The 72,089-nt window shown below is 33.1% G+C and overlaps 1 protein-coding gene and 1 long non-coding RNA gene across 2 annotated transcripts; both read left to right on the top strand.

The window, feature by feature from the left end:
- Positions 1-46,263: 46,263 nt before the first annotated feature.
- On the top strand, positions 46,264-49,401 carry LOC120074250 (bZIP transcription factor 44-like). Its single transcript, XM_039027310.2, has 3 exons — positions 46,264-46,590; positions 46,711-46,870; positions 48,986-49,401. The coding sequence occupies exons 1-3, from the start codon at positions 46,469-46,471 to the stop codon at positions 49,232-49,234; spliced, it is 531 nt and encodes a 176-aa protein (XP_038883238.1). The 5' UTR covers positions 46,264-46,468; the 3' UTR covers positions 49,235-49,401.
- A 1,880-nt stretch (positions 49,402-51,281) lies between these two features.
- On the top strand, positions 51,282-56,229 carry LOC150037099 (uncharacterized). Its single transcript, XR_016528831.1, has 3 exons — positions 51,282-51,449; positions 51,537-51,653; positions 56,102-56,229. It is a non-coding gene; the product is annotated as an uncharacterized LOC150037099 (long non-coding RNA).
- The last annotated feature ends 15,860 nt before the right edge of the window (positions 56,230-72,089 follow it).

Genomic DNA, 72,089 nt, shown 5'->3' with positions numbered 1-72,089 from the left:
CGGTGGGTTAGCAGGCGCCTTCCCTTTTCTCTTACCACCCTTCTTCTTCTTCCCCTTTACAGAGTTAGAAGTAGAAGGTGCAGACTTCATTCCTGAGGTCGAACCTCTATGGAACGTCCTAGGGGATGAAGCAACATTTTCCTCACCCTTCTTTCTCTCCTTACTTTTTAGTAAAGATTGGTAGGTCTACAACTCATTGAGGAAAGTTGTAAGGTTATATTTCACTTTGTTAAGAATCACATTGCTAACAAAGTGCAGGAAGCTCTCGGGCAAAGAATGTAGGATTTTGCTAACCTGTCTGCCCTCGTCGATGGTAGACCCATTCAATTCCGCCACATTGAAGTGGACCATCATGTTAAGCACACAAATAGAGGTGCAAGCTTCCATTTTGGAGTTGAATATATATTTACAAGCTTTATGCATAAGCTGTTAGGATGGTTGTCCAAACATCCCCTGCAGGGACTCCATGATCTCATGCGCTGAGACCATATGCTCATGTTTCTTGGACAAGACTTCAGAAAGACTTGCCAAGATGTAGACTCGGGCCTTCTCATTCGCCGTTGTCCATCGCTCATATGCCTTTCGAACATTTCGAGTGGCATTTGAAGCTGGAATAGGAGGACAGGCCTCTGTGAGAGCGAACATGAGATCCTCAATGATTAGGATCGTAGTGATCATATGTTTCCATGTTGTGAAATTATCACAAGTTAATTTTTCAGCGCTCAACAAAGCCAACGTGGCTATTGCCATTTTGAAAAAAGTTGTTGCTGAAAATACGAACAAAACTTTATTAGATTTTGTTAAACCACTTTTAAACCATCAGTTTTGCAAAACAATTTCAAGTACCCTAAGTTATAGAATTCTATTTTGGAATGATGACCCAGTGAGGCAGGACAAAACATCATAGGTGGGGTGATCAGTTACCCTTTTGCTGGGATGAGACTTTCTCAACCATTAGATACAACCAACTCTTGGAACTGAACCTAACAACCACCATTTTTCGGTTCAGAACTGTTAACCTTTAACAATTTCGTGTAAGTGTGACTCCTCGTTTTTTATGTCAGAGTCTCGCCTTAATGAGCCCACCATAGGGAGAAAGCAAATTAGGACAAGAGACTAAGGCACCTTATCATCTTACAGGAGATCAAATAAAGAAATGTGCAAAACTGCCATTCTTTAGAGGGACACTCCTAGGGTGCCTCGAGGCGATGCGCAATAACTTTATTCAACCTAACGAGGGAGACCGAGGGATATGCTGTCACACTTCCCGCACCCACCTACTATGAACACTCTCTCCATCCACCTTGATATTGACCTATCCAAACACCGTCCGTTAGGGGGACACGCCAAAGGTGCCTCGAGGCCGAAGGTAGATATCATGGTGTGAACTATTTAAAAGAAATGTGAAAAGTTTAAGTGAAGCATCTTATGCCCCAAGTACCTCCCACTTAATGTTCTACCTAGGGTTCATTAACCTAGACAATCCGGCTACTGATTATAGTCGAAGTCGTCTTTTTAAACTCTTCTCATAAACAACATTTGTCTATGAAATATAAACAAGTTCAAGTAGTCACATTTAAACACTTTAATGGTCTGTCCTTAACTTGCATGCATGCATCAAATCTATCTAATTCACGTTTCAAGGTAAGTTCCCAGGTAGGGGTGTTACGTATCCATCAACTTAAATACCCCATCCTAGACAGAACCCGCCTTAGACAAAAGGTCCTTATAGATAGATTTGCTACACTTTAACCTTTTATTAGCCAATTTAATCCTATTAAACTGATTAAAAGATTAAAGCCTTAGGGTTGCTAATTATATTAGAACCGTGATCTTAGGTCTATGTTATCCAAGTTTTAAACACTTTAAAACCATGAATTAAACCTAAGTAAGCATGCATGTCTTGCTTATTTATTTTAGTTCTAATTTCTCTTTAACTTTTAAAAAGAAACAACTAAAAAACCATTGTGCACAACAAGGTGTTTATAACAATTATAAAGTAACCTTTGTGTCATGCTTCATGTAATGTCCGGTCATTACTATACATAACTTTTATATAAAACGTAATAACCAAGCAAACATACTATCATTCACCCTTATACTATAACAATTATAATATAAAGATGATGCATGTCAATGCTTTTTATGCATGCATAAATATAACTCTTATATTATATGATGCATGAGTATGCACTTATATAATTAAATCATATTTCTCTAAATTATAATAATTACAATAAAGAGATGATGCATGATCATTGCATAACCTAAGGTGAGATTTACTATGTGTGCATACCATATGACATATTATAAACATGCATCGCATGTAATTCATAAAGGACTAATGGACCGGGATGAGCCTTTATTAAAAACAAGAATGAAATAACCCTATCTATTACATTTTTTATCGAGCGAACCGGTCCATAGGCGAACCGGGTCTTGAACCGCCAGGAGGACTCCATTGTGTAGTAAATGTCGAAGGTAGACAATCGCCCAGCATGCACTAGACGATAGACGCAAAAACTAAACAATCGCGTAAACGACAATGAGGCTGTTAATCTTGATCGTCTATGCGATCGCTTAACGTGGTGACAGGTAAATGATTTACCTTGCGTTACTAAGTGATCGTTTAGTCAGTTACTAAGCGATGAAGCTTTCTAACCTAAACGATGGTCTAGTGCGCACGCGTGTTAAACGATATACGAGCATTCATCGTCTACATGACCTGATACTCAACGATCACTTACCCCATTGTCTACACGACACGTTCAACCCTTGATCATCTCCTTCCTCGAAGAACTGCAACGCTTGTTCCGATCTTCTTCATGAACGACTCAAAACTCAAACAGATCTAAATTACAGGTTCGATAACGATTATCATTGCCCAAACACACAGGGGCCTTTACAAACAACCGCAAATGTAAAAGAATTAAATCAAACCGAGGCTAACATCCACAAAAAAATCCATTAATTTGCAAATCCACCAAGAATGTATATGTAATTTGTTGCAACAATAAAATTAGAGTATCAGAACCTGGTTCTGATACCAATTGAAGGATCTCTTAACGAAGAGTATCCATGAGCACATTCGGATCTTTCAGATTTCATTGTGCCCGAAATACAACATATATATTCGAACATATAGTTATGCAAACAAACAGTAATTAACGGCATGCTTTGAATACTAAAGTATAAAGGAAAGAGTTCTCATACAAGTTGAAGACGCTCTTCAAGCTTTGGAACTCAATGCAGCGGAAGACCTCTATGCGATCTCTATCGCCTAACAAATGCGTCGGCACAGTAGCACGAACGTCTACACGAACAGCAACAACACGAACTGTCATGAACAAGTGAACACAGAGGGGATAACACAACAAAAAAGGAGCCCTTGGTATTTTCAGAGTGAGAATCCAAAGTGTGGTCTTTGGTGAGTTTGGTAGAGGTTGGAGAAAGAACAAATTGTGTAGACGATAAACAAGTGGGAGAGAAAAGAAAGCTATCGTATAGCTAAGTGCTTATCATTTAGAAGAAGCTACACGATTTGTAGGTTTTACTAAGCGATCGTTTAGAAGAAGGTATACGATCGTTTAGAAAACACAACACACTATGCGATTGTTTAGGAAGGCTAAGCGATCGTTTAAGGACTAGTATGCGATTATTTAGGCGTGAGGTATGTGATTGTTTAGGCGCTGAGCGACTATCGTATAGGCTCTCGACTTATGCGATCGTTTACGTTTCCACATCAATGCCAAATTTTTCGAACCTTTTCAAAATGAAACAAATTTTCATTTTATTCTTCGGTTACAATAACTGAAGCGACTGCAACCACTAACGCACATCCGAGAGAAATTTTTGGTCAATTATCATATAATTAACCAATTAAATAATTAATAAATATAATCATATTATATTCTTACCCTATAGTTTGATATCACATATCTTCTATAGTAATTTCTCCTCTACTTGATATAAATGATATTTATATCTAATTTCATTCAAAATAATGTATCTCATACATTTAGCCAATTAGATCATATATACTTAATCAGTCCAATTATATAATATATAATCAAACTTCCTCTTGTCAATTTGAACATTTCAAATTAACCCAAATACTGATTCTCGACTTTATCCAAGTTACCTAGGGGACCTAATGGACCTGTGGCTCGAAACTCCAACGGTCCGTGAATAGCTGACTAAACTCTTTAGCCACGAGATCCACCATCCATTAACTGTCAGACATTCCACTAAATACCAACAACTGAACTCTTCTTACCACATATATATTTCTGTGTCCATCGGATATAACCAATCATGAGTACGATGACCTTTCACAGATGCTCGTAAGTACAGCTGGGTCAATTTACCATTTTGCCCCTGTAGTTACATTTCACTCCTTAAGTACCACTGATTCCTCTAATGAACAATACAACATAGTCCAATTATGTGTGAACACCTCTTGGGCAAAGAGAAGGTGTGTGGCACCACATCGTTCAAACCCTGGAATTAGCCCTTAAAGGAGCTATCTATCTATTTGCCCTACCTCGGGGAAGAAGTGAATTCCATCTTTTGTAGTTGAGTTCCCAGCTCCCAAATCAGACGAATCCCCAAAATGGTAGGTTTGAATCGGCGACTTGGCGACTCACACCCATACAAATCAAAGGACCGCCCTCGATGGCAGGATTTCCCAACTCACTCAGGATTGAGGTCATGTTACCTACGGACATCCTAGTGAAGTGAAGTCTCTGTCATGAACGGTGTTATATAATGAGATGTTAACACTTCATGGTCAGATCTTATACAAACTCTTTCTGTAGGACACCACCGCTCACTTGTCCTTTACATGAATGATCAGGATCAGACTATTTGTGACAAAAGTCACAACACTTGTGACCAATCCAAAAAACGGGCCGCATCCGTAGCATTACTAAGATAAGGTTTCCCTCCTATGTCCATATACTACAGACCATTTTGGTTATCACTCAAGACATGATCCACTTGTATGTCACCACATAGATGCTTAAATTACATACAGATAACCAGGGATTTTAAGTTTATTGGTTTGTGGTAAAGCAAATAAAACATGCAACTGAGCAAAATACAATATGTGAAGTAAAAGATGATATATTATACAACACAAGCGTTCGTACAAACTATTTACAAACTACAGGACACGAGACTTTAGGGCATCAACCCCAACAACAGTATGGCTTAAAAGTTCCTAACTGATTTGGAAGTAGTTCCAAATATGCACCTGCCAATCACCTTATATTGTGATAACAGTAGAGCAGTTGCAAACTCAAAGGAACCTCGAAGCCACAAATGTGGAAAGCACATCGAGCGGAAGTACCATATTATCAGGGAGATTGTACATAGAGGAGACGTGATCATCACGCAGATAACCTCACAAGACAACTTAACTGATCCATTTACGAAGGCCCTCTCGGCTAAAGTGTTTGAGGGTCACCTAGTAGGACTAGGTTTATGAGATATTCATAACTAGGGCAAGTGGGAGAATTTATGGGTATCTGATGCCCGAGTTTATTGTATTTATACTTTTTGTTCTCTCATTGTACTCAACATTATTTGTACATATTTTATCCATTGGATTTTTACTCCAAGTGGGAGTATTGTTGGGTTGTATGTCCTGAAACTCGCAGTTTGTAAAGTTAAACATATTCTATTATCAATAAAGATGTTATTCGACATTACTTCAATAAAGTTGTTATTGACTATAAATTGTACTTATAAAGTCTAAATCCAATAAACTAAGATCCATGGCTATTATATGAATACTTGAACTTTATGTGGAGACATAAAAGCGGATCAGGTTTGAGTAAATAGTCAAAATGATCTATAGTATACGAATATAGTTGGGTGCCTAGTATATGAATATGGTTAAGTGCCTTATTCTGGTAACACTATTGGATGCGGCCTACTCTATAGTTGTTAAAAGTTATTGTAAAGGTGCTACAAACGAAGTGATCCTAATTCGTTCATGTATTGACATGAGGAGTTGGGGAATCCTATGCAATGAGTTTGCGTAAGATCGGACCAAGAAATAAGTCACTCTTACTTTATAACGTTGTTTACTGTTTAAGACTGACTATTTCGCTTAAATGACCTAGGTACCTCGATCTTAATCCTGAGCTAACTATGAGCTCCTATTTATTCGGGATTATCGTTAGATTTTCATAGGTAAAGATCGGCTCATCAGCGCCGACTCAATAAGCCTTCCATTTCAGTGGTAAGACTGGGTAGATAGCTGGGGACATAAGGTACAATAAGCACTTCAAGCCTGCCTGTTTTAAGGATAGAAGAAAGGTTGTTCTCTTAAGTATTGAATCCAGGTCTTGAACAAGGGGCCTCACCCTCTCATTGGCTTGTGAGGGATCCGGTTAAGTGATTAGATCACAAACCAATTGTTCATTAGAGGATCAGTGTAACTTAAGGAACAAGATGAAATATCGGGTGTAAAACAACATATTGACCCAACCGTTATTACGAATAACCTTTGAATGGTCAACTTACTGATTATGGTTAACTCAAGTGGACACTAATATATCTACAGTGAGGAGAGTACAACTATCAAACTATAGTGGTGTGACTTGATAGTTAACGAATACTGATTAATTTGGTCTAAGAGTTTTAGCCAATTAATCTCAAATCATTGGAGCTCATGATCTATAGGTCTATAAGGCCTCTCTACTAGCTCATAAAACATGAACACCTTGAATTAATAAACTGAGTGATTTTGGAATGATATCAATTTGAAGTATTCAAATTGAATTTCAAATTGAAATTAGGGTTTGATTTTGAATAGTTCAAAATTCAAATTATGGTTTGTATAATTATATTTGATATAATTAATTAATGTTCAATTTATTTAAATTAAACGAAATGGGAGAGTTTATAATATTTAAATATTGATTTAAATATTAATTACATGAATAGGATTCATGTTTAAAATTAGGTTTGTGATTATTTAATATTTGATATTAAATTGTTATTTAATTAATTAAATATGTTTGATTAATTAAAAATCAAATTAATTTTCAATTTCAATTCAATTTGAGAAATTGAATTTTAATGTTTTAAATTTAATTAATTATGAATTAGTTCAATTAAATTTTAGTTAATTTTGAAATTAATTAAAATTTATTTTTGAAAAAACAAAATCGGAAATGAATGGTTTAGTGGGATTTTCCCACAAAATCTCTTTGGAGAAGCTGTTTCCTCCTAATCACACCACCTATCCATTTGAATAATCAATTTTAGTGCTAACATTCAGACGGTCCATCAATGCTTGCATTTAGGGAGTTGATAAAAAGCTCTCCGATTTTGCTGAAGAAGTGGTTAAGGTTGCTGGAAATGGTTTCTGCTGCAATTTTCATCTTCACCTGAAAACTCATCTGATTCCCTTAAAAGATTCACTCCTTTTTTTTTAGTTCCACCACTCAAATTCAAGGCTAAGAATAATAGAGAATATCTCTTGGTAGTTCACTGTTGAACTGGAGCTGGAATCACGTGAAGAGCAACTTGGAATTGGGAGAATTCATAAAAGGTATGTAGTTTAGAAACCCTCTTCTGAAGTTTCTTTTTAAGCATGATTTTAGAACTCAAATTAAATGTAATTAGAGTGCTATTGATTTTGTTTACTTCCGTTGCATGCTAGTATCCCAAAAATGGTATTAAAGCGTGATTTAAGCACTCAATTGGCGTTAATTTAAGTTTTGGTGGGCGTTTTTCATGAGTTGTATGAAAATGTTGAACTGATATGGTGTTTCTGAGTTTTGGCATGGTTTTCTCTTCAATTATGTTGTAGTTCTTGCAATTGGCTTTTGTTTGATAGACCTTAATGTGTGTTTAAGTTTCTGTAATTCGATTGGAGTCATTAGAGTTGCAATTAGGCTATAATTGAAGAAAAAAGTAAAGAAGGTCGAGTAGCAGGAACTGGGTTTTGCAACCATTGCCACATACTCAATGATGTACTCGATGATATTTCATGAAATAACTTGATGCACGATGCCATACTCGATGGTACTCGATGCCTATACTCAATGGTATTTTATGAAATACTCGATGGTACTTGATGCAACTCGATGGTATTTAGTGAAATACTCGATGCTTGAGGGCATACTCGATGCTTGATGGCATACTCGATGCTTGATGGTACTCAATGATTTTTGCCCGATTTTGCCAATTTTTTAGCATTGGAGGTCTGGTTCGAGAGGTTCGGGTTTAGTCCAAGGCAGTTCGAGTGATCCAAAAGCGTTTTGGAGTCGGTGTTTACTGATTTTTGTAATAATTAGGTTTTTGTTTGCTTTAATGCCACAACTAAAACCATATTAGTCTATGTTTCATTATTTATGCATGTGATGTATGTTATAATTAAATAAATCTTATATGTGCATAAAGTATGCCTTTGTTGGGTTTTATGTCCTAAAACTCGTGGCATGTAAACAATAAAACTTATTTTGTGAAAATTCAATAAGTTGTTATTAAAAATGTATTGCTTATTTCGTTTTAAAAATCCAATAACCTAAAAGACCCATGACTATTACATGACTACTTCAACTATATGTGGAGACACAAAAGTGGATCAGGTTCGAGTAAATAATCAAAATGTAGTATATGAATGAGGTTAGGTGCCTTATTCTGGTAACACTATTAGATGCGGCCCACTCTGTAGTTGTTATAAGAAGTTGTAAAGTGCTACAGACGATGTGATCCTAATTCGTACATGTTATGACATGAGGAGTGGGGTCGTCCTGTGTAATGAGTTTGTACAAGATCGGACCACGAAATCAGTCACTCTTACTTTCTAACACTGTTTATTGTTTAAGACGGACTATTTCAAAGCGGTGACCTAGGTAACTTGACCTTAATCCTAAGATAACTATGAACTTTTGTTTATATGAGATTTTTTTAGATTTACATAGGCGAGGGCTGGCTCAACTGCGCCAGCTCAATAAACCGCTATTTCAGGGGTAAGACCGGGTAGATAGTTAGGGACATAGGGTGCAAGATGGAATTTACTCCTACCCGCTTTCAAGGATAGTAGATAGGTTGTTCACTTAAGTGCTGATTCTGGGTCTTGAAAAAAGGGGCCCCACCCTCTCATTGGCCCAAGAGGGACTCGATTTTTTGATTGGATCACAAACCAATTGTTCATTAGAGGATTCGTGGGACTTAAGGAACAAGAGGTAACCTCAGGGGTAAAATAGACTTTTGGCCTAGCCGTTATTACAAACAACCTATGAAGGGTTAACTTACTAATCATGGTTATATCGAGTGGATATAATATTTCTACAGTGAAGGGAGTGCAACTATGGGCTTTAGTGAAGTGACCCAGTAGTTAACGAATGGGGGTTAATTTGATGTAAAGAGTTTGGCCAATTAATCTCAGATCGTTGGAGCCCATGATTTGTAGGTCCACGAGGTCCCCCCTACTAGCTCGTAAATGGATTAACCTTGGAGTAGCATGATAAGTTGATTTGAAACGTTCGAATTAGAATTAAGGAAATTATTAATTATATGAGATATAATTACACGTTTAATTTTGGAATTCAACAAAATTGGAGAATCGATTAATATTTAAAAATGATTTAAATATTAAATTCATGAATAGGGATTCATGATAGTGGAAGTGTTAAATTAATTTAATATTTGATATTAAATTAATTGAATTAATTAAATTATTTAATGAATTATTAATTATTAATTTTATTAGAAAAATTAATTTTAAATTAATTTTTGTAAATTTAAATACAATTTTAGTTTTAATTATTGAATTTAAAACTGAAATTATGTTTTAATTTGAGAAACTATAAATTAAAAGGAAAAGAAGAAGAAAATTGGAAATGGAAAAGCCACTTCCATTTCCAACTAGCTTACACATTCTCCACTTCCAAATTCAGTCATTAATCCTAGCATGAGCTGCAATTCATGCAGTAATGTTCTTGCATGATTGTCATGCAATATATATTGAAGAATTCAGCATACAATTGGGTGGATTAGGCTGAAGATCTTCAAAGGTTGAATATAAGTTTTTTGCTGGAAAACTAGAAACATTTTCTCTCTTTTTCTTTAATTCCAGCTTATTTTTTAGTCCCACAACTCAATTCAAAACTCCAAGAGGATAGTAGGAAAGGCCTTCAGGTGGTTCACAAGTTGAATTTAAGAAGATTGCAGCTGAGCTTCATGATTCAAGGTGTTCTTCAAAGGTATGTCATGAAACCCACAACTCAATTCAAAACTCCAAGAGGATAGTAGGAAAGGCCTTCAGGTGGTTCACAAGTTGAATTTAAGAAGATTGCAGCTGAGCTTCATGATTCAAGGTGTTCTTCAAAGGTATGTCATGAAACTCACTTTGTATTTTATGAGCATGGAGCCAAAATTAATGAATTAGAACGCTTAATGATTCGTTTTTCTTCCGTTGCATGTTTTCTAACTCAAACAACCATGTAGATTTAAAATTCCACCATAGGAAGCATGTTTCATGCTTTGAAAGTATGTTATAAAATTTTATAATATATAGTATGCATGTATAGGGTTTCAAATGTTTTAATATAAATATTATATTAAATATTGAATGTCTTTGATGTATGTTGTGGATGCTTAGTATGTCTAAATTTTTGTAAGTTGTTATAAAATTGGGTTAGACATTTAAAATCCATACAAAGATAAGTTGCATACTCACATAGTTTAACCACCCATTATAGTTAAAATAGCTCAACATCTTGTAAAATTTGGTTACAAACTCAGCCGGTATATATAATCCTGTCTAAGGTTGTGGGTACTTAAGTTAACGGTCTACAGAACACCTCTTACCTGGGGATTATCACTTAGACATAGGTTAAATCTAAATACGTGAGTGATGTGAGGTTTTAAAACTGGTTTATCACTTAGACATAGGTTAAATCTAAATGTAAACGTTATATTTGGATAAACACCTAGACTTAGGCTATTTAACTTACCCGAAACAAACTTAAGTAAAAATATACCCAAACAAATAATAGGACACTTCAGTGGGAGTTTAATAGCATATATGATATGTTATTAGAACAATTCAGTGGGAATTTAAGAATACTTCAGTAGGTGATTAATAACATATACGATATATTATTTTTAGCTCTCACGTCCCTAAAAGTTCACAATCAAGATTCATGTGATACTTTGTGTCACTCGGGGAGTGACCTCCATTCGGAAAGTGTTTGCATGAGTCAATATCAAGGTGAATGAGGGGAAGTTGTTCCATGTAAAATCAAATATACGATATATTGATTTCAACTCTCACGTCCCTAGAAAGTTCACACCATGAGATTCATATGACGCTTCGTGTCACCCTGGGAGTGACCTCCATTTGGAAAGTGTTTGTATGGGTCAATATTAAGGTGAATGGGGAAGTAGTTCACAGTAAGTGGGTGAAGGATATGTGTCAAGATATCTTGCAGTCTCTTCCGTTTGTTTGGATCGTGAGATTTCTATGTTGCACCTGCTTGTCGTCTTTAATTCGGCCTTGCTAGTCGTTAAACGATAGTTATCCCCTTGGAGGGTTGTAACATTGGATTTAGTACAACTCAAACTCCAAAAATGGATAGGATTTCTTAGGTCGTTTTCCAACCTTGACTTTCCAATTCGGTAGCATCGTCGGGGCCGACCTCTGAGGTCTAAAAATGGAGGGTTACACTTATAGAATTCCTAAAGTGTTAGTAAGTTCTGATAGAAAATGGTAGCTAAATGTCTATCAGAATATGAATTATTCTGGAGATAGTATTTAGTTAAGATTGTCTTGCTTTAATGAAGGAGTATTTAACTGCCCTTCGGTAGCACTTATTCTGACTCCCATAGTATTGTTGCAAATAAATAGTGATTATGGGTACATTATTACTTTTTGTTAAAACTTCATTTGGATTTAGTTTCAATTTACTAATAAGAATATGTTTGATTTGGATTTAGTTGCAATTTATTGATAAGAATGTGTTTAAAAGTTTAGCATGTCGGATTCTTCTAAAATGCTCTCTTACGCTTTAATTAACAGTAATAACAATTAAACATGCAAATTACTAACAAATGATGAGTCAAAACAAGTTTTAACAGAGGATTGTTCTCTATCTCCCAACTCATCTAAAGTTTTCGAAAGACAGAGTAAATGTGATTTATTAGTCATCGAAACATGTGAAGGAACTCTAAAATTAAAGGACCTTTGAGCAGAAGCAAATCGTTCCAAATTCCATTGTGAAGGAACTCAAACATTTACAATCATATGATTATTGCATTAATCAATAAATTACAACATGCTTTGAATAAAAAAACAAGGGATCGAGTGACAATACCTTTGAAGAACTCTTTCTTCACGTATTTCCCCTCAATCATTTAGCAACACAGTAAACAAGAACTCGAACTCGTTCTCCCTCGAATACTAGCAACGAGTATAACTTGATCCTCGATCAATTGAACACAAGCACAAGATTACCTTGGTATTCTCGGTGTGAGAATCCAGGAGTTGTGGGCTCTGTATGATTATGGATAGAGGGATGGAGGAAGTAAACGATCGAGTAGACAATCGAGTATCAAGCAGCACTATCGTGTAGAAGAAGGAAATCTATCGCATAGACTCGACACTCGATCGTTTAGTAAATGAGTACTATCGTATAGACTCGACCCTCTATCGTTTAGGCTCTGTAAAACTATCGTGTAGAAAAACTCATTTTACTCGATAGTGAATTATGTGAGATGTTTCGATTCTATGATCTGAAAGACTTATTTTTCTTTTTATCTCACAATTACCATAAAACTGTGTATAGCCACCCACTAAGGTCGGTTATTTAGAAAAAGAAATATAAATTATCATATAATTAATAAATTATAAATAAATACAATAATTAACTTATCATATTATATATATAAGCTATAGTTTTAATATTGCATCATATGCAACATATAAACCATAGTTCTTTTCCTATTTTATGGCATTTAATATAAATCATATTTATATTAATTCCTCCAATCTAATAATGTATCAAATACATTATATCAATTATATCATATATAATTGACTTAATTTAATTATATCAATCAAATTTCCTCTTGTTAATTTGAACACTTCAAACTAACCAAAAATCTGATTCTCAACTTGAATCCATTGAGCTACCAAAAGGACTTTATGAACCTATAGCTTGAAGCTCCAACGGTACGTGAATAACTGACTAAACTCTTTAATCACGATATCCACCATCCGTTAACTGTCGAACACTCCACTAAAGACCGACAGTTGCACTCTTCGCACTACAAATATATTTTACTGTCCATTGGATATAACCAATCAACAGTGCGATGACTCTTCACAAACTGCTCGTAAGTACAGTTGGGCCAAATTACCGTTTTGCTCCTGTAGTTATATCTAACTCCTTAAGTACCACTGATTCCTCTAATGAACAATAAATCATAATCCCACTATGACTGAGTCCTCTCTTTCCAAGAGAGGGTGTGGCCACTATGTTCAAGACCCAAAATCAGTCCTTAAGGAGCAATTTATCTACTTACCCCTACATCGGGGAAGGAGTGAATTCTGTCTTGTGTAGCTAAGTTCCCAGTTTCCCAATCAGATGAATCCCTAAAATGGTAGGCTTGTTGAGTTGGCATTCTGGCCACTCTTACCCATACAAATTAAAGGACCGCCTTCATGAGCAGGAGTTCACAACTCACTCGGGATTCAGGTCATGTCACCTATGGTCATCCTAGTGAAATGTAAATCTCTATTATCAACGGTGTTATATAAAGAGACTAATCATTTCGTGGTATGGTCTTACACAAATTCTTTGTATCGGATACTCCCGCTCGCATGTCTCCACATGAATGATCAGGATCAGATCATTTGTAGCACTTTACAACACTTGTAACAACTACAAAGCGGGCTATATCCGTAGTGTCACCAAGATAAGGTACCCAACCTTATACATCTACTATAGACCATTTAGGTTATTATTTAAACAAGATCCTGTTAGCTTTAGGGCTTCAATCAAACCAAGTATTTTGATGATAACAAATTCAGATTTTTTGTACAAACATTTTTAGTATTTCAGAGTCACTATCTTGTAGAGGTCGGAAAGACGATTCCAACACAATTTGAATCGCTCAAATCGGAGTTCAAACGAAAAAGTTATGAGCAAAAGAAGATTGGAGAGGAAATCCAATGTGGCAGTGACATGTGGCACCTTGCTGACGTGGCATTCGATGTGGCGGCTGACGTGGCACACAAAGGGTCCATATTGATGATGTGGCAGATGATGTGGCACTCCAACCGGCCACTTTTTGCTAACGTGATGATCATGTAGCGACCGTGGACGAATGAGATAATGACAAGTGGTGGTCACCTAGCTTCACGTGCGGACGCGCGCATGCGCCACACGTGCTTGCGGTTTCTTCACAGAATGCGGCGCGTGATGCTCAATCTCCTCCCCTGTGCGCGTGGTGCCTATATCATCCGGCTATTTTTTATTTTTATTTTCATTTTTTTTCTTATTTTTTTTTAATTTCCTGATCCAATTTTCTCCAAATTCTCACCAAATTTCAGCCTTTTCAAATTTGATTTTCTTCCTAAATTTTCATCCTTCAAATCCTTTTTATTCTCCAAATCTCAATAATTCCAATCTTTCAAATCCTTTCCTTTTCTATTTTTATTCAATTTCCACCCTTCATTTGCAATCATATCCAATGGCCAAAATTTATTTACCCCTCGCCTATAAATTCGACTTGATTTTACTCTTCATACACACACCAAAAGCTAAGTCTTAAGCTCTCAATTCTCTCTACTCTCAAATTCTTGTCCTCCTTGCTCCTAAATTGACCTAGAGTTATTTTTGTGAGGTTTTTTTTAGTGCTCAACTTGTGTATTTAGCCTTTAAGAGGTAATATTGTGAGGTTTTCTTTTAATTTTTGGGAATTATATTAAGGTATGGGTACACCTTGGGTTGTGAGAAAAAGAAATTGGGTTGATCCTGAACCAGTAAAAAGGATCTTGGGTTTCTCTTTAGCCTAGAAAAAGAGGGTCGTGTGTCGGTTTGGTCCTCACCTGCAAGAGGATCACTTAGTGAAATACCCAAGAAGGAGTCTTGGAGAGTGGAGTAGGCAATTTGCCGAACCACTATAATTCCCAGTGTTTTCTCTTCCTCTCTCTCTTTTATTTTTTGTTTTCAATTTTTTGCTTCTTGTCTTAGTTATTTTTTCAAATTTTCCTAATTGCATGATTTAATTTCTAGTGTGTTATTTAAATTTATTCTTGATTAAATTGTCTTTAAATTTGAAGTTATCATAGCTTGCAAGATTTAAGTTTTGTCTTCCATAAATTTTCTTTAATCAAATTAATGGGTTAATTTTATTGAGCATTGTTTAAAGATAAAATTATTTTTGGATTGAATAAATGCTTATAAAATAATACTTATTTTATTAATAACAATATATTTATACAGAGTTCACAAACTACGAGATTACAAAGAGATTTAGGACACCATTCCCAACAACATGCTTAGAAGAAAACGATAAAAAGACCTACATAATAGATTCAGGTGTCGCTAATCATATTTGTATTTTCTCTTAGGAAACTAGTTCTGGAGACAACTTATAGAAGGTGAAGCGACCTTTAAGGTAGGGACCTTTGGGAGGTTGCTTCAACTAAAGTAGTGGGAGATATAAAGTTATTTATAAGAGATAGGTACATTTTACTTGAAAATGTTTATTACATCCCTTCTATGAAAATGAATTTAATATCCGTCTCATGTTTTCTAGAACGAAATTACAAAGTTTCTCTTGAAAATAATGAAGTGTTCATTACTTTGAAAGATATTAATATTCGTTCTGCAAAATTAGAAAATAACTTGTACATGTTAAAACCGACTAAGGTAAAAGCTGTTTTGAACATAGAGATGTTTAAAACAACTCAAACTTAAAATTAAAAAAAAAAAAAGAAGGAAAGTTTCTCCAAATGCCTATCTTTGGCACTTGAGACTTGATCGCATAAACCTCAATAAGATTGAGAGATTAGTGAAGAACAGTCATTTAAATCATTTAGAAGACAGTTCATTACCACCGTGTGAATCTTGTCTTGAGAGTTCTAGGGCCCGTTGTCTAGACTGCATTTTGGGAGTTTGAACACCATCCCATTTCAACCAAAAAGACTAAAAGATCCTTTTCTAGAAAAGGTCTTAGAGCTAAATAACCCTTAGCGCTGGTATATTCAAACCTCTGTGGTTCGTTGAATGTTAAAGCTAGAGGAGGGTATGAATATTTCATCAGCTTCGTTGATGATTATTCTAGATATGGGCATATTTACCTAATACATCATAAGTTCGATACACTTGAAAAGTTCAAGGAATATAAGGTAGAGGTTGAGGATCAATTAGGTAAAAAGCTTAAAACACTTTGATCAGATCTAGGTGGTGAGTATATGGATTTGAAATTCCAGGACTATTTGATAGAACACGGAAACTAGTCACAACTCACAGCACCTGATACACCTCAACAAAATGGTGTTGCAGAAAGGAGAAATAAAACCTTGTTAGACATGGTTCGTTCTATGATGAGTTATGCCCAGTTGCCAAATTCTTTTTAGGGACACATAGTTGAGACTGCAGTGTATATTTTAAACATGGTACCTTCAAAAGTGTTTGTGAAACACTTTACGAGCTTTGGAGATGACGTAAAGGTAGTTTAGATCACTTCAGGATATAGGGATGTCTAACACACTTGTTGGTGCAAAATCCTAGAAAATTGGAACATCGTTAAAAAATATGCCTATTTATAGTGGAACATCGTTAAAAAATATGCCTATTTATAGGCCACCCTAAAGAGACAAAAGGTGGATTTTTTTATGATCCTCAAGAAGATAAAGTATTTGTATCAAAAAATGCAACTTTTCTAGAGGAAGACCACATTAAGAATCACCAACCTCACAGTAGGCTAGTAATAGATGAAATGACTAAAGAAACAGATCGCATAGGTCCATCAACAAGAGTTGTTGATGAAACTGATACTCCACGTCCTTCTTAAGAGTTGAAAGTGCCTTGACGTAATGGGAGGGTTATGCAATAGCCTGACCGGTACATGATTTTAACTAAAACTTAAGTCAACATAGCTGATGATGGCTTAGAGAATCCATTAACTTTCAAACAAGCAATGGATGATGTGGACAAAGAACAGTGAGTTAAAGCCATGGATCTTGAAATGGAGTCAATGTACTTCAATTCAATCTGGGATCTTGTAGATCGACCAGAAAGGGTAAGACCCATCGGTTGTAAGTGGATCTGCAAGAGAAAACGAGACTAAGCTGGAAAGGTATAGACCTGCAAAGCTAGGCTTGTGGCAAAAGAGTTTACCCAAAAAGAGAGGGTGGACTATAAAGAAATATTCTCTCTAGTTTCCATGATCAAGTTTAATAGAATACTCTTGTCCATAGCTGCATTTTATGATTATGAAATCTGGCAAATGGATATCAAGACAGCCTTCCTAAATGGCTATCTTGAAAAGAGTATCTACATGATTCAACCATAAGGGTTTGTAGAACAGGGTCAAGAGCAAAAAGTTTACAAGCTTAATCAATCCATTTATGGGTTGAAACAAGCATGTCGATCCTGGAATATGAAATTTGACAATGCGATCAAGTCTTATGGCTTTGAACAAAATGTTGACGAACCATGTGTGTACAAGAAAATCGTTAATAAAACTATCACTTTTCTAGTTCTATATGTTGATGATATTCTACTCATAGGAAATGAAGTTGAATTTACAACTGATGTCAAGAGATGGCTAGCTACGCAATTTCAAATGAAAGATTTGGGTGAAGCACAGTATGTTCTTGGGATCCAAATAATTCAGAACCGAAAGAATAGAACTTTAGCATTATCTCAGGCATCTTATATAGACAAAATGTTGTCTAGATATCAAATGCAAAATTCCAAGAAAAAATGTTGCCTTTCAGACATGGAATTCATCTGTCTATGGAACAAAGTCCTAAGTATCTTCGAAGAACAAGGAATTATATGCTCGTGTATGGTGCTAAGGATCTGATACTTACTAAATACACTGATTTTGACTTCCAGATCGATATTGATTCAAAGAAATCAACTTCGGGGTCAATATTCACTATGAATGGAGGAGCAGTAGTCTAGAGAAGTATCAAGCAAAGTTGTATTACTGACTTCACAATGAAAGCTGAGTATGTAGCTGCAAGTGAAGCAGCAAAAGAAGCAGTATGGCTCAAAAAGTTCCTAATTGATTTGGAAGTGGTTCTAAATATGCACCTGTCAGTCACCCTATATTGTGATAACAGTGGAACAGTTGCAAACTCAAAGGAACCTCGAAGCCACAAATGTGGAAAGCACATCGAGCGGAAGTACCATCTTATCAGGGAGATTGTATGTAGAGGAGACGTGATCATCATGCAGATAGCCTCACAAGACAAATTAGCTTATCCATTTACGAAGGCCTTCTTGGTTAAAGTGTTCGAGGGTTACTTAGTAGGACTAGGTCTACGAGATATTCATAACTAGGGAAAGTGGGAGAATTTATGGGTATCTGATGCCCTAGTTTATTGTATTTATACTTTTTGTTCTCTCATTGTACTCAACATTATTTGTATATATTTTATCCACTGGAGTTTTAGTCCAAGTGAGAGTATTGTTGGATTGTATGTCCTGAAACTCGCAGTTTGTAAAGTTAAACATATTCTATTATCAATAAAGATGTTATTCGACATTACTTAAGTAAAGTTGTTATTGAATCTATAAATTGCACTTATACAGTCTAAATCTAATAAACTAAGTTCCATAGCTATTATATGGATACCTGAACTTTATGTGGAGACAAGTGGATCGGGTTCGAATAAATAGTCAAAATGATCTATAGTTGGGTGTCTTATTCCAGTAACACTATTGGATGCCGCTCACTCTATAGTTGTTACAAGTTGTTATAAAGGTGCTATAATCGAAATGATCCTGATTTGTTCATGCAATGAGGAGTGGAGGCATCCTATGCAATGAGTTTGCGTAAGATCGGACCAAGAAATAAGTCTTTCTTACTCTATACCATTGTTTAATATTTAAGACTGACTATTTCGCTTAGATGGCCTAGGTAGCTTGATCTTAATTTTGAGCTAACTATGAACTTCTGCTTATTCGGGATTATCCTTAGATTTACATAGGTGAGAGTTGGCTCATCAGCGTCGACTCAATAAGTGTCCCATTTAAGGGGTAAGATCGGGTAGATAGCTGGGGACATAGGATGCAATAAGAATTTCACGTATACCCGTTTTATTGGTAGAAGAAAGGTTGTTCTCTTAAGTACTAAATCTAGGTATTAAACAAAGGGCCCCATCCTCTCATTGGCCCGAGAGGGATCCGGTTCAGTGATTGAATCACAAACCAATTGTTCATTAGAGAATCAATGGAACTTAAGGAGCAAGATGTAATATCGAGGGCAAAACATCATATTGACCCAATCGTTATTATGTATAACTTGTGAAGGGTAGACTTACTGATTATGATTAAATCAAGTGGACACAAATATAGCTACAGTGAGGAGAGTACAACTATCGAGCTATAGCGATGTGACTTAATAGTTAACGAATACTGATTAATTTGATTTAAAGAGTTTTAGCCAATTAATCTCAAATCGCTGGAGCTCATGATCTTTAGGTCCATAAGGTTCCCCTACTAGCTCGTAAAACATGAACACTTTGAATTAATAAATTGAGTGAATTTGGAATGATATCAATTTGAAATGTTCAAATTGAATTTCAAATTGAAATTTAGGGTTTGATTTTGAATAGTTCAAAATTCAAATTAGGGTTTGTATAATTATATTTGATATAATTAATTAATGTTTAATTTATTTAAATTAAACAAAATTGAAGAGATCATAATATTTAAATATTGATTTAAATATTAATTAGATGAATAGGATTCATGTTTAAAATTAGGTGTGTGATTAATTAAATATTTGATAATTAATTAAAAATCAAATTAATTTTCAATTTCAATTCAATTTGAGAAATTGAATTTTGATGTAAATTTAATTAATTATGAATTAATTAAATTAAATTTTAGTTAATTTTGAAATTAATTAAAATTTGTTTTTGAAAAAACAAAATTGGAAATGAATGGTTTAGTGAAATTTTCTCACAAAATCTCTTTGGGGAAGTTGTTTCCTCCTAATCACACCACCTATCCACTTGAACAATCAATTTTAGTACTGGCATTTAGATGGTCCATCAATGCTTGCATGTAGGGAGTTGATAAAATGCTCTCCAGTTTTGCTGAGGAAATGGTTAAAGTTGTCGGAAATGGTTTCTTCTGCAACTTTCATCTTCACCTAAAAACTCATCTGGTTCCCTTAAAAAATTCACTCCATTTTGGAGTTTCACCACTTAAATTCAATGCTGAGAATAGTAGAGAAGATTTTTTGGTGGTTCATTGTTGAATTAGAGTTGGAATCACGTGAAGAGTAGCTTGGAATTAGGAGAATTCATCAAAGGTGTGTAGTTTAGAAACCCTTTTTTGAAGTTTCTGTTTAAACATGGTTTTAGAACTCAAATTAAATGTAATTAGAGTGCTTATTGATTTTTTTTTGCTTCCATTGCATGCTAGTATATCCCAACAACATGTCTATATAAAAGAATATTTATTAGTGATTTCTAAAATGAGGATGCATTCTATAGTAAGAATATTTATCATTAATATATTTTCGTCATTTAATAGAAAATCAATTTTCACATGATTTTGTATCTATTTTTATTATTATTATTTTGTTTAAGGTGGATATTATTTAAAAAAAATAATCCTTTATAAAAATAGGAAACTTGAAACAAAAAATAGGAAATGAAAATGTCGTCCAATCTGCGTCCAAATATGTTAATCAAGCTTTTTTTTTTTGTTAAGAATTAAACACTAATTTAAGAACGCATACTTTCCATTTTCAACCTATTATTCGAACAAACATTTTCTTAACAGATGAATTGATTGTGAACTTAAGTTCAAATGATTGAAATGAATACAACGAAAAACTTAAATATATATATTTTTTTAATATAATTGACCTAATTAAACGTTCAAACAAAAACTATTAAATGTTTTAAATGGTCAAAATAAAGTTTCATTATGAGTGTAATATTTTCTTTAATATAATTGGCCTAATATATACTTACATAGTCTATGATAAATATCATATTGCATTGGTCAAACTACAATGGACGTTGTGGGATTTCTATGTTATATGCATGGAAACATTGTTAATGAGGCAAATGGTATAGAATATGATAGACAACCATCTCTTCAAATAAACATGCATCGCCAAGTTGACTTCAACACTATAATCGATGGATTATGTGATGTATTATCCATAGATAGAGATGATGGGGTAGAGGTAATATTTAGATATGGTAGTTATATAGCGGGATCTACTTTCTACATTCCTATGTCATTATGAAGTGAAGTTGATGAACGGTTTATGATGAATAACGCTTCATACCCTTCAAATAGAGTTGAATTGTATATATCCCAATCCAGTATCCCAAGTTCAACCTCAACAAGAGAAATTGAAACTACTATTAAGTTGGAAAGTCATAATATGGAGGATGAGCATTGTGATCCAACTACTGCCACAAATGACGAAGAAGTTGAAATAGACAATGATGTTATCAATCTAGATCAACTACCTAGTGAATTTTATGGCATTCATGAAATCCCTAAAATTTTTACTAAGATAGACCTGAACGATATGAACATTGTACCTAATTCGATAACAGGGGAGACAATAATATGGGGTCTGATTCTTTGCTTAAAGGGATGATATTCAATTCAAAATTGGATTTAAAAAATGCAGTGAAGAGCTATTCAATCATTCGACATCAAAATTTTAAAGTTATTGAGTCGAAGAAAACAATATGGGATGTTAGGTGTAAAAGATATGGTAATTGTTGCACGTGGAGACTTCACGTTGTCTGTGGTAAAAAACACGGTAAATTTGAAATTATTTAGTATAGTGGCCCTCATTCCTGTGTGTATGCAAGACTGAGTCAAGATCACAATCAATTGTACTCAAATCTAATTGCATCTGAGGTAAGTAGTGTAGCTAAAAAAAAATCTGTTTGTTGATTTCAAAACAATACAAGATATTATCTTGAAAAAATATGGCTATTCCGTTAGTTATTGGAAAGTGTGAGATGGAAGAAGAAAAAAATTGCTAAGATATTCGGAGATTGAATCAAATCGTATAATTTACTGCCTAGATGGATGAATGTCTTACAAATCACAAACCCCAGTATATTCGGAGATTGTGATGATAGGATTGTCATGTTCAATAGTATATTTTGATCATTTGGACATATTATTGGGAGTTCCAAGCATTGCAGACCGTTACTTCAAATTGATGGAACCCATTTGTATGGAAAGTATGTGGAACATTATTCCTCAGTCGATGCAAATGGTCACGTCTATCCAACAACAAACCCTAATTGCTTATGATATTTTGCTTCCATAGATCCTAAGCAGTGGGCACAGTCACATGATGGTGGTCATCATTGTGAATGGCTAACCATGAACGTGGCCGGAAGTACAAATGTTATTCTGAAATAAGCCAGAAAGCTACCCATTCTTGCACTTGGCCAAGCAACATTCTACTGAATTCTCACTTATTTCGCTGCTCGTCGTGTAGAAATAGAGGCTGTTCTTGAATCTGGAGAGTGTTTCACAAGGTAAATTATTCAAATCTTAGTTATCCCACATGTTCATACTAACTATAGAGGCATCCTAAGTAATTTTCGTATTTGTCATAGGTATGCGGTAAAGAAAATAACTCGTTGGGAACAACGTGCAACTAAACATTCCATTAACATATTTGACCATCGAACATGATTATGTGACGTTACCACATCAATCAACCCAATAACACCGAAGGGTGGAACCACACACCGGATAAAGTTAAGTGAAAGAACATGCATATGCAATAAGTGGCAGAGTTATGGAATCCCATGTTCTCACGTTATGGCTGTGTAACACCATTGGGTTAGACTACTTGTACTACATTGAAGACTATTACAAAATTCTCACTTATCTAGCCTATTGTTCACCTCAATTCAAGCCTATCCCCGATAAAAGATGTTGGCCTAATCCTAATTTCCCCACTATTTATCCAGACAAATCACGACTTAGAAAAGTTGGTAGACCTTGTACTTCTCACATGCAAAACAAATGGATTGGAGGGAACGTTACAAGACATATTGCACAATTTGCAAACAAGAAGCACATAATAAACGAAATTTTCCCAATCGAGCTCGCGATGCGACTTAATCATTGGATTTCATTTTTTTTATTGACTCATATTTGTAACTTTTTTTTTGTAACTGTAACAATGAAGGGTGTATTCCTTATTGATTGTAATTGTCTTTATTAATTGTGATCATATTGATTTTTAGTAAATATTAAAGTTAAATTTAATATTGTTTTTATGTGATCAAATAGACGAGGATGTTACCACAGGGCCATACAACGATTCAATTTTGTACTTACAGCGCAACCATAGATCCGAAGTTGTTTGGAAAGACGAGCATATTGATTCTATGCATTATCAACGATGGGAGGCTGTTATAACAAAAGCAGGCGATATATAACGAAAGTAGGAGCATCTTATCACTTATTGGTATGAGTTTATTGTTTAATAGGATTGTTTAATTTTATTTCTTCATTGCATACTAAAATAAATTTTAAAGTCATTAACTTGTTATTCAATTCTTTTTCAAACCGGTTTACCAAATATGACAGTATTTGCTATAAGGGTCTTGCATAGACTCACCTCTATATATCGAGTGCAATATTTCGATGGTGATGTTCTAATAGAAGAACAAGATGATCTTGTAAGACACTAGGATGTTCCTATTCGATCTAATGTTTAGAATGAGTACCTAGCAACCCCACTCGATCATTTTACACATACTTTCATGATGCCCTCTCCCTCGACATTTGAATTCTTTCCAACAACCCATAGTACGCTAAATATGGAAGAAGGACAAACTTCACATATTCGTCCAGATGTCCATAACCAGTACATGACATACAGACATCATGGTGAGGGTATAAACTTTACAGGAGGGTCAACCATCAGGTGTAAGAGGCCGTGGCGATCGTGGGCACTATGTGACTCAACTGATCAATCTAGATGAATAGAGGATCTTCTTCTGGTCATGAATAAAGAAAATTATATATATAATCAAATTTATTAATAAAATTCAAACAAGAAAATGCACTTTCAGTCTACAACTCAAACATCTCCACATCCTAAAGAACTTTGAATATTATTTACAATAATCAAAAGTTAATATCTATATTTTTTTGCATAAGTTTCTAACAACTTTAAACAAAAACAATGATATGGAATTAAACGAATTGAATATTATTAAAATTAATATTTAGTATACCAAATCAATCATATAAATTTCTTAATCTTAAAGTAACATTATTGTTTATATTGTTAAAAATTCAGTAATATTATTATTAATATAAGAAAACGAGATTAATGAGATGGTTGATTTTAGGTAACAATGGTTTGGAATTAAACGAATTGAATATTATTAAAATTAACATTTAGTATATCAAATTAAACATAGAAATTTCTTAATCAAAATAACATTATTCTTTATATTATTAAAAAAATTAGTAATATTATTATCACTATAAAAAACGAAACCAATGAGATGATTGATTTTAGGGCTGTTAAAAGAAATATGAATGTGTCTCTTCAAGAAATTTCATTTTTTTTTATTACTCTCGTTTTTTATAGTGATAATAATATTATATGAATTCACTTAAATTAAACACTAATGAGATATTTAATCTTAATAAATAACTTAAATTGATTCGTTTATAATAATTAGAAGTTTAAGTGAAAGAATGATGTATTTTGCACTATTTTTTAAAAACTAAGTTGGGAAGGTGTTAATTGGTACATGGGAAAAAATTAGATAGAATTATAAAAATAATTATAGAAGTTAATCCACAAGTTTTGAAAAATTATAATTTAAAAAGAAAAAAAAAAGTTAGAAAGAATGAAAAGGGAACGTGGAAAAAATGGATTGTCCTTTCCTTCCCTTTTAAATGTCCTCGACATTGTTAGTTGGTCCATTTTCTGTGTTAAGAATTCTTTTCCACGTTCCTCCATCTCCGATTTGATTGTAAAAATTATTATTATTATTATTATTAATGCATCTCTTCCAGAGATGAATTTAGGGAAGACTAGTAAAAAAATAATAATAATAATGAATGCAAGATGCATTCGGACGGAGACAAAAAAAAAACCACCCATTTTTCCTAATAATTTAAAAACTCCCTCTTTTATCTAATTAAAATCTAAAACAACCTTATTTTTCTAATTAACCCAGAAATACATGAAGATGGTACAACTTAAAATGTACCCAAGTATTGTTTATTATATATTCTCACATTAAATTTACCCAACAATTCTCCGATTATTTTAATTCACTTGACTCATGTAACCATTCTTTTATCCTTTTTTTTTTCTTTTCTTTTCTTTTTTAATCAAAAGCACCCAAAAATATTTTACAGTTGAGTTTCTTTATGAATGGATTATTCATTTTCTTCTTTGATGACATCATGGATTAAATAATCACAATGGTGATTGATGACTTATAGATTCAATTCTATAGGCTATCTAATTGCGTGTGAGGCACAACATTTGATATAATTTTACATATAAATCAACAAAATTCATTAAGTGTAAAAGAAAACAACAAACCATTGGTGAAAAAGTATCCATATAATTAAATGTCTTAAAGAATTAAGTTTATAATCTCAACCATCAAAGTTTGACTTTGATAAGAAGGTGCTACATTTTCATCAATTCTCTCACAAATCTTGATGAACGATATAAATCTAGCAAGGATAACAAAAATATATCATAAATAATAATACATAGAAAAGACATCTCCTATTTGGAAGTGGGCACATTTTGATATAAATGACCTATGGACAGTTTCTTTAGTACCAAGCATGAATGGAACCACGTGTAATCTCCATGAAAAGTACCATTTCAATAGTTTATCACTTTATTATTTTTTGCAAGTCATGATTCTTAATTTACTTGCTTAGGTGGATGCAACTTAAATTGCTAACGAGGAACAAACGAGTATTGGAATGCTCCTTAAAAATACCAACTAAAAAGTATATAACAGTCATGAGAAACCCAAATGCATTCATGTTTTCTTAAAAAAGACATTTTTATTGATGTATGTGAAAAGATATATAAAAATAAAAAAAAAATAGTTATTATAGAAAAAACATGTCAGTTGACATTAGTAGAAGAACTCTATTTTGTAAAGAGATCTGAGTTGATTTACTAAAATATTATGTTTAAATAAAGTCTCATTTTAGTTATGGAAAAGAATGGTCATGAGTATATATAATTGAAGATAATTATTTTCGTTGGTATGAGGTTGATTGAAGTAAAATTGAAGTAAGATCATCAAAGATTTACACATAAAATGAACAACATCATACCATTGTAGAAAGTCGTTGTCTTTCACACAAAAAATAATTAAGACAATGCTATCATATAAAATATACATATATATGTGTGATATATATATTGAAACAAAGTAAAAGAAAAAGTAAACTAATATTAGAAGTGTATAGAACAAATGGAGCGTGAACCGTGAACCCATCATGGGAGCCAATTTAACTATCTGAATGCCGCCCTTTCTACTTCGGGACAAGCCGCATCCCACTAGAGATCACCCTTCCTTTGTGTGATTATATTTTATAGGTTACTTATTCCAATTTCAATCCTCTCAAATTTTTTCTTTATCGAAAAATATTTTCTTAGTCACCATGTTTTGAATAATATGTGTTTATTTTATAAGTTTTCAAGGGTGGTTTGTTTAGTCCCTAAATATTTAAAAATAACTGCATTTAGTTTATGAACTTTTAAAATATAAATTTTTTTTTAATTTCTAATTTTTAAAAATAGGTTTAAAAGTTCCCAATAATTTTTTATTTATTATTTTAAATAATTATATAATATTTTAAATTAAAATTTTTTTTTTTTTAAGACTGTCTCCTCTCTAAAATTATTTTATTTAATTTTAAATACCAGAGGACTAAAAAGTTCATTTTTAAAATTTAGAGATCAAACATGAATGTTCTTTAAAACATGGGACTAAAATTATAATTTTTCCTTTTCTTCATATTTAATAAGTCTTTCAACTTTTAAACTTATCATATTTAATAAGTAAATTTGTCATTCCTGACAAATTTTCTCCCGATGCCTAAAAAAAGTCAGGAAAGGTATCTTTTTCCGACATTTTTTTAGACGTTGGGAAAGAACGTCTTTCTCAACGTTGTTTTTAATATCGTCAAGAGAAAATGGTTTTTCCCACGCCATTTGGTTAGACATTGGGGAAAAATTGGGAGGAGGGAAAATTTGGGAGGAAAAAGTTTTTAGTGGTTTATTATGACAATATGTTAAAAACCGTTGGGAGAAACCTCCTTAACAAACGTTTTTTAAGAGTCAAGAAAAGTCTCTTATCTCAACAATAAAGGTGGCATCGGGATAGGAGACTTTTCCCGACTCTTAAAAAAGTTCACCGAGAAAGGAGGCTTCTCCCGACGATTTTTAACATACCGTCGAGAGAAATTAAGTCGATTTTTTTAAAAATTGATCCCCCCCACCCCCCTTCTATTCCCTCCCTAAACCCCCTCATCCCCCTTCTACTTTCCCTCCCCAACCCTCTCTGGAATCCCCCTCCCTTCCCTCTTCTACTATTCCCTTCCCTGCCTCCCTGAATCTGCCTCCTCAAATCCCTCTCCCCTTCCCTCTGCCCATTCCCTTCCCAACCCTATAACCCCCAACACTCCCTCCCCGCCTTCTACTTTCCCTCTTTTTCCTTTGTAAGTTTTTGTGCTCCTTTTCAAGTCAATTGGATTATGGGTTATTGTTATTTCTAGAAATTTTGTTGTTTTTCTGCTTCCGTTGGTGTTAATTTAGTGCATGGATTGATGGGTTTTGTATTTCTTATTATGGGTTTTTGTTTATGTTGTCATTTCTACTTGTGTCTTTAATGCCTTCCTCCCATTTGGTGAAACACCAAATAATTATTTTTTGAATTCTTTATTTTATTGTAATTAAAGATGTCAGAATGATAGTTGTGGAGGGATAAGTGTATCCTAGCGTAAATATTTGCACATGGAGGGTAAATTGTTTTTTTTCTATAGTTTGAGGCTTTGAATCATGTCAGAATTCCAAAATTACCTCCAGTTTTTAAAAAGCCTTCAGACCATTTGGTGAATGTGCGTCTCTACGAAAACTTTACAACGATAGGGTCTCCCTCCATTTTGTTCATTTCTTGATCGTTGAAAGAATACTAAGCGAGCGTTTAGAGAATATTAAGCGAGCATTTAGATATTACTAAGCGATCATTTAGCTAACTGTTATGCGATCTTTTAGCTAACTATTACGCTATCATTTAGATATCTATTATGCAATCGTTTGGCTAACTATTACACGATTGTTTAGTTTTTATTATATGATCGTTTAGATATCTGTTATGTGATCGATTATACGATCGTTTAGGTTTTGTTATACGATTGTTTGGCTGACTGTTACGCGATCGTGTAGATATATGTTTATGTGATCGTTTGTTTTTGTTACGCGATCTTTTAGACATCTGTTATGTGATCGTTTAGTTTTATTATACGATCGTTTAGGTTTTATCATGCGATCGTTGATGACAGGTAGAAATGCATGTCATCTTAGGTCTTTTACTTAGAATTATGAAGGTTGTTAAGCAGAATATGTGGCAATTGTGCTAGGAATCTATGAAAAAAGTGAGCTTGCGTCGATAAGCATGATGAATCTCGACTAACCCATTATTATGAGATATTATGCGTTCAATGTTCTATTTTTGTAGCTAATGCAGGAAGTGGACACAAACGCAGAAACCGGACCACTGCATAGCCGACCGCATGCGGAGAAACTCTCCATCGCAAAGGCGAACGCATCGATCAATGCATGAATGTTGCGGTAATCAGCCACATGGGTCCATCGCATGGGAGTTGCGATTGCTGTCATCATGTAGAGTTGCGGTATTAAGTGAATGCAGTCATTGAATGATTGCAGCTACGCGATAATGCATAATAATGGGATCAACGCAAGGTTGGTGGAATGAACGCATCAACGCATCTACTTCGAAAAAATCAAAAGATGATGTTGACATTTCACCTACCACGCCATTAGCGGCAGAGGTTCAGAAAGAACTAAACACGTCGAATGTCAGAATCAGAGCAGTCCATTAATGTTGTCGGCGATCCAGACTCTATATAAAGAAGTCGATGAGCAGAAATTCAACTTGTCTGGGGATTATCCCTGCAACCTAGGGTTTTCCCTACGATATAGACAAAATGCGTGAGAAGACGTTTGAGAGTTCTTCACCTCTTTCATCCATTCCGAGTGACGACCGGAGCCTTCGACCGGAGCTAGATCTCGGGAGAGTCAGCTCCACTGCCCATCCATGGCAGCATCGGCAGCCTTGACGTACATCCGTTGGAAGCAAGTCTTTGCTTTCAGCCGATCATTTTATTTTCCTTTCTTTTCTTATATTGTATTGTATGACATTTTGTGATTAAGGAATTAATACAATTTATTTTCAATGCAATTATCTGTTTCCTTCGACTCTATCTTCTTTGCTTGGTATCTTTACTTTCATTGCAACAATTAGTGAGATTGCTTGGGTATCGCATACTTAGTCATGTGGATTAGGGATATCAAGCATGTAGCAACCCACCGAGAGATGTGCGTTGCATGAGTGTGTAAGTAGCCTTATTTGCTTAGTGTGAAGTTGTGGCAACGATTGTCTATAGGCTAATGTAATGCTTGTCTATGAGTAAAGTCAGCAACAACCAACTGCCCGAGAGGGTAAGTGGTTGGTCGCATTAAGAAATGTATGCATTGTTCATTAGAGATAGGAATAATCTTAGGTTAGCCAAGTTCATGCGGTTACTTTGTCCTATGAGCGCATCATTCATCATTTAGACATACTTGGGAGAGTAGTCTAAAATCCAAATCTAAGACTCAAGAGAGCGTATTGGAACGTATAAGAAAGAACGGGGAACTTAGGGATAAGCTCCGTTTGTTAACATGCATCGCATGCACCCTAGGAATAGGTATGATATTATGTGGTTACCTTATTTGTGTGTGTGTCACTTTGTCATCGCATAAATAAGAATAGAGGCTTATGTGTAGGTCCTATAGACTTATCGCATATATCGCACGCGTTCTAGCATTAGAAGCCGTAGTATTCGCACCGAGAGGTGGTTTACTATTGTATGTGTGTTGCATGATCGCATGACTTGCGTTGACTAAGGTTGCCCTTGCGGTCACTCTTAAGTATTACAATGAAATCATCTCCACATTTTATCTATTTTACCATTCATTTATTTCATGTCAAGAATTGTCGTATCTCTACCTCTCATTCATATTCTCATTGTGTTGTCTGTTAGCTAGGAGTAGGAGGAAAGTTAACTTAGCAACCTCTCCATCATTCTTTTATTTAAACCGCCGCATGTACATTACTGCATTCATTTTGCTACAAGTCCCCGTGTTCGACCGCTGATCACCCGAGAAACTTGCGTTCGCGTTATACTTGGCGTGAGCACAAGAAAACTTGTGACAGGACGCTTGGTCATCGCAACATTTGTTAACACAAAATCATTCCAACGCATGACCATCGACGCATGACTATCAATGCATACCTTAAGAACATGCATCACACATTACGTCCAAGGGATTTTATTTTTCGAATATTTGACGTCTAATTTCCCATCACCAATCGTTTAGATTTTGTTATACGATCGTTTAGATTTTGTTATGCGATTATTTAGTTTTTGTTATGCGATCATTTAGATAAATTTGTGCTAAATTTGTAGAACACAATTAGTGTTGTCCATTTAACTAAGCAAATAAATAACTAAGCGATCGTTTAGATAAATTTGTGCTAAAATTACATATTGTACAATATAATTGGTGTTAAAATTACATATTGTATGGTATAAATTTGTACAGTATAATTGGTGCTAAAATTACATATTGTATAGTATAAATTTGTACACTATAATTGGTGTTGTACAGAAAAAATGAAGCGAAAATTACATATTGTTTAGTCTAGATGGACCAGTGTCAGGTGTTATCAATGTTTGCCTGCACCTTTTCTTGTTATGTCCTCTCTGACCACATCGTGTGCACTTGTGAATTTTTCGTGGCTCCTCTCCAATTGAAGGTATTCTGATGGTTTGACGTCGACCTACATTTACTACCTTTTGTGGTGGTAGAATTGGTTCAAAATCTCCAACATCTCCAACCCATTCTTAACTGTGTCTGACTAAGAAGATTGGTTCGGCTTAAGCAGCAAGCACACACTCAACTATAAACCATTTTGCACATAATGTTTAACATTAATGTTTCTCGGAGTCGCTGCAGATATTGCATGGGAGCACGGGATCTCGAGGCTATTAAACTCCATACACGTACATGTCCGTGAACGAAGATCAACCAACCCCCCTCCCCAAATATCCATCGTCCACATTAATTATATGCATATCCACCGAAGAAACACGATATGTTCTAGACATCAATTCTGATTTCTTAAGAATACTCATTGCGTAATTAGTTACAATGTTTGTGCATGCCATTGCATGTGTACATCGAATATAGAACCAACGTTGTAGCCACTCGTGGATATACTCTAATAGCTTTGTGATTGGTAGTTCTTGGGCATCTTTCAACACTCCATTGAGTCATTCTACAATATTTGTCGTCATCTTGTCATACCTACAATGGACTTGATAAACCCTTGCTCACCGTTGTAACCCAACCTCCTCAAGATAGGCCGTCACACTAGGATATTGATGGATCTTAGCCCAATGCATCTGAAAGTCAGACATTCTATATGTTTTCGTCACTAGGTAGAAGTATGGGATTATGTCCTTATTCTTGAATTTGTCCACCAAATTGTTTTGAATATGGTATATACACAGGGCATGAAATGCATTAGGGAATATCCTTACAACAACCTTTGCAATTGATATGTAACGATCTGATATAATCACTAGATTAAGAATGTCTCCTATCAAAACCTTCAAATGAGTCATGAACCAAGTCCATGATGCATCGGTCTCACCATCTACAATAGTGAAGAAGATTGGATATATGTTATTATTTCTATCGATACACGTTGCTATTAACAACATACCATTGTATTTCTCATGCAAATGGGTCCCATCAACAACAATTACTGAGCGGATGTAGTTTAGAAAACCTCTGATACATGAACCAAGTGCCATGAAGACGTACTTAATGTATTATCTGTCCTCTACTTCAACCTTAAATATGGTACTTGGATTTGCAAGCTTAAATGCCTCGCCATAAGCCCTAACTGTTGGGTTTTATGTCCTAAAACTCACAATTTGTAAAATGATAAACATTTTCTATAATCAATAAACTTATTATTGATTTTATAAATTGTACATATGAAAGTCTAAATCCAATAAACTAAGACCCATGACTATTACATGAGTACTTGAACTTTATGTGGAGACATATGAGTAGATCAGGTTCGAGTAAATAGTCAAAATGATCTATAGTACATGAATAAGTTGGGTACCTTATTATGGTAAAACTATTGGATGCGGTATACGCTATAGTTATACAAAGAGTTGTAAAGTGCTACATACGATGTGATCCTAATTCGTACATATTATGACATGAGGAGTGGGGGTGTCCTATGCAATGATTTTGCATAAGACCAGATCAAGAAATAAGTCACTCTTACTTTATAATGTTGTTTACTGTATAAGACTGACTATTTCACTTAGATAACCTAGGTAACTCGATCTTAATCCTGAGATAACTATGAATTTTTGTTTATTCGAGGTTATCCTTAGATTTGCATAGGTGAGGGTTGGCTCAACAGCGTCGGCTCAATAAGCCTCCCATTTCAGGGGTAAGACCTAATAGATAGCTGGGGACATAGGGTGCAAGACGGAGTTCACGCCTACTCGATTTAGGGATAGGAGAAAGGTTGTTCTCTCAAGTACTGAATCCAGGTCTTGAACAAGGTTGTTCTTTCAAGTACTAAATCTAGGTCTTGAATAAGAGGCCCCACCCTTTCATTGGTCTGAGAGAGTTTGGTTTAGTGATTGGATCACAAACTAGTTGTTCATTAGAGGATCAGTAGGAACTTGAGAAATAAGACGTAATCTCGGGGGTAAAACAGATATTTGACCTAGCCGTTATTACGAACAACCTGTGAAGGGTTGACTTGCTGATTATGGTTAAATCATGTGGACATAATATATCTACAGTGAGAGGAGTGCAACTATGGGCTTGAGTGGAGTGACCCATTAGTTAACAAATGGGGATTAATCTGGTCTAATGAGTTTAGCTATGTAATCTCGGATCGTTAGAGCCCATGATCTATGGTCCGTGAGGTCCAACATACTAGCGCGTAATTGGACTAGCTCTAGAATAGTGTGATAAGTTAATTTGAAATGTTCAAATTAGAATTAAGGGAATTAGTAATTCTATGAGATAAAATTACTTGTTTAATTTGAGAATTAAATGGAATAGGAGAATTTATATTTAAATACGATTTAAATATATAAAGATGGATATGTGTAAAAATAATTTAATATTTGATATTAAATTAATTAGTTTTATTTAAAAAAATTAATTTATAAAATTAATTTTATAAAATCAATAAAATTTTCAGTTTTAAAATCAAAATTGATTTTGAAATTAATTTTGATGGAAATTGGAAAGTTGGCATAATGCACAAATGGAAAAGCAAGTTTTTCCATTATCCCTCTTCTACTTGCTCACACAAAATCCATCACTACTGCCTTGTGTTACTCCAAACATGAGCTGAAACTCATGCAATTCTCTTTCTTGCATGATGGTCTACAATATATTGAAGAGTTTGAAGTGAATTTTTGGGCATGTAATCAAGAGAATTTTAGAGAAAAATCGTGGTGAAGAAAGTGTTCTTCAACAAGATTGTTGCTATGAGTAAATCTCTATAATCCCTTGATTCAAGTTTGTTTTAGTCCCACAACTCAATCTAGAGCGGCAAGAGAATAGTGGGGAAGATCTTGAGGTGGTCTGCAACAAGATTCGGAGAAGATTGCAGCTGGAGATTGAGCTTTGAAGAAGTTCTACAAAGGTATGTCATGAAACTCACTTGTTTCTGCAAGAGCATGCTTTATATTTTGCCAAAATTAATGAATTAGAGTGTTTAAATGATCCTTGTTGCTGATACATTCCTACACTAACAACAGCATATGATCCTTCTAGCGACCCTTGTGCATACACCAATCCATACTCTCTAGTGCGATAAGCCCGTTCGTAGGCAATGTCCTTATAATCTAGTCGGAGGTCCTCAATTATATCCCTTGGGTGGTAGGTTCGACCAACTTGTTCGTATTTGGACTTGATTAAGTGTCCAATAACCTAACTTTTTACTTGTCAATGATTACCAGTTCTCATTTCAAGAGAACATGTATGTTCGTTGGGATATTTCGTCACTTTGAAGGAATCACTTTCTTTTATTATTATTTTTTTTTTTGCATGGACCCTCCACTTGCATTCCTCCTTTATATCCTCGTTATTCAGAAACTCGTGGGGTATTGTGATGAGGTTGCCATACGATGGGCCCTTTGATGGCCTGGGTATATCAATAAATGGTTCGGTTGAAACGGTGGAATGCATTAAAATCGAAGACATCACAACTGGTGGAACGGGAGTAGGTGAGGTTGGAACATGGATGTCAGGTGTTGGAAAAGTTTGTAGAACTGAAGATTGTCTATATCCATGTTCAGTATTGAATTGTGAAGTACATTTGGGTTCACTGTTCTGACCAAACCAAGTTACATGGCTCAATATGATCATCAAGTGAAGACATGGTATGAATTGGATTGTGTTGATCGGTTGGATTGCAATGCTAGTACATATTGTCCATGTGTACTCCATGACTTTCACAAGGTGCAACTGATACAAATAACGACATCTGGGATTCCTCACTGCCTTCTAAAAAGAAGCTATGATCTTCATCGTCGACTATGTCAATTAGAGGAGTCGAGATCAATAGGTTATAGCAACATTTGATGTGTATATCAAACATATCCGACTCGATATTCAGTCGTTGGTGCATCATACAATTCATTGATTGTTATATCATTTCTGACTTTCAGACCTTTCATATGACCACCAACATAATTTCTTCCGAATTAATCCCAATCCCCGCCAAATCGTACAAAGATGCAAAGTAGCATCATTGATCTACAATGGGATAAACAAATCATTGATAAGTGAACGATCGTTTATATATTACTATGTGATCGTGTATAAATTACTATGTGATCGTGTATAAATTACTATGCGATCATGTATAAATTACTATGCGATCGTGTATAAATTACTACACAATCGTTTATAATTTACTATGTGATCGTGTATAAATTACTATGCGATCGTGTATAAATTACTATACGATCGTGTAGTAAATGATTGCATAGTAATGTATAAACGATCGCATAGTAATGTATAAACGATCGTATTATATAAATTACTACACAATCGTTTATAATTTACTATGCGATCGCGTATAAATTACTAAGCGATCGTATGCGATCGTGTATAAAATACTATGCGATCGTGTATAAATTACTATGTGATCGTGTATAAAATACTATACAAATGTGTGTAAATTACCACACAATCATGTAGTAATCGATTATATAATAATGTATAAATGATCGCATAGTAATGTATAAATGATCGCATAGTAGTGTATAAATTATCGCAAAGTAATGTATAAACGATCGTATTGTAATTTAATGCTAAATGACACTTATATTGTAATTAACGATTGTGCATATATTACTACACGATCGTTTATAATTTACTAAACAATCGTATATAAATTACTACACGATCATTTATAATTTACTATACGATCGTATTGTAATTTATGAACGATCGTGTAGTAATTTATACACGATCACATAGTAAACGATTGCATAGTAATACAGAAACGACCGCATATGAATGTATAAATGATTGCATAGTAATGTATAAACGATCGTCCAGTAATTTGATGCTAAACGACACTTATTATGAAAGTGATATGGGAGAAGAAATTGTATATTAAATGAAAGGCTGAAGAAACTGTTGAAGGAAGAAGAAATGTGGAATGAATCTGACGATGAAAGAGATCAACGAAGATGTTGGGCTAAAACTCTGAGAGAAAGCTAAAAGAGAACAATGAGAGAATTTCGTAGGGAGTTCGACGACAGAAAGTGAATAATGAGAGTGATGTTTCATTCGCTTCAATGCTATTGGAAGAATATTAGTTAGAAAAAAATGTTTTGGTAGAATGTTGGTGGCGTATTGAATGCACATTGAAAGAAGGGCTGAAGAAATCGTTGAAGGAAGAAGAAATATGGTACGGTCTGAAGGCTGAAGAAAACTAGGTGTAATTTTGAAATTTCGCATGGGAAAAAGGTCAGTGGTAGAAAAGTTTTAGGAAGAGGTCATTGGCAAAAATATTTTTGGGTTTTGGGTCATTATGTGAAATTTTCCGATTAAAGATGTCAGAACGATAGTTGTGGAGAGATAAGTGTATCCTAGCGTAAATATTTGCACATGGAGGGTAAATTGTTTTGTTTCCTATGGTTTGAGGCTTTGAATCGTGTCGGACATGACCTAGAGCATTTTAGGTTGTCTCTTTTGGAATGTACTGCCATCATCGTATAGGTTGATATGATGAGAATGCTTTTTCATTTTGTATGTTGGTGTTAATTAATGGTTTAGTTTAGTTGTTTATTTCACATATTTGGATGAAATTAAGTATTTTTATTATGAAGCTGAAACCCTAAATATTCATACTATACATTATAATTATTTATAACATATATTAATGCATGGAACATACTTTTCTATGGTGGAATTTTAAATCTACGTGGCATATAATATGCACATACATGTTTAATTTAAATATAACATACATCACATGCATAAAATATTTAAATAACTCTGAATATGGACCAATGGCATCGTAAGCAAGTAATTAAGCTAACTATAACAAATTTAACACAAAAATAGTTTCAAAGTGCCTCTGGATCGCTCGACCCGACTCGAACTGCAAGAATGGCCCTTCAAAGCTCCAAAAGAGGCTGAACTAGACCAAATAGGGTTAAACCGGACCCCTAGGTAACTGAACCAATCGAACCGACCTACTCCCACGAATCAATCTACGTGTGTGCATTTCTGAGCTTGGATGAGTAGTGTTGCAATGCTCCATCCCAACGTTGCAGCCTCAGGCTTCAGGAAGAACAGTATTGCAATGTTGTAAGGACATAATCGGGACGTTGCCTGGCAGTGGCATCTTCTCCAGTTTTTCTAATTGAGCTTGCTTTCTTGAATCTTTAATTACAACCTAATTTCGACTCTATAGACTCCAATAAAATTACAGACCCTTAAACACACATTAAAAATCATCAATCAAGAGCCATTACAAATATAACAGCGTAATTAAAGAGGAATCTAATGCCAAAGTTGGATGAACACCATATCAATCACCATAACATGCATGGCTAGAAATTCACCAACCAAACTCAAATTAACGTTAATTGAGTGCTTAAATCATGCTCTAATACCAATTTGAAAGAGTAAACATGCATAAAACGATAGCTAACAGAATCATTAAGTATTCTAATTATACTTAATTTGAGTGTTAAGCATACTAAAACATAGTTTTTCAAAGAAAGGGTTGCCGCTTGAACACCTTTGTAGATTTCTACTTAATCCTTACTAATCTCCATGAACTTTGCCTTCAAATCTTCAATAGAACGTCAAGAAAATCTTCTCTACTATTCTCAATCTTGGATTTGGGTGATGGAACCCTGAATTGAAAGAGAATCTTAAAAGGTTTGGAGAGGATTTGAAGTAATTATTCAACTAAGCATACAAGCACCAAGTTATTCAGTCATTTGACACTTCAAATGTTATTAACAAAATGGGCTAGGTATTTGAATTATGGAAAAATCCACTAAAACTCAAAGTTTGGGATAATTCACTATAAACCCCATGTTCAATTTCAATTATATTTGATTAAATTAAATTAAATTAAATAAATTTAAATTCAATTTTCAAAAAATTTAATTTCTTTTTAAAATGAAATTAATTTTAATTTAATATTAAATATTAAATTAATAAAATACTTAATTCAAACCTAAATCTTTATTCATGTATTCAATATTTAAATCATTATTTAAATATTTTAAACTCTCAATTTAATTTCAATAAATTTAAACATTATGTAAAACCCGAACCCTGATTACTTTAAGTAAGAGTAGGTAATGTGATGTCTTCTAATGAGCTATGATGGAATCATGTCTTAGGACTTATGGAAGAAAGAAGGAAGCCATGATGTAGTAGATGACCTAGGTGGCAAAGTGAATGAAGGATGAATTGATAAGCTGAATTTCACTAAATGTTGCCTAAGGATGGGGCTCAAGTAATGGGCTTGGAGATGAGGAATCAAACATGAGTTCGTGAGGAATTTTGAATGTGGATTAGCTATACTAAGGAGAGAGGTTAATTAAAATATAGAACAAAATTTGTTAGAATTCCAAAAATAGAGAAAGTGGGAAATTAAAAATTTTTCTTTTAAAAGGAAAATGTTATATCCATCAAGTAAATTATTAAATACTACCTTAGGATATAAAATTTAAAGGAAAAAAATTTGTTGAATTTCAGCCCTTAATCTTCATTAGTGGGCTAAATGACCCAAGGAGATTTCGTGCAAGAAGTTTGGCGGTCACATAGGAAGGAAGGCCAAATTCATTTGAATGGTTTGGACAGATTACTTGTGCTATTTGTGTAATTCCAGTGGCATTCGAAAGCTCTGTGTATCTATTTTCTGTGACTATGTTGCTGAAGGAAAAACTCGCCGGAATAAGGCCGGGGGAGTAAAATAAAGATGAAGGGTTCGTTTCTCGGGTGAATCTAGGCCATCAATGAAGAATTGAAGCTCCAAAAGCTATTTTAAGTAAAGAACTTTTTTCTTTCGCTGAAAGTCTCGTTTTTTAGTGGAGTTACGGTAGACAAATCTATAAAGGAAGGACAATCGACAAAACACGAAGATTTTTGAGCTAAAAATTTGAGGTAATATTGTTAACTCAGTTATAAACAACTTTGTAGAATGGAACTTTTTAAGATGAGACCTGGAATTCGAGTTATATATTTTTAAAGTTTGAACTAGAAGTTGTTGAATAAGCAAGCAGCTGCTTGAATTAGGGCCAATGATGAAAGTTTGAATCTCCAGATCAAATTATGGAGAATTTTGAGCTAAAATTTTAAAATAATGTTGTTAACTTTATTCTAAGCAAGTTTGTAGAAGGAAGTTCCTTGAGATGAATTCTGGAAATTTAATTATAAATTGTTGAATTTGAATCTGCAGTTTGATGCTCCAAAATTTTTCTAAGTGTGGGGAGTGTGGGCGATCAAAGAGTGCATTCTTTTGACACCCAATCCTTCCAAATTGGCCAAGTGTCCGACCCTCAAAGTGAATGGTAGGAGGCACAAAGTGATGGTGTGATATGTGAGCTTGATTTATTGAGTAGGCCTAAAAGGAAGACTAATGTAAACACTAAGTAATATGCTTATACGTGTAGGTTCAACGCCCATTGGAAAAGCCTATCAAGCCTTAAGGAAGCAAACTTGAAGGACCTGTGAGTGACTATAAATGATTTATAAATGATTTATAAATGATTTATAAATATTTTAATAATCCATGCTTTATTGACAGTTACTTTTATGCTAGTTATTTTACAAGAAGTTCCAAGCAATGCATATCCATAAAGTTTATAAACGTATGCTAGTTACAAAGTTTTTGAAATATGCTTTGGTACGATGTTGAACCATGGTAATTCTCAAAAGAAGATTCTATGACATGTTTAAGTTACAAGTATTTGTATTATGTTTTAAAGCATATGTGCTCTAAATGTTGTTAAGCATGCGTTAGCAAATGATATTCTTATGAAGACTATGTTTTATGAGATCAAGCTTTCTATAAGCTTGTTTTATGAAAATGTTTTCCTATCAGGTATTTTCAGCTTAATACTAAAGTACAAGGAAAAGGTATCTGAATTGTACTACCTGGTTTCAGTTATGCTATGATTCTGATACTGAAGTATATAGAGAAGGTATCAGATTAATTCACTCAGTTCAGTAATAAGTAGTGGTACCTTGCTTCAGTTATGATCCTTGACGTCAGGATCCAGTTTGCTCTACATGCACGTATGACAGTTAATCAGTTCAGTAGGATTGAACCACGAGGGTTCTTTCCTGAAAGGTGTCAAACAAAAGGGTTCTCACCCCAGTCGAGGCTTATGTTTGAGAGATTGAACAAAAGAATTCTCTCTTAAACAAGGATATCCGATGTTGAGAGATCGAGCAAAAGGGTTCTCTCTCAACCGAGAATCAGTTTAGCTATGTTTTCAGATACAATGGTTTTAAAAGTTTTATGTACACGTGTGCTTGGTATGTTTTTAGTTCCAGTATTTTTTTTTCTAGCTTTTAGTTTAAACATGAGATTTATGTTTTATTAAGTCACTCACGGGTCTAGTAACTCACCTTGTTTTTAAATGTTTTCCCTCCCCAGGTAGCGGTCAACTCCCCAGAAGCTAATTTCGTTGCTGGTCTGCCACTCAAAGACTCAAAGCTAAAGGAAGACTAGGTGTTTGTTCTATAACACATGTATTGTGTGTATAAGGACTAAACTTAGTGTCATGGGCTCATTGGATTTTATAGTGTACATGGTTGTGAATGTGAATAGTAGCTACGGAACCCTGTTGATGGAAGAATGTTAAGTGTTGGTTAATCTATTCAATATGTTTAGTATGTTAAGCTCTAAGATTGTGAATATTGTCATTATCAAGTCATAAATGCATATCAGGGTTCTAGAAAAGGTTTTAAATGTAAGTTTGACAGTAAGTGCCGACGAGAGGGTCGGTAACTGCTGTTGTCACATGCCCTTTTAAGTTAAGAAGGTACTCTGGGAGGGGGTGTGACACATTAATTATATAGAATACAATTATCAAAACCCTAAAAATGAATTTGAACAATTCAAATTCCAAAACCATAATTTTTTGAATTTAAGTATTTCAAATTCACTCAATTATTTTTAATCTAAGGTTTAATCTTTCACAAGTTAGTAGAAGAACCTTATGGACCTACAGATCATGAGCTTCAAAGATTTGAGATTAATTGATTAAACTCTTTAATCTAAATTAATCAATATTTATTAACTACGGAGACATACTACTATAGCTCGATAGTTGCACTCTCCTCACTGTATATATATTTCTATCCACTTGATTTAACCATGATCAGTAAGTCAGTCCTTCACAACAAGTTGTTCTTATTTAAAATTAGGTCAAAATTACCGTTTTACCCCTATAAATACATCTTGTTCCTTAAGTCACCATTGATCCTCTATCAAATAATTGGTTTATGATCCAACTAATAAATCATGTCTCTCTCTATCATGAGAGGGCAGTGCCCCTTTGTTCAATACCAGAAATCAGTACTTAAGAGAACAACCAATCTACTAACCCTAAATTTGGTACGAGTAAATTCCATCTTGCAGGACTATGTCCCCAACTATCTATCCGATTTTATCCCCAAAATGAGAAGCTTATTGAGCATTGCTGTTGAATTACTCTCACTTATACAGATCAAAGGATAATCCCAAATAAACAGGAGTTCATAGTTAGCTCTGGATTAAGATCGAGTTATCATAAGTCATCACATTGAAATAGTCACTTTTAATAGTAAACTATTGTTATAAAGAAAGTGACTATTTCGTGGACCGATCTTATGCAAACGTCTTTCGCATAGGACGCTCCCACTCGCATGTCTCCACATGAACGATTTTGGGATCACATCGTTTGTTTCAGTATACAAAGTGGGTCGCATCCATAGTGTCCCAAGGATGAGGTACCCAATCTCATCCATATACTTATAGACCTTTTAGGCTATATACTATAACTTGATCCTTCTTTATGTCTTTACATAAAGTTAAAGTATTCATACTATAGCCATGAGTTTGTTTATTGGATTTTATAACAGAGTGCAATTTCAATAATACTTGTATTGAAAAATAAAATATGTTTCATATATTATGAATTGTGAGTTTTAAGACATTTCCAACAATCTCTTACTTGAACTAAAACTCCAGTGAGTTAAAAGTATATACAAATATACGTTGTTGAGAAAAAGAGAGAAAATACAATAAACTAAAACATCTATATACCCTTGACATTCTTCCACTTACCTAGATTTATGAAGCTCATAGTCTCAATCCTACCAGGTGACCCTCGAACACTTTAATCGTGAGGACCTTCGTGAATGGAACAGCAAGATTATCCTAGAGGCTATTTTTGTGACTATCATGTCTCCTCTGTGTACTATCTTTTTGATGATATGGTACTTTCGCTCGATGTGTTTTCAACGTTTGTGGCTCCTAGGTTCATTTGAATTGACAACTGCTCCACTGTTATCGCAATACAAGGTGATCGGTAGATGCATGTTCGAAACCACTTCCAAATCCGTCATAAAATTTCTGAGTCATACAACTTCTTTAGCTGCTTCACATGCAGCTACATATTCAACTTCCATAGTAGAGTCTACAATACAACTTTGTTTGATGTTTCTCTATACTATAGCTCCTCCGTTCAAAGTGAATACTGGTCCTGAAGTAGATTTCCTAGAATGATCAGTCTAAAAATCAGAATTAGTGTATCCTTTAAGGATCAAATCCTTAGGACCATACAGAGCATTGAAGGAACTCTTATACAAGAGAACCAGTGAGCAGAAGCAAGATCTTTCCAAGCCCATTGTGAAAGAATTAAAGGAATTCACAAACATACAGAACAGTTATGCATTTTAAACAAAATTACAGCATGCTTTAGTAATTAAATACAAAAGGAATGAGAGCCTTACTTTGAAAAACGTTTCTTCTGAAGATCTCTCGCTCCCGTCAACAAGTGGACAACAACCTCTCGCTTTCGTTCAGATCATCTAGCCAATCGTGTAGTAATCATGAACAGTCTTCTCCACAAACAAATACCCTTCGACATTACTACCCGACAACCTTGGTATTATCTAAGTGAGAATCCAGGAGGTGTAAGCTTTATGTGAATTTGATAGAGGGATGGAGGAAGGAAACGATTGAGCTACATGATCAAGCAAGTGAGAGGAGGTTTTGTCTATCACATAGACTGAGATACTTGATCGTTTAGTAAATCGCTCTAGTACACGATTGTTTAGTAAAACACGATGGATCGTTTAGTAAGTGTCGTTCCATCGCTGGATCGTTTACACGATCGTTTAGTCTCTCATTGAAGGCTATCGTGTAGTCTCTCGTGAGCTAAACGATTAGTAATGCATATAATGAAGTGATGTCTTTACAAAATGAAAACACTTTTCATTTTATCCTTCAGTTATTCAAACTGAAAATAACCTCCCACTTTCACGGTTAATGGAGAAAATAACCAACCACAATTATCATATAATTGTTTTAATTATAAGTAAATATAATAACCAATTTATCATATTATATTTATAACCTATAATTTTAATATCACATCATATGTAATATTTAAACCATAATTCTTTTCTCCTTTATTTAATATAAATCATATTTATATCAAAATCCTCCAATTAATGTATCTCATACATCATATCAATTATATCACATATAATTGAATCAATTTAATTATATCATATATAATCAAACTCTCTCTTGTTAATTTGAACACTTCAAACTAACCCAAAAATTGATTCTCAACTTGAATCCATTAAGCTACCAAGGAGACTTTATGGACCTATAGCTTGAAGCTCTAACGGTACGTGAATAACTGACTAAATTCTTTAATCACGAAGTCCACCAACCGTTAACTACCAGGCACTACACTAAAGACCGACAGTTGCACTCTTCTCACTACAGATATATTTCTGTGTCCATTGAATATAACCAACCAACAGTATGATAACCCTTCACAGATCGCTCGTAAGTACAGCTGGGCCAATTTACCATTTTGCACCATAGTTACATCTAACTCCTTAAGTACCACTGGTTTCTTTAATGAACAATACATCATAGTCCCACTATGAGTGAACACCTCTCGGGCCATGAGAAAGTGTGTGGCGCCTATTGTTCAAGCCTCGGAATCAGCTCGTAAGGAAGCAATCTATCTACTTACCCCTACTTCAGGGAAGGAGTGAATTTCATCTTGTGTAGCTGAGTTTCCATCTCCCTAATCAGAAGAATCCCCAAAGTGGTAGGTTTGAGTCGGAAATCTGGTCACTCGCACCCATACAAATCAAAGGACCACCCTCATAGGCAGGAGTTCCCAACTCACTTAGGATTAAGGTCATGTTACCTATGGTCATCCTAGTGAAATGAAAATCTCTATCATGAACGATGTTATATAACGAGACTAAGCATTTCATGGTTCGGTCTTATATAAACTCCTTTGTATAGGACACCCCTGCTCATATGTCTCCACATGAATGATGAGGATCAAGCACTTTACAACACTTGTAACATCTACAAAGCGGGTCGTATCCGTAGTGTCACAAGGATAAGGTTTCCCTCCTTTATCCATATACTACAGACCATTTAGGTTATCATTAAGACATGATCCACTGTATGTCTCCACATACATGCTTAAGTTACAACGATAACCAGGGATCTTAGTTTATTGGTTTATGGTAAATGCAACTAAAATATCTTATATTTCATAGACAACAGTGAAGAAAATATCTCATATTATTACATCACAAGTGTTTGTTCATACAAGTGTTTACAAAATACAGAACCCTACAAGATTTAGGGCATCAACCCCAACAATATAGTCCCTTGTTCTCTGAAGATACTTAAAGATGTTCTTAATTGCAGTTTAATGGCTATGTCTAGGGTTGGACTGAAACCTGCTAACTATGTCGATTGCAAAGCATATGTCGGGACGTGTACATAACATAGCGTACATCAAGCTCCCAACTGTTGATGCATAAGGAGTTCTTTTTATTTCCTCAACTTCTTGAGGTGTCTTAAGATACTGTTCCTTAGACAAATGAATTTTGTGTCTAAAGGGTAGCATACCCTTTTTGGAATTTTGTATATTATATCTTGACGATATTGTGTTAATATAAGATACTTGAGATAGCGCTAGCATATTATATTTCGGCAGAAAGGCACTTTTTCTGATGCTAAAATGGTTTTTTAGCGTTAGGAGAAGCAACTTCTTCTGACGCCCCTCAATTAACATTGGCAAAAATCCTCTTCACTTGTTTTGTCACGAAACCTTTTATTCTCGACGATGAGGTTTTTTAGTGTTGAGAGAAGTTTTCCCGACAAGGCTTTCTCGATAGTGAAAAAGGCATCGGGAAAACATTTCCCGGTGCTTTTTTTTTACTCTTTCCGCCAAATTTTGCCATTGGGAAAAGCCAAATTCTTGTAGTGCGGTCTCCAACTATCATTCTTACATTTTTTTAAGTTTATGTCTAATATATCTTTAAACCTATTTAATATATATTTTAAAAAGTTTAGGCTCCCATTAAATACAATATTTATTAATCAATTGATTTTTTAAAAAGATGTGGCCATATCAAGGACTACCTAACAAAAAATATATTAGAGAAGTTTACTTGATATTTTTAAAGTTTAGAAATTAAACTTATAATTTAACTTAATAAACTTTGGTTAAAAATACCATTTTGGTCTCTTTTCTTTGAAATTTGTTCAATTTTGGTCATATATTTTTATAATGTCCAATTTCGATCTTCATATTTTAATAAACCTCAAATTTAGTACCTTAACATTAATTGAATTGATCGAAATTAGTTAAAAGATGGTAATAATAATTTTGATGTAAGAAAATATAATGCGCAAATAATACTTTTAAAAAATTAGAGTGGAAAAAGTCAAAGATATATAATGTAAAGTTTAAAGAAAAATCAACAAAAAAAAAACCCAATAATATAGACTAAATTAAAGATAATAATGACTAAAATTAACCATTAATTGAAAGAGAAGAGAAGTTATTATTTAAGTTTTGTTTTGATTTGATTGAGCACACCATATATTGGGAGCACTTGTTGTTGTCTCTAGTCTATAAAACCGCCACTAACCAGCCTGTTTCCACCTCCCCTCTCACTGTTAGTAATGAGAACTTAGAACTTAGATCTGAGTTCTCTCAAGTTTTTCTTTCTGCATTTTTGTGTGTTATCTAAATTACTTAGCTAATTATTGTAATTTCTTGTTCTCGATGCTCCAAATTACTACTTACCCATGTCTCCGGTTGTGAGTGAAGTTCTTCTTTCTGGGTTTATTATAAACTCAACTCTTCGTCGTAGGACCCACTTAGTTCAATCCTTCTCCGTCGTCTTCCTTTACTGGTTCTATGTCTTCTCGTAAACATAATCTTACCATTAATTATTCTCCCTCATTTATTTTCCTCTTGTAATTTTATTTAATAATATATCTTAGCTAGGCTTTTTCATTTTTCCTTAATCTTTAATGGCATCTTCAAGTGGAGCTTCGTCTGGGTCGGCCAACGGCGGTATCCGAACCTCAGGCTCGGAAGATGATCAGGAGGCCGAGAGGAAGCGCCGGAGAATGCAATCTAATCGGGAATCAGCTCGACGATCTCGACTGCGCAAGCAAAAACATTTAGATGATCTAACCGACCAGGTAATTTTAATTTAAAAAATTACTTTTCTTCAGCGCGTGATAATTTTTTTTTTTCGTCTTATAAATAATATAATTTTTTTCTCTTATTTTAAAAAGTAAAAACTAGACTGTACATAGCTTACTACACATACATTTGATAGAAACTTAGTCTACAAAACTTTCCCTTTTCGTGTACTTTTGGTAATTTTATTTCTAAATGTACTAAAATTTTTAAATAGTGGTCAGATTTTAAGTGAGTGAAAGGGTTATACCTGACAAATAAATAATTGCCCACATTGAGGTCATTCCATACGTGAGATCTTCAAAGAGATACTAGTTTGGATTTCTTTTATACATATTAGATAAAAGATGTCTTTTTCAATAAAAAAAATAAATAAATAGAAATATTTTCGTAAAATTTGATGAAATATACAAACATGGGTTAATTGGAACAATAGAATAGTTTTAAAAATAATTTAAAAAGAAATTAAGAAAAAAGTGTAACTTTTTTATCTTTAATGAAATGCGTCTCTTAAACAAAATTTTTACTCGAAAATTTTATTTATGTAAATAGATTGTTTATGTGTGAATGGTTTATTGTGCTATGGAATGGTGATGGAGTATTGCCATTTCCCTCACACCACCCAAGTTTAAATCGAACTCCAAGCACTTTTTCTTTCCCTTTTTCTTGTTTTTAGAATTTCAATATTAAATACAAATAATTATATCACTTTACTATAAAGAATATTATAATTATCACATCATATATATATATGATTTTTTTAATTTAATTTTATACTAATTCAATTGTAATTTACTTGGCGCGATAGTTATTTAGGAATTTCTTATAATAGAAAATTCTCAAAATATTTACCCTTTATAGCAAAAAGTTCAAAACTGCTTTTGTTATAGTATAAATATTTTTATATATTTTTTATATTTAAAAAGGCCCCTAATTTAAATATTAAGACATTAATTATTTATTTTATTTATTCTTTACCAAAGCTATTCTTTTTAAATTTTGGTTTTTCTAATGAAAATGTTATACTTTTATAAATATTCCTATAACATTTCAATATAAAAGTTATAATAAAATAAGGATTTCTATTAGAGATTAAAAAAAAATTTATATCCCAACAATTATAAAAATTCTTTATTTTATTATAACTTTTAAGAATTTTTTTATTAAAAAAAAGAAACAAAATTAAAGAGGAATATTATTTTTGTAAAGAATAAAAAATTAAATAATTTTTATTTTACTATTTAAATTATAATTTAACTACATAAAAAAGTAAATTTTACAGAAATCTTTATTAAAATAATTATTATTTTAGCAGTTGAACTATAATTTAAGTAAATTGTATAGAAATCTTATTTTTATACCTGAATTTTGTAGGGATATTTATTTTATTATAGATTTTAATAAAATTTTTATATAAAAAAGTAAAAAAATAAAGAAGAATAGTTTTTTGAATAATAATAATTATTATTATTATTATTTTAGTATTTAAATTATAATTTAACTACCTAAGTAAATTACAATTGAACGAGTATAAAATTAGCTGATATCTTTTATAGTAAAGTGATAAAATTATTAATATTTAAGTTACATATTAATTTTATCACTATAAATATTTAAGATAATACTTTCATAAAAAAATTAACAATTTAAAAAAAAGGTTTTTTTTTTTGTAAAGAATAAAAAGTAAATATTATTGTCTTAGTATTTAAATTGCTATCTCGCTAAGTAAATTCCAATTGAATTAGCATAAAATCAATAAAAAAAATTCAAATATATATATTTAGAAATAAAACGATGTAATAATTATAATATTTTTATAACAAAGTGATAGAATTAGCTTGGAGTAAGAATTCAACCTTGGATGGTGTGAGGAAAAATGGCACTACCGTTCCAAAGTATGTTTAGAAGTATGAAGATTAAAAAAAAAAAAAAAAAAAAGCACTCTTTTCCTAATTTCATTCAAAAGTATCTTTTTTTTCTAAATTATTTTTAAAACTACCCTATTATCTTAATTAATCTTACAGGTCACAAACATAAAGGTCATTGGAAAAGATTATTAGGTCTCTCAGCTCCTTAATGTGAGATACTTAAAGTGTTTGTATTGATTATTACAGGTGAATCGACTCAAAAAGCATAACAATGAGATGGTAGCAAACATGAATGTGGCGACAAATCTGTACGTTAGTTTGGAGGTAGAGAATTCGATCCTTCGAACTCAGATGCTAGAACTGACCTACAGGTTACAGTCTCTAAACGACATCGTAATGTTTATAAACTCCATGGAGGTTTTTGAAACCTTTTCCTTTGAGGTTGACGATTTGAATAATGGCTTTGAAGAGGAAGATTATTATTACAACCCTTAGAAATATCCATTTGCAAGTTATAAGTAACCAATCATGGAGGACAAACCCGAACACATAAATAATTGTTGATAAAGATTGATTGATGTGAGTGCGTGTATGATGTGTTGATGGCCTACTTTTCTCATCGTTTTATTGATTAATAATATGGGTTCAAAATTTCACTCAAATTGAACCGACAAAATACATTGAGGTGTTCAAAAGGATTGATACTTCAATAAATCAAATCCACAGCGACTGTACATGCATTTATGTTATTTATAATTTTATCTCTAAAATTTAGAAGGATGCTCTATATAAAAACACTCTAACCCTATTAGTATTATATCTTTGATATTTCTCTATAATAATGATTTTTTTTTTTCTACTCGCAGATGTAACTTATATCTTGTTAGTAAACCTTGTAAATTTCTATTTTGATTTTTTTACTATCCCTACCTTATAACTCAACTCAGGTATCGTTAAAAAAATAATAATAATAAAATAAAATCTACTCAAAATCACTCATCCAAATATTCAATGCACCATTCTTATAAAAACCAGAGAAGACTAACAATTTTTTTTTATTTAAATCAAGAACATAAGAAAAGAACTAGTGAGGATTTTGTCCTTGAAGATTCCATTGGAAAAAGATAAATATGCATCGCATGTGCCAGGATTAGTACTGATTTATATCCTTTTTTCCATAAAAATTATAAGAAACTCAATGTTGTGCCCCTCTCACGAAACTGTAACATAATTATTTTCGTACAATTTCTAATTAAGTAGGCAGCAATGAACTGCCACTCTGATCCAAAATATTCATACTTAAGTTATACAAACACTCCAACTGACAAAATATATATATTATGGTGAGCTTTTATGCTCTTAAGTTTAAAATATTATTGATATAAAGTATATGTTTTTTTTTAATTGTAAATATGTCAGTTAAGCTAGTAGAGGTTACTTATCAAGTAAGATGTAAATGTGCTTTTTAAAGCACACATTCATACGTTTGCACCAATTTCAAATGGAACATTGTCAAATTTTATTGTATAATTTAATAAATATATAAGTTTAGTATTACATTATTGTGTAAATTCAATTAATTAAATATTTGTTGGATAGAAAATCTAAATTGTGTTTTATGTTTTTAGATTTACTAAGTTTAGTGAATATGTGTTTGGCGGATCATTTGAATTCTGTTTTTAAAAACTGTTTTCAAATTTTGTGATCCAAACAATGTAGATTTTGAAAATAATATTTTTATGTTTTCGTTGGATCTAGATTTGGAATTTTGAATTTTAAAATACATAATTATATTAAATAAAGATAAAACTACAGTATATCATATTATACACTCAATTAATTTTTTTTAAAAGAAAAATATGTATTATGTAATGTATTATAAAATATATAATATGAAAAAATAATAATTATGCAAAAAATCTAACATCAAACATATATATTAATAATAGTTTATTGTCAATTTAAAGGTGACTTCAACAAATTTTATGATTTATAAATATAATATCAAAATCTTTTTAAAATGTATTTAAATTAAAATTCTATTTTAATCTATTATCAAACACATATTTATTCGATTCAAACAAGCCTAAAATATTTATGAGCATCAGGAAGTTTGATATCATAATATATTTCCTGCCTATCGATACATATTGTTGCTTAAAATATGATTGCACGTGTTTTTGTATGAATGGGGAGAGCCATCACAAAAGAGGGTAGATCGCTGTCACTTACAACGTAATAGTTACCTTTTATGCATATTCACAAATGGACAAGATGAATATTTATTTTATAAAAAAGAGTGGGCTACGTACTACATCAATAATGCATATTAAAAATCTTTGGGCTATTTAATAGGTCATTTAAAGTTTTTAAGGATTAATTTGGGTCCTAAAATATTGTAAAGTTATATATTTGTTCATGGTTGATTATTAATAAAAGTTCAATTTTAAACTGGTTAAGTGACAATAACCTCGAAAAAAAAAAAGTTGAAATTTTAAATGCTCACACCGATTTGTTGTTGAACTGAAAAAGATTCAAAAATAATTTTCTTTTCTTCCTTACTCTGTTTGTTCTCCTTATTGTTTTTGGTATTCTTCTGCAATTGCTTCTGGGGTTTGTGTGCTTGGAGTTTTTACAATGGGTATCTGAGCCTCATCTGGAGGATTCTAAGCTTTTTCATTCGCCTTATGCTTGGATCCTGATCTCTACGGTATGAAGTCTCTGTTTTTTATTCGGAATTGTTTTATGTTCTCTTCATGTACTAATATCTTGTTTTTGTTTCTTGTTTCATGTTTAGAATGTCTGCAAAATTTGAGCTTGAGAAGTTTGACGGTAAAGGTGATTTTGGTCTTTGGTTCCAAAATGAAAGCTCTTCTAGTTCATCAAAAGGTTGCAAAAGCACTCCTCGGTCCAAGTAAGCTACCTATTACTATGATTGCTGAAGAGAAAAATGAAATGTATGAAGTAGCTTATAGTTTGATTATTCTTAAGTTATGCTCATTTGCCTAATTCATTTTGGGGTTATGCAGTAATTACAATAATTTATATTTTGAACTATGTTCCGTCTAAAAGTATTTTTTAAACACCTTTGAAATTATGGAATGGTCGTAAAGGAAGTTTACACCACTTCAAAAGGAGTTGCCCAGTATGTGTGCTTGAGGAAAATCCTAAGAAATTGAAACTTCGTTCAAAATTATGTCTATTTGTAGGCTACCCTAAGGGAACGAATAGGTGGTTACTACTATAATCCTAAAGAAAATTAAGTTTTTGTGTTGATAAATACTACATTTTTAGAAGAGGATTACATTAGGGAGCATAAGCCCTACAAAAAAATTGTGTTAAGTGTACTTTCCAACAAAACTACTAAAGCATCAACAAAAGTTGTTGAAGAGCCAAGTACATCAACAAGAGTTGTTGATGTCAGTTCATCTAGTCAAGTATATCCACCTCCACAGTTGAGGGAGTCTCGACGTAGTGGGAGGGTTGCATGCCCACTTGCTCGTTATATGGGTTTAATAAAAACTCTAACCGTCATATTAGATGGTAAGGTTAAGGATCCATAATCCTTTAAAGAGGCAATGGATGATGTTGAATGAGTTAAAGCTATGGACCTCGAAATGGAGTCTATGTACTTTAATTCAGTATGGGGTCTTGTAAATCAACCTGATGGGGTAAAAGCTATAGATGTAAGTGGATCTAAAAGAGAAAAACGAGGTGCAAATGGGAAGGTACAGACCTTTAAGGCTAGATTGGTGGCAAAGGGTTATACCTAGGTTAAGAGAGTGGACTATGAGAAAAAATTCTCACCTATTGTTATGTTGAAGTCTATTCATATTCTTTTGTCCATTGCCATATATTATGACTGGGAGATATGGCAAATGAACGTTAAGACTACCTTTCTAAATGGTAGTCTTTGAAAGACTATTTATATGCAACAACTAGAGTGATTTATTAAGCAAGATCAAGAGCAAATGGTTTGCAAGCTTAATCGATCTATTTATGGATTGAAATAAGCATTTCTATCTTGGAATATAAGATTTGATAGTGATTAAATCTTATGGCTTTGACCAGAATGTTGATAAGCCTTGTGTCTATAAGAAAATCATCAACAGTTTGATGGTTTTCTTAATGTTGTATGTGGACAATATCTTACTCATTGAGAATGATGTAGGTCTACCGAAAAATGTTAAAGAATGGTCAGCAACCTAATTCTAAATGAAAGATTTAGGAGAGGCACATTTTGTTCTAGGGATCCAGATCATCAATGATCGTCAGAATAAAATGCTAGCCCTATCTCAGGCATCTTAGATTGACAAGATGCTTGTCAAATATTCGATGCACAATTGTAAGAAAGTTTTATTACCTTTCAGGCATGGAATTGTATTGTCTAAGGAACAGTGTCCTAAGAAACCTTAAGAAATAGAAGAAATGAGATGGATCCCCTATGTGTCAGCTATTGGTAGTCTCATGTATCCAATGTTATATACTAGACTTGACGTTTTTTATGCAGTGAGAATTGTCAGTAGGTATCAGTCCAATCCATGATTAGATCACTCATCCTCAAGTATCTTCGAAGAATGAAGGACTACATGTTTATGTATGGGTATAAGGATTTGATCCTTATAGGATACACTGAATCTGATTTTCAGACTGGTGGGGATTCTAGAAAATCCACATTAGGATCAGCGTTCATTCTTAATGGAGGAGTAGTAGTCTGGAGAAGCACAAAGTAAGGTTGCATTATTGACCCTACCATTGAAGTAGAGTATGTAGCGACTTGTGAAGCTGCTGAGGAAGCTATCTGGCTCAGAAATTTTTTTACTGATCTGGAAGTTGTTCCAGACATGTCAAAGCTTATCACCTTTTATTGTGATAATAGTGGTACTATGGAAAATTCCAGGGAGCTTAGGAGCCACAAGAGAGGGAAACATATTGAGCGTAAATATCATCCCATCTAGGAGATTGTGCATCGAAGGGACGTGATCGTCATGGAGATCGCTTCAGAGCATAATATTGTTGATCCATTTACGAAGGCTTTCATGGTTAAAATGTTTGAGGGGTCACTTAGAGAGTCTAGGTCTACGAGACATGCATCTCTAGTCTAGGACAAGTGGGAGTTATTGGGCACATAATGTATGCCCTAGTTTATTGTTTTGTGTACTATATTATTTTTTTTATTTTTTTTGTATTTATACACCCCACAACTTTAAAACAACTAGGAGATTGTTGAGGTTGATTTTCTAAATCTTGTGGTTTCATAATTTGTAATTTATTTGTACAAACATATTATTTATTTAATAAAGTAAGTTGTTGTTTTATTTGACATTTAGTTGCATAAACCCAAAACTAATAAACTAAGATCCACGGTTATTTGATGTAGCTTAAACATGTATGTGGTGACATACAGATGGATCATGCTTAAGTAATAACCTAAAAGATCTGTAATAGATGGATAAGGCTAGGTACCTTATCCCAATGACACTACGAATACGGCCCACTTTGTAATTGTTATAATTATTGTAAAATATTACAAATGATCTGATCCTAACCATTTATTTGGAGACATATGACTGGAGGTATTCTATACAGAGAGTTTGTATAAGTTCGGACCACGAAATGATTAGTCTCTTTTTATAACATCGTTATTTGAAGAGACTTACATTTCACTAGGATGACCATAGGTAATTTTGTTGAGAATGTCCTAAAACTCGCAGTTCGTAAATATTGTTAACATATTCTATTTATCAATAAAAGTATTATTTATTGAGTATTTTATTCAATAAATTGTTATTGATATTTCATTCTATTATAAAAATCCAATATACGAATCCATGGCTATTATAGAAATACTTTAACTTTACGTGGCGACATAAAAGAGGATCAAATTTTAGTATATAGCCAAAATGGTCTATAAGTATATGGATGAGATTGGATACCTCATCCTTGTGACACTATTGGATGCAACCCATTTTGTATACCGATACAAATGATGTGATCCCAAAATCATTCATGTGGAGACATGTGAGTGAAGGCATTCTATGCAATGAGTTTGCATAAGACCAGACCTCGAAATAGTCACTTTTCTTTATAACGACCGTTTACTGTTAAAACTGACTATTTCAAATTCAATGACCTAGGATAACTCGATCTTAATCCTGAGCTAACTATGAACACCTGTTTATTTAAGATTATCCTTTGATCTGTATAGGCGTGAGTAGTTCAATAGCACTGCTCAATAAGCCTCCTATTTTGGGGTTAAGACAGATAGATAGCTGGGAACATAGTTTTGCAAGATGGAACTCACTTCTACCCAACTTAGGGTTAGCAGATAGGTTGTTCTCTTAAGCGCTGAATCCTAGTCTTGAACAATGGGACCCCACCCTCTCATGATCGAGAGGGTCATGGTTTATAAGTTGGACATAAACCAATTCTTCGATGGAGGATCAATGGGAGCTTAAGGAGCAAGATGTATTTACAGGGATCAAACTGTAATTTTGACCTAGCTGTAAATACGAACGACCTATGAAGGATCGACTTACTAATTATAGTTAAAATGGACAAAAATATATCTACAGTGAGGAGAGTGCAACTATCGAACTATAGTGGCATGTCTCGGTAGTTAATGAATATTGATTAATTCAGTCTAAAGAGTTTGGCCAATTAATCTCAAACCGTTAGAGCTCATGATCTTTAGGTCCATAAGGTCCCTCTACTAGCTTGTAAAATTTATCTTAGATTAGTGAATTGAGTGAATTTAAAAAGTTGAGATTCAAAATTAAGGTTTTAAATTTGAATTGTTCAAATTCAATTAGGGTTCTAATTAATTGTATTTGATGCAATTAAAACGTTTGATTTTGTTGAAATTAAATGAAATTGGAGAGTTCAAAAATATTTAAATAATGATTTAAATATTTGATGAGGTGAAACATAATATTTAATATTTGATATTAAATTAAATTAATTAAATTAGTTTAATTAATTATTTAATTTTATTCAATTTTAAAAATTGTTCAAAATTGGTAATTTGATTAATTAGAATTTTTTATTTTTTGAAAATTTGAAATTATAAAAATTAAATCAAAAATTGATTTTTGGAAAATTAGTTTTTAATCAAAATTAATTAATCAAATTATATTTATTAAAATTGAATTAAATATTTCAAAGTGGGAAAATCCAAAACATGGATTTTCCCACTCAAAATACACCTCATGCGCAGCCGCTGTATTAATCCATTTTGCATGATCTACCTATATAAATTGAAGATTTGAACTTCAAAATAATGATCTATGCAATCAAATCTCATGCTGAAACTCTGCTGATACTGAAACCTTTCAAATCCTCTTCACTCTCATTCAAATTTAGCTCAAATTCAGAGATTCCACCTCTCAATCTGCGTTAGAGAATAGTAGAGAAGGTCTCTGTGGTGGTCCTTAGCTGATTTGAAGTTCCGATTCGTGGAGAGAAGCTGTTATTGCTGAGATTCATCAAAGGTTGTAATTCTTGAAACATTTTTCTCTGGAATTTTGTTTCAATACATGTTTTAAACTCAAATTAAGTGTAATTAGAGTGCTTATAATTTCTTCTATTGTATGTTAGTTTATCAATTGATATCAGAGCATGATTTAAGCACTCAATTATTATTAATTTGAGTTTGGTGGATGAATTTCTAAGATTGCATGTTTTTATGACTGATATGGTTAAAATTCAACTTTGTCATTAGATTTCTCTTTAATTATGAAGTTTAATTTGTAATTGGCTCTTGATTAATGAACAATATATGTACTCTAGAGTCTGTAATTTTATTAGAGTCAATAGAGTCCAAACTAGGCTGTAATTGAAGATTGAAGTAGGCACGCTCCATGGCAGAAAACTGAAGATCAGCTTTTGTCTAGGCAGCATTGGAACGTTGCCCTCAGAGCGTTGCAACACTGCTCTTGTTCAAGCCCATGGAGTCGCAATGCTGGGATGAGTGTTGCAACGCTGCTCATCCTAGCCTAGAAAGGCGGTTCACGTACTTTAAATCGATTCGATCGATTTTGAGGATCTTTAGTCCGATTCAGCCACCTTGGGTACGGTTCAGCTCGATTTAGACTAGTTCAACCATTTTTTGGAGCTTTTGGAGGCCAATTCGGGCGGTTCGGGTCAAGTCGAGCAATCCAGTTCACTTTTGAAGTTGTTTTTAGTTTTTTTTTTTTTTAATAATTTAGTCATTTTGCTTGCTTAGGATGCCAAAGTTGAACCATATTAGTGTTGTTTAAATATTTTATGCATGTGATTTTTGTTATATTTGAATTAAACGTGTTTGTGCATATAGTATGCCATTTAGATTTAAAATTCCACCATAAGAAAGCATGTTGCATGCATAATATTATGTTATAAGTTAATTATAATATATAGTATGCATGTTTAGGGTTTCCTAAAATTAATATAAGTGTTATATTAATTTTGATTGCCTTTGATGTATGTTATGGCTGGATAGCATGTCTATTGTTTTATAAGTTGTTATAAAATTATATTAGACATTAAAATCCATAACAAAGATAAACAGCACGCTCACTTAGGTTAACAACTTATTTTAATAGTTCAAATAGGTTGTTGTCTTATAAAATTCGGTTACAAACTCAATCGGTTCATAATCCTGTCTAAGATTGGAGGTACTTAAATTGACGGTTTATGTAACACCTGCTATCTAAGGATTATGACCGAAATGTTGAGCATTGTTAACCAGTTTTATGAGCTGGTGAGCGGTATGAGATTTAAAATTGGTTTAACACCTAGACATCGAGGTTAAAATCCAAATATAAACGTTATACTTTGATTTATCACATAGACTTAAGTTGTTTAAATTAGCCAGAACATACCTAAGTAAAATAATATTCAAACATTTATAACACTTTAGTGAGAGATTAACAATATATACAATATATCGTTTTTAGCTCTCATATCCCTAAGAGTTCATACCGTGAGATCCATGCTCAGCTTCATGTCGCTTTTACCACGACTGCTCCATTCAAAAAGTGTTTGCATGGATCAATAACAAGTGAATGGGGGAAGTAGTTCATAGTAAGTGGGTGAAGGAAATGTGTCAACATGTCCTACGGTCACACTTACAAGAGTTACTAAATGTTATTAAAGTTTTTGACCGAAAATGGTAACCAAACAACTATAGGAATAAGAGTTATTCTGGATATAGTATTTGGTCAAGATTGTCTTGCTTCCATGAAGGAGTATTTGACTGTCCCTCGGTAGCATCTATTCTAACTCACCAAAGTATCGTTGCAAATAAATAAAGAAATATGGGTACTCTATTACTTTTGCTAAAATTGGATTTAGTTTAATAAAATTTGTTTATCTTTCAGCAATTTCAAACTTAATTATACAACTTCTTGCTTATGATAATTTCAACGGAGAAGGGTACTCTAATTGGAAATCGAACATAAACACAATATTAATAGTTGACGACTTGAGGTTTGTTTTAACAGAGGAATGTCCTCCTCTTCCCAATTCAAACGCTAACCGAAATGTTCGAGAAATTTATGATAGATGAGTACGGGCTAATGAGAAGGCAAGAGCCTATATCTTGGCGAGCATATCTGATGTGCTCAATAAGAAACATGAAGCCATGCCAACTACCCGTGAAATTATGACATCATTGCAAGTGATGTTTGGGAAACCGTCATCTTCGGTATGACATGAAGCTATAAAATATGTTTATAAGTCATGCATGAAAGACGAAACCACTGTTAGGAAGCATGTCTTGGACATGATGGTCCACTTTAACATTGCGGAAGCTCACGGCGCTATCATAGATGAGACTAGTCAAGATAGTATGATCTTGGAGTCTCTTCTGAAGAGCTTCTTGGCCTTCTGAATTAATGTTGTAATGAATAAGATTTATTACAATCTAACTACTCTACTGAATAAACTCTAGACTTACCAATCGATGATGAAATTGAAATAAAGTGAAGCAAACGTTGTTTCACAAAAAAAAATTCTAAAGGGATCTTCTTCAAGAATGAAACCTTCAAATAAAAAGAAGTCTATTACTTTCTCTTCTAAAGATAAAAGAATCCAAATGAAGAAAAAAGGAAAAAGGAAGAAGAAACCTGTTACTAAGAAAACCAAGGCTCCTAAAGGAAATGCTTTCATTGTGGAGAAGACGGGCATTGGAAATGCAACTGCCCAAAATATCTGGCTGAAAAGAGAGCAGAAAAGGCAAATCAAGGTAAATCAGATTTACTTATAATTGAAACATGCTTAGTGGAAAATTCTTACTTAACCTGGATATTAGATTCGGGCACCGCTAACCATGTTTGCACTTTTCTACAGAAAACTAGTTCTTGGACTCAACTCTCAGAAAATGAAATGACTTTCAAGGTGGGAACAGGAGAAGTCATTTCAACTGAAGCAGTGGGAGACATCAAGTTATATTTCGGAGACTCTTTCATTTTGTTAAAAAAATGAATATTATGTACCAAAATGAAAAGAAACTTGATCTCCGTATCTTGTCTACTAGAAAGTAAGTATAAATTATCTTTTGAAATCAATGAATTGTTTGTTTCTTCAAGAGGTGTTCATATTTGTTCTGCTAGACTTGAAAATAACTTGTATGTATTAAAACCAACTGAAGAAAAAACCATTTTAAATATAGAAATGTTTAAAATGGTAGAAACTCAAAATAAAAGACGAAAAATTTCTCCTAGTGCTTTTCTTTGGCACCTCAGACTTGGTCACATAAATCTCAATAGGATTGAGAGATTGGTAAAAAAATAGTCATCTAAATCAGTTAGAAGACAATTTGTTACCTTCATGTAAATCGTGTCTTGAAGGAAAAATGACTAAAAGATCTTTTATTGGAAAAGGTCTTCGTGCCAAAGAACCCCTAGAACTTATACATTCAGACCTTTTTGGTCCGATGAATATTAAAGCTCGAGGTTGGTATGAATATTTCACCGATTTTGTTAATTACTATTCAAGATACGGCTATATTTACTTGTTGAATCACAAATCTGAAACTCTCGAAAAGTTCAGAAAATTTAAGACGGAAGTTGAAAACTTATTAGGTAAAAGAATTAAAATACTTCGATCAAATCGAAATGGTGAGTATAATGGATTTACAAATCCATAACTATTTAGTAGATCATGGAATTCAATCCCAACTCATAGTACCTAGAATACCACAGCAAAATAGTGTTGTAGAAAGGAAAAATCAAACCTTGTTAGACATAGTTCGTTCCATGATGAGTTATGCTCAGTTACCTCAATCCTTTTGGGAGTATGCAATACAGACTGCTGTATATATTCTGAACATGGTTCCCTCAAAAAGTGTTTCAAAAATACCGTAAAAGTAGTTTACATCACTTCAAAATCTGGGGATGTCTAGCACACGTGTTGGTGTAAAATCCTAAGAAATTAGAATGACGTTCAAAATTATGCTTATTTGTAGGATACCCTAAGGAAACAAAAGGTGGATTGTTTTATGATCCCCAAGAAGATAAAGTATTTGTATCGACAAATGCTACGTTCTTAGAAGAAGATCATATTATGAATCATCAACCTCGAAGTAAACTAGTATTGAATGAAATGACCAGAAATGCTATAGACAAATCAACAAAAGTTGTTAATCAAACTGGTCCATCAACAACAGTTGTTTCCCCATCACATCCTTCTCAAGAGTTGAGAATGCCTTGACATAGTAGAAGGGTTGTTCATCAGCCTGACCGCTACATGAGTTTAATAGAAACTCAGGACATCATACCTGATGATGGCCTAGAGGATCCATTGACTTTTAAACAGGAAATAGAAGACGTTGATAGATAATAGTGGATAAAAGTCATGGACGTAAAAATGGAGTCAATGTATTTCAATTCTGTCCAGGAACTTATAGATCAACCACATGGGGTTAAATCTATAGGTTGTAAATGGATCTACAAGAGAAAGTGAGACCAAACTGGCAAGGTGCAAACCTATAATGCCAGACTTGTGGCAAAAGGTTTTACTCAAAGGAAGGAGATTGACTATGAAGAAACCTTCTCTCCTGTTGCCATGATAAAATATCCATTGCCGCATATTATGACTATGAAATATGGCAAATGGATGTCAATACAGCTTTCTTAAATGGCCATCTTGATGAAAGTATTTTCATATCTCAACCAAAAGGGTTCATTGAACAGAGACAAGAACAAAAAGTTTGTAAGCTTAAAAGATCCATTTTTGGGTTAAAACAAGCTTCTAGATCCTGGAATATAAGATTTGTCATTGCGTTCAAGTCTTATGGCTTTGAATAGAATGTTGACAAACCTTGTATATACAAGAAAATAGTCAACAATGTAGTTTTCCTAGTCCTTTATGTTGATGATATCTTGATGATATCTTGCTATTGGGAATGAGACAAGTTTCCTTGTTGACGTAAGAGATGGCTAGCATAACAATTCCAAATGAAAGATTTGGGAGATGCTCAATATGTTCTTGGGATCCAAATTTTTTAGAATCGCAAGAACAGAACCCTAAGACTATCTCAAGCATCTTATATTGACAAGATGTTGTTAAGGTATAATATGCAAAATTTCAAAAAGGGTATGTTACCTTTTAGACATGGAATTCATTTGTCAAAGAAGCAGTGTCCTAAGACAGCTCAAGAAGTTGAGGAAATGAAAAGAATTTCATATGCATCGGCAGTTGGGAGTCTGATGTACGCTATGTTGTGTACACATCCTGACATATGCTTTGCAGTTGGAATCGTTAGCAGATTCCAATCCAATCCTGGATATAGTCATTGGACAACTATCAAGAACATCCCCAAGTATCTCTAGACAACGAGAGACTATATGCTTGTGTATGGGCCTAAGGATTTAATTCTTACAGGATACACTAATTCTAATTTTCAAACTAATGTAGATTCTAGGAAATCTACTTCAAGATCAGTTTTCACTCTTAACGGAGGAGCTACAGTGTGGAGAAGCATGAAACAGAGTTGTATAGCTAACTCCACGATGGAAGCAGAATATGTAGTTGCATGTGAAGCAGCTAAAGAAGCAGTATGGCTGCGCAAGTTCCTGACAGATTTGGAAGTGGTTCCAAATATACATCTGCCCATTACTCTGTATTGTGACAATAGCAGAGTAGTTGTCAATTAAAAGGAACCAAGAAGTCACAAACGTGGAAAACACATAGAAAGAAAGTATCATCTCATCAGGGAGATAGTACACCAAGGAGACGTGATAGTCACGAAGATAGCCTTATAAAATAACCTTGTTGATCCGTTTATGAAGGCCTTCTCGGCTAAAGTGTTTGAGGGCCACCTGGTCGGACTAGGACTACAAGCTTCATAATCTAGGGCAAGTAGGAGAATGCCAAGGGTGTATGGATGCCCTAGTTTATTGTATTTTCTCTCTCTAATTTTCTCAACATTATAAACATTATATATTTGTATATTTATCTCACTAAAGTATTAGTCCAAGTGGGAGATTGTTGGGAATGTCCTAAAACTCGCAATTCGTAAATATTATTAAAATATTCTATTTATCAATAAAAGTATTATTTATTGAGTATTTTATTCAATAAATTGTTATTGATATTGCATTCTATTATAAAAATCTAATAAATGAATTCATGGCTATAATATGAATACTTTAACTTTATGTGGTGACATAAAAGATGATCAAGTTTTGGTATATAGCCAAAATGGTCTATAAGTATATGGATGAGATTGGGTACCTCATCCTAGTGACACTATTGGATGCACCCATTTTGTATATCAATACAAATGATGTAATCTCAAAATCATTCATGTGGAGACATGTGAGAAGACTGGATCTCAAAATAGTCACTTTTCTTTATAACGACCGTTTACTGTTAAAACTGACTATTTCAAATTCAATGACCTAGGGTAACTTGATCTTAACCCCGAGCTAACTATGAACTTCTATTTATTTGGGATTATCCTTTAATCTGCATAGCTGAGAGCAGTCCAACAACACTGCTTAATAAGCCTCCTATTTTAGGGATAAGATCGGATAGATAGTTGGGGACATAGTTTTGCAAGATGAAACTCACTCCTATCCGACTTAGGATTAGCAGATAGGTTGTTCTCTTAAGCATTGAATCCTGGTCTTGAACAATGAGGCCTTACCCTCTCATGATCAAGAGGGTCATGGTTTATAAGTTGGACTATAAACCAATTCTTTGATGGAGGATCAATGGGAGCTTAAGGAGCAAGATGTATTTACAAGGGTAAAACGGAAATTTTGACCTAGCTGTAAATATGAATGACCTGTGAAAGATCGACTTACTAATTATGGTTAAAATGGACAGAAATATAACTACAGTGAGGAGAGTGCAAATATCGAGCTATAGTAGTGTGTTTCGGTAGTTAACAAATATTGATTAATTTGGTCTAAAGAGTTTAGCCAATTAATCTCAAATCGTTGGAGCTCATGATCTATAGGTCCATAAGGTCCCTCTACTAGCTCGTAAAATTTATCTTGGATTAGTGAATTGAGTGAATTTGAAATGTTGGGATTCGAAATTAAGATTTTGAATAAAGTGTTCAAATTCAATTAGGGTTCTAATTAGTTGCATTTGATGCAATTAAAACGTTTGATTTTGTTGAAATTAAATGAAATTGGAGAGTTCAAAAATATTTAAATAATGATTTAAATATTTGATGAGGTGAAATATAATATTTAATATTTGATATTAAATTAAATTAATTAAATTAGTTTAATTAATTATTCAATTTTATTCGATTTTGAAAATTGTTCAAAATTGGTAATTTGATTAATTAGATTTTTTTTTAAAAATTCAAAATTATAAAAATTGAATCAAAAATTTATTTTTGAAAAATACTTTTTAATTAAAATTAATTAATGGAATTATATTTATTAAAATTGAATTAAATATTTCAAAGTGAGAAAATCCAAAACTTGGATGTTTCCACTCAAAATACACCTTATGCATGGAAATTGAAGTGGCATCAGCTGTATTAATCCATTTTACATGATCTACCTGTATAATTGAAGACTTGAACTTCAAATTAATGATCCATGCAATCAAATCTCATGCTGAAACTCTGTTGATACTGAAACCCTTCAAACCCTCTTCACTCTCATTCAAATTTAGCTCAAATTCAGATATTCCACTTCTCATTCTGAGTTAGAGAATAGTAGAGAAGGTCTCTGTGGTGGTTCTTAGTTGATTTGAAGTTCCGATTCGTGGAAAGAAGTTGTTATTGTTGAGATTCATCAAAGGTTGTAGTTCTTGAAACCTTTTTCTCTGAAATTTTGTTTCAATGCATGTTTTAAACTCAAATTAAGTGTAATTAGAGTGCTTATTGATTCTGATTTCTTCCGCTGCATGTTAATTTACTCTATCATGTTTGACCTTAATCCTGAGTGAGTTGTGAACTTCTGCCTATAAGAACGGTCTTTTGATCTGCATGAGTAAGAGTGGTTAGATTCGCCGACTCAATAAACCTACCATTTTGGGGATTCGTCCGAGTGGGGAGCTGGGAACCCAGCTACACAAGAAGGAATTCACTTTTTCCCTTGTTAAAGTAAGTAGATAAATTGCACACTTAAGGGCTGATTCCAGGTCTTGAACAATGAGGTGCCCCACTCTCTCACTGGCTAAAGAGGGATCTAGTTATAGTTAGACTAAGAATAATTATTCATTAGAGAGATCAGTGATACTTAAGGAGTTAGATGTAACTATAGGGGTAAAACGGTAATTTTGACCCAACTGTACTTACGAGCATTTTATAAAAAGTCAAATCATTAGTGATTGGTTATATCCAATAGACACATAAATATATCTACAATGCGAATAGTGCAGCCGACAGTTAATTAATGTTGATTAATTTATTTAAAGAGTTTAATTAATTAATATTGTATCATTAGGACTTCTAATATGTAGGTCCATAAGGTCTCAATGCTAACTCAAGAAGGATTAATGAGAATCAATTAATTTTGGATTAATTTAAATTGTTCAAATTAATTAAAGAGAACTAATTGTATGAGATACAATTAATATAACTTATTTGACTACATTATAATAAAGTTTAATGAGAGAAATATATATTTGAATATGATTCAAATATTATATGAATGTGATTCATATAAAAATTAAAAGTTATAATTAATGTGAATGTGATTCATATTAAAATTATAGTTATATGAAAGAATATACGCGAAAGATTATATTTGTATATGATATAATAAACTATAGGTTATATATTATATGAGATATATTATATAGTTTAAATTTAATTATATTAAGTTAGTATATATAACTTAAATTTAAATTTGAAATTTGAGAAATAACTCCTTTGGAAGTTATTTCACAATGTGGAAGGAGTTTGTTGATAAGTCCCTCATATCTCTCATATCCCCTTCAACAGAGGAGTGCATCTACATCTTGTTGGATTTTATGTCCTAAAACTTGTAGTTTGTAAATTGATAAACATATTCTATTTTGTTTTTCGATAAAATTGTTATTAAAATTGTAATCTTGAATCCAATAAACTAAGGTCCTGAGGCTATTTAATGTAGACTTGAACTTTATGTGATGACATAAAACATGGATCAAGTTCGAGTATATAGCCTAAAATGGTCTATAGTATGGGGATAAGGTTGGGCGCCTTGTTCTGGGGACACTATGGATGCGGCCCACTTTGTAGAGTAGATGTGATCCTGAATCGTTCATATAGAGATATGTGAGTGGGGCATCTTATGCAATGAGTTTGTATAAGACTGGACCACTATTTAGTCACTTTTACTTTATAACACCGTTTACTATTTAAAACTGACTAATTCAAATTTGATGACCTAGGTAACTCGATCTCAATCCTGAGCTAACTATGAACTCCTGTTTATTCGGGATTATCCTTAGATCTGCATGGGTGAGAGCAGCTCAACAGCGCTGGCTCAATAAGCCTCTCATTTTAGGGATAAGATCAGGTAAATAGCTAGGGACATAGGGTGCAAGATGGACTTCACTGACTCATCTCTAAGGGTAGTAGATAGGTTATTCCCTTAAGTGCTAACTTCGGAATAAGAACAAGGGGCCTCACCCTCTCACTAGGCTGAGAGGAACTGGATTTGTTGGTTGGACCACAAATCAATTGTTCTTTAGAGGTTCAGTGGTATTGAAGGAACAAGAAGTGTTCTCGGGGGTAAAATAGTGTCTTGACCCAACCAAGACCACGAACAACTTATGAAAGATTGACTTACTGGTTATGGTTATATCAGATGGACAGAAATATATCTATAGTGAGGGGAGTGCAACTACGGGACTTTAGTGGAATGACCCGTTAGTTAACAAATGTTGATTAATTAGGTTAAAGAGTTTTACCTGTTAATCTCGGATTTTTGGGCCCATGATCTGTAGGTCTATTAGGTCCCCCTGCTAGCTCATATGGATTAAACTTAGAACAGTATGTTGGATTAATTCGAATTGTTCGAATTAGGAAAAGGGATTAAAACCGACAAGTATATGCGATATCGCTATCGGTTTTTTGTATGGCACTCTATATTCAAATGTGATTTTAATTTCAAAAATATAAATGAGGATTCATATTTGGGAAGTCAAAATTAGTCAAGAGGGTCAAAACTGTAAAAAGCCAAAGGGTTGACTTTTTCGCAAAAAGTCAAAGTTTGACTTTGACCAAATAGAAAAAGACCATTTTCCCTTGACTAGAGTTAGTGGAATTATCCAACATTTTGTTGGCTAATCCCACTAACTTAAGTGGACTATGTGTAAACATTATAGAATGACACACAACCCACTTTGGTTTAGTGTTTTGTGAGGTGTTGAATTTTGGTGAGTTTTTACATGCATTAGATGCATGTAATTGTTTAATAAAAAGAGGGTTTTGAAATCTTTTTCTCTCCTTCTTGGAAAAATTTTTCTATTTTTGGTTTCCAAAAATTCTCACAAAAAATTCTCCTATCTTTCTTACATTAACCTTGAACCACCATTTCTTCTCCTTTTCATTCCTTCATTCACCGGGTCCCACAACCCGGTTTTGAGTCCAGAGAATAGCGGGTAAACTCTAGTGGTGGTCCGAAAGAGTTCGGATTGAGATTCAGTGAGGAAAAACTTTTTTCGGGAGCTACAAAGGTTGTACTCTACTCTTTTTTAATTTACTTTTTTTTTGCATGTTTTTTCCTTTTAATTAAAAGCAATTAGAACGTAATTAGATCCTTATTCTGCTACATATGTTTCGTGTTCCATCACATCTATTACATGATATTCATTTTTGAATCACTTTGCACTCATCATCTTTCTCCTTTGTAAAAAGAAATTCTCTCAAGAAAAATTCCCTCCTTCCCTCACCAAAATTAATCAAGCAAGTTCATACCTCTATTTGATTCTCACCTAGAGAATAGCAAGGAAAACTTTCTTGGTGGTGTCCAAGTTCTACTATTTTTTTCCTGTTGTGTTCGTGGTTGTTGTGTTCAAGAGGAGGATAATTGTTTGTGTTGGCCAAGAGAGGAAATTTGTGAAGAAACAGTTCTTCAAGGATTAGTATACTATTTCCCTTTCCTCTCTGTGTATTACGTAGAAAGTATGTTTTAGGATGTTTATCCATGTTTCCTCTTTTCTATTTTTTGTTAAGTTTCGAAAATAAATTTTAAGACACGGATATTATCAATCGCTTCCACTTTGGGAATTCCATTCCCTTCATCAAGTTCGTGATTTTGTCCTTTCAATCCTTGTCAACATCCCTCATCACAACTTTTGAGGATGATGAGCCTGTGTGTCAACTAATATGATAACTTTGGTTTCATTAAGTCATTGTAAATTTTGAGTTGTCTAATCTTTCCCACTACGATAGAGGCTTATCCTATTTGATTTGGATTTATTTCACATTCATGATTAAATGATCAATAACACTTATGAACTATTTAGTGGATCTAAATGGAACCAAAATATCAACACTATTTAACCTTAATAAAGACTTGCAATATTTTATTCGACATTCCTTATCAAATTAATATTTTTCAGACAAATACATTATTTTATTCAAGATTGCATAAAAGACTATTCTTTTTCTCCTTGAGGACAACTTACATATAGTCATATCTTTGAACATGTATATTACTTTTGAGTTTATTTCAACATGTGCATCTTAACGTATCCATACCCTGAAATGTTGTAAACTAGTATACTACACTTCCATAATCCAAAATTATCTCCAAGAAAATTTTGGAGGGAATAATATTCAAAGTACTCATCCTAACCAAAGTAGGCAATGGTGTGTAATTATTGATGATATGACTATGTCTAACAAAGTACTCATCATTAATGTGATCAAGTCTAACAAGATCATCTTTCTCTTTTATTTCACCGAAATTATACCTAATGCTTAAAGTTGATATATAATCTCATTTCCCATCAATTAGGCGTAGTACTGAAATTTTTGTACTTTTATTATTTGATTATAATGTCTTGATAAACTTGCCTTATTGATTTAAACTTTAGTCTAACTTCTTTGATCTCTTAAAAAAAAAGAGTTAAATTGCATTAGATAAAGATACTTCACACTAGATATTCATCAATTAGAATGATAACATATTCACCGTGTTTATTGGCTTTTACATTCACCAGACCACTTGGATCAGAATGTGTAAGCCAAACGTGCTATTTGGTCTTGTAGCCTTATCCAATAAGGTCTAATGACAATCTTGCATGAAAAATAAGATCTTCAAACAGGTAAAGTAATTTAACTCTAACTCTTAGAGAGTTACCTATACTGGTCATTTTATTAAAATTAATGATAATCAATTTTAACTGCCAAAGACAAGCATATTTTCAAAGAAAATAATTTGTCTTTCTATTATGGATTCAATAATCCTGAATTTCTCAGTGTAGTATTTATGTATGTTGAACATTTCAATGCATACTAATAGTACTTATTTAAGGCTGAACATATTTTCAAAATGAAAACTTTTGAAAATACACTTTATTACGTGAAACATTCATACCATATAAATTAATTATTAATAAAGATTTGAGAGACTTAATTTCTCTTATGATGATCAAACCACCATATTCAGCATAAGTGACAACTATGATATCTCATTTCTCCCACTACACTAACTGAGATGGGCTTCCCAGTGCTAGCATGTAGAAACTATTCTACACATTAAGTATTTTCTAAAAATTGCAATCTAATTGTAATGAAAAAAATTTGATAGTGAATTCTCATTTAACTATCAAGGTGTGAATCTTAGTTCTCCACCAAGAATCCAGTAAATCATATTTACTTTCATTCTTATTTTTCTTTCCATTGAGGTATTTTCAAAGCTCCTCAAAGTGTGACTCCTCAAACTAATTTAGAAACAATTTCCTCATATAACTCTAGTTATATGGTTTATTTTCTTGGATTTAATACTTAAACTTGAGATCATTTAGATAATCATCTAAATTAAGCTTCTATCAATTTCAACATCCCATATGTTGTTGTCTTATCTTTTATATTCCATGTTAGACATCTAATATATCAATAAGGAGATAAATATAAGTTATTTCTTCAATTGTGATTCGTCAATCACATGGTTCATGAACAATACATGAATTGGCAACAGTACTTTAAGAACATGTCTCAATTAAAGACAAATTCAAAAGTTACATTGCCATAATATAACGTTAATTGTACATTTCCAAGTAATACGTTTTCTCAAGTTTGACTTATATTAGTAATTCAAAATTAAAAATATGAGAGAAAATGATACAACATTGAAATATATCAAATATATTAATTAACAGCATACAATTAAATATCCATTCAAATTTAGCATTAAATTTTATGAATCCTATAAATCATGTCTATGCAATGATACTCTAGTGATTTAGAACAAGTGCCGCCAAAAGGTAGGTCAAGTGTTCCTTTACTGGATTGAGACATTCTCAACCAAACATTACACCAGAATAACTCTTATTCCTATAACGCTTAGTTACCATTATTTGGTCAGAACACCATTAACAATTTTAATATGTACTTGTAAGTGTAACCTATCAATTTAGATCTTATAGTTCAGCCCCAATAAATCTATCGAAAGGAAGGTCAATATTGGAAACAGAAAACTGAAGGCATATCTATTGCTAGAGTTTACCTTGATAGTAACCATGCAAACACCATCCAGAGGGGGACGCTCCTAAGGCACCACGAGACTAAGCATGACTCTCATAGTGTGAATCTTACTAGAGAATGTAGGAGAGACGACATATTATATACATCTATTTTCCCACTAGAGAATATATATATCTATTCTTCCACTAAGTATGGTCTCACGGTGTGAATCTTATTAGAGAACGTAGGAGAGACGACATGTTATATACATCTATTCTCCCACTAAGTATTTTGAAATAGGGGTTTCATTACTTAGACAAACTGAGGCTAAATCATTTATCCAAGTTTTAATTTGTTTGCCCAAACATAACTCTTATGTTTGGATAGTTTTCATAATGTGAAATTTCCTAAGTTTATTAAACTCTTTAATAAACTAATCACATTATGATTTAACAAAAGTTTGACTATTTCAACTCCATGTCAGTTGCCAGGTAGGGGTGTTCTGTTACTGTCAACTTAAATACCCAAGCTTTAAACAAAACATTCCTTAGATAGAGTTCCTTTTTAGGCAACGTTTTATTATTTAAATATTTTAACTTACCCATTTTAAACTATTTAAAACTAAACTAAAATATCTATATTTAATCTAATCTCATTAGATAAGCATGTAATTTTTTTTTTTTTTTTTTATCTTGCTAGAAAAAAGATAAATCAAAATTTGAAACTATTTAAAATTTGAAACAATCTCATCTTTATCCAAGTAATATCCTAATCTCATTAGGCAAGCATGCACCATTTCTAATGTTATTAGAAATATATAAAGATAAACCCCCAAAAAAAAATATTTTTAACAAGATTCTAATCCCATTAGACAAGCATACAATATTTTCAATCTCATTAGAAATATATAAAAATAAGCTAAAATTTTAAACGGTTTCAAATTGAATTAAATTTATCTTTATCTAAGCATGCAATCTTACCTAGTTCTTTATTTATTATCTAACATAACAATATATTTTAATTAAAGAAGAATCTCTACATGAATTTCTATAATAATTTAAATATAACACTTATATATAAATAAAAGAGAATACCTACGTCATGCAATTATTTAGGAATTATCCTAATAATTTAAATATAAAACTTATATTTAAATTAAAAAGAAAAAGAATCTCTACATGCATTTAATTAAACATAACACTTATTTTAAATATACGAGAATCTCAACATGCATCTATTTAAATATAACACTTATATTTAAATAATTTAAATGCATGATATGCTTAATCTATGGTGAGACTTTAATCTAAATGACATACTTTACGCAACGTTCAATTTAATTTAAAAACATACATCACATGCATAATTAAATTAAATAAAGCAAAGTTGATCGACATATTTGGCATATCTTAGAAATTAAAGATAAAGTTCAAAATCACCATAATTTAAATGTTCAGGACATATCTTAGTCTTCAATTTCTTCCTTGGCATCAAAATTTAGAATTTGAGAAACCTAAATTCCATCCTTTGAAATTTCAGCTGCACATATTTCAATCAAATCTGTCAAATACTTTAATAACGTGCAATAGATGACGGACAGTTGAATTTCCAGATTTTCAATTTTCCAAATTTCTTTAATTCGGAAAATACATAATTTTTTTCCCAAACTTTACACTATTTTTTTCATCAAAATAAATTAAAAATATACAAACTAACCCTTAAGGATTTTACAACTAATTAAAGCTTTAAAATCTAATGCCCAAATATGCCTAAATAATCAATTTTGCAAACCTTCATATATTTTATACATGAACAATTAAAATACCCATCATACGATTTTTAATTCAAATAAAGAATTAAAGATTGTCTCTTATACCAATTGAAGGGATTTGAATCCTAGAGACGTGTGCTCGTATTCTTTGATTCTTGAAAAAAATTAAAAATACAAAGACTAGAAGAAAATGTTAAGTATCATACCTTTGCCGATCAACAACAAGAGCAAAATCTTCTCCTCAAACCAGTAGTCTTCTCCTTGAAGTCTTCCTATTCCACGAGATCTTTCTCGCTATGACTCTGGCAAAGATTCGACTTGTGGGAACCGCTCTTGAAAGATGAGATGGAATGAGGAAGAAAATTTTTTAGAGAACCCTTCTCCAAAAATTAGGAAAATTTTCTTGTGAGAGAAATCTCTACAAAATAACTCTAGAGATTATAATCTAGAGTGTAGAGGGTGTGTTCTATGAGAGCTCCCTAGGGATCTGTTGGGGATGTCCTAGG

Source organism: Benincasa hispida, chromosome 3 (genome assembly GCF_027475165.1).
Source record: "Benincasa hispida cultivar pf3 chromosome 3, pf3_genome.v1.1, whole genome shotgun sequence".
In the NCBI taxonomy this organism is placed as follows: Eukaryota; Viridiplantae; Streptophyta; class Magnoliopsida; order Cucurbitales; family Cucurbitaceae; genus Benincasa; species Benincasa hispida.
Note: the sequence above shows the minus strand (reverse complement) of the source record. Positions and strands in the feature narration are given on the sequence as shown.

Excerpts from the sequence above, each read along its gene's own strand:
- LOC120074250 (XM_039027310.2), top strand. The coding sequence starts at position 46,469 with ATGTCTCCGGTTGTGAGTGAAGTTCTTCTTTCTGGGTTTATTATAAAC. Across the intron at positions 46,591-46,710 it reads TACTGGTTCTATGTCTTCTC|TGGAGCTTCGTCTGGGTCGG; the intron begins GTAAACATAATC and ends GGCATCTTCAAG. Across the intron at positions 46,871-48,985 it reads TAGATGATCTAACCGACCAG|GTGAATCGACTCAAAAAGCA; the intron begins GTAATTTTAATT and ends TGATTATTACAG.